The sequence below is a fragment of the Schistocerca gregaria genome, chromosome X (assembly GCF_023897955.1).
Source record: "Schistocerca gregaria isolate iqSchGreg1 chromosome X, iqSchGreg1.2, whole genome shotgun sequence".
Classification (NCBI taxonomy): domain Eukaryota; kingdom Metazoa; phylum Arthropoda; class Insecta; order Orthoptera; family Acrididae; genus Schistocerca; species Schistocerca gregaria.
The window spans coordinates 550,592,281-550,664,369 of NC_064931.1; positions in this window are offsets into that span (position 1 = coordinate 550,592,281).

Genomic DNA, 72,089 nt, shown 5'->3' on the forward strand with positions numbered 1-72,089 from the left:
CAGCGCCATGATGGTCCAGCTCGGCGCAGTTAGTACAGGCACAATTTGTTCGCAGTGGCAGGTAAATCATAGGAGGTTGGAAATGACCAAGTGACGCATTCCAGCCACTGAAAATAACTTGTAAATATATTAGATATACGAGAAACTGAATCTAATGGAACATCAAAGTATGTTGGAATATCAAACTGTATGTATTCACTTTAAGAGCTCTTTGCAGTAGTTTACAGAATGACCCCGAGCTCACAAGTAACACAGCTTTTTGTAAACTATGATTTAACATACTGTCCGCCCCTGGTAGCTGAGTGGGCAGCGCGACGGAATGTCATGCCTAACGGCCCGGGTTCGTTTCTCGGCTGGGTCAGAGATTTTCTCCGCTCAGGGACTGGGTGTTGTTTTGTCCTTATCATCATTATTTCATCCCCATCGACACGCAAATCACCGAAGTGGCACCAGGCAAATGGCCTACCCGACGGGAAGCCTTTGCCATACTGCATTTCCATTTCTATTCAACATGCTGGTACCTTTTAAACTAAACTACTGGTAAACCAGTACACCTAGAGTCTTTGTCTATATTTCAAACTGACACTTATACAAGGTGATTAAGCAGTCACAACGCCTTCAAATATCACGTGTAAGATTTTCATATGCTCTCAGTCGCTACGCGAAATGATTAGTCGTACTGAAAAAATGAACAGAACCTTTTTGCAGGTAATTTAATGTAGTTAAATCTACTACAACTAGGGTGCGTTTTCGCTAGAAGCCGTAATTTACGAAAATCCAAAAGTGAATTTCAAAGACGTTTTTCATGAATAACTACATTAAATTTCCTACAAAACTATTCTGCTCATTTTTTTCTGTAGGACTAAAAGTTTTCACATAGCGAGGAAGAGAATATGAAAATCTCTCGCATAGTTTGGGATGGCGTTGCAGGTTGCTTATAACCACTAGGTAGCTGCAGCTGAATTACCCTGTATATACTGTAAAGATATAATAACTTCGTTTCTCTGAAAGTAATAGGTACTAAAGTAATGACCCCTTGAACTAACATGATTCAATCAGTTTCTTCTCTGCCTCGTGATGAGGAATTAAAGGAATTAAAGTACCTGGTGGCTATAAGTAAAGTGTAGTGACTCACAGAGGTCAAGTGTCAGCTGTAGTTATCGTATCGCAGCGAAATTTTTTAGATATTCTAACGCGTTTATACTGAACCAGTTTGTGCTGGAAACAATATTAGTTCCAGTTTTGCCGTCAGGTGCCAATGTGGCGCTGTGAATGCAAGAAAGACTTGTAGAAATGTTTACATGTGTAGTAGGTAGGAACAAGACGTGGGCAGAAACGGTCAAGAAGTGAGAATGGCATGACGTTGATTTTATTATGAATGGGCACTTACACGATTTGTTCAGTATGGACATCGAAGACGTAAGATGGCAAGCCTTCTGGTCCTCCCAGACATGGTAGTAGATCCGTCACGTCAGTCGACCCTCCATCATTCTGTTTGATCCTGCATATGTGCAAACTGCCCTTAATATGCAATGGACATACTTCACTATGCAAATTAATGATCAGATTCTCTGTACCGTCGTGTATGGGAATCACTTTTCACGGATGACAGATATCATTTTCTTTAAATCATTTCTCCTTCCAACTTGCGACAATTGTGGACACTTCAGGTGCCAGCTTTGTGCGTGGCCGGTGAAAGACCGCCGCCCGCGGCTCGCTTTCTGATGTAAGCTATCAGCGGCTAACAGACGTTCCGGATACCGTTTTACGAGGGCGACCGCTGTTATCCAAAACGGCGTGTTTAGAGAGGGAGAGAGAGAGATGACGGAGGACAGCCCCTGCATCCTACGGCATTGTCTGCTGGGGCTTCGCGAAAGCGAGCATCCGTCGCTAGCGGGTTTGCGTCACTCTGGCGCCTCACAGAGGCCTGTAATTAGCACAGTCCATTGATGTCCCACGCCCAAGAGTTTGCCGTACAGACACCTCACAGAGACTGTGATTGGAGGGTTGGCTCTTACTTCACATCGTGATTAAGGTCGCCGTAGAGGTTGGCGGGAAAAGCTCTCATTGGCGGTTACGGTGACGTAATTTTGTAGTGGGAGATTTGACATTTTTGGTTAACAGCTACGGTTGACGGAAATACTGTTGTTGGGGGCCCGAGTGGCAGATCACTAGTGTAACGGAGCAGGAACTCTGGTGGACCTGTGGAGAAGGAAATACAAGAGAGCAGTCCTGACAGTGGCAGCAGTCGGTCGTTACTTACTCTTCTGGACTTCGTTGGAGAATACTTTGCTAGAGTCACCCGAATAAACAGAGTTTCGTGGTCGAGTTTGAAGCTCCCTAACTCGGTTACCGTCAGCCACACCGCATGTAACGCCAGAAATGCATATCCTCTTATTTCCATCTAATGCACTATAAATGTTTTTCCTTATTTTATTGCCTGAAGATATAACATTTCTGTGTCTTTATATAATGTAATTGTTTTACACAAAATATATATATATATATATATATATATATATATATATATATATATATATATATATATAATTGTTTTACACTATATATATATATATATATATATATATATATATATATATATATATTCCTGGAAATGGAAAAAAGAACACATTGACAACGGTGTGTCAGACCCACCATACTTGCTCCGGACACTGCGAGAGGGCTGTACAAGCAATGATCACACGCACGGCACAGCGGACACACCAGGAACCGCGCTGTTGGCCGTCGAATGGCGCTAGCTGCGCAGCATTTGTGCACCGCCGCCGTCAGTGTCAGCCAGTTTGCCGTGGCATACGGAGCTCCATCGCAGTCCTTAACACTGGTAGCATGCCGCGACAGCGTGGACGTGAACCGTATGCGCATTTGACGGACTTTGAGCGAGGGCGTATAGTGGGCATGCGGGAGGGCAGGTGGACGTACCGCCGAATTGCTCAACACGTGGGGCGTGAGGTCTCCACAGTACATCGATGTTCTCGCCAATGGTCGGCGGAAGGTGCACGTGCCCGTCGACCTGGGACCGGACCGCAGCGACGCACGGATGCACGCCAAGACCGTGGGTTCCTACGCAGTGCCGTAGGGGACCGCACCGCCACTGCCCAGCAAATTAGGGACACTGTTGCTCCTGGGGTATCGGCGAGGACCATTCGCAACCGTCTCCATGAAGCTGGGCTACGGTCCCGCACACCGTTAGGCCGTCTTCCGCTCACGCCCCGACATCGTGCAGCCCGCCTCCAGTGGTGTCGCGACAGGCGTGAATGGAGGGACGAATGGAGACGTGTCGTCTTCAGCGATGAGAGTCGCTTCTGCCTTGGTGCCAATGATGGTCGTTTGCGTGTTTGGCGCCGTGCAGGTGAGCGCCACAATTAGGACTGCATACGACCGAGGCACACAGGGCCAACACCCGGCATCATGGTTTGGGGAGCAATCTCCTACACTGGCCGTACACCTCTAGTGATCGTCGAGGGGACACTGAATAGTGCACGGTACATCCAAACCGTCATCGAACCCATCGTTCTACCATTCCTAGACCGGCAAGGGAACTTGCTGTTCCAACAGGACAATGCACGTCCGCATGTATCCCGTGCCACCCAACGTGCTCTAGAAGGTGTAAGTCTACTACCCTGGCCAGCAAGATCTCCGGATCTGTCCCCCATTGAGCATGTTTGGGACTGGATGAAGCGCCATCTCACGCGGTGTGCACGTCCAGCACGAACGCTGGTCCAACTGAGGCGCCAGGTGGTAATGGCATGGCAAGCCGTTCCACAGGACTACATCCAGCATCTCTACGATCGTCTCCATGGGAGAATAGCAGCCTGCATTGCTGCGAAATGTGGATATACCCTGTACTAGTGCCGACATTGTGCATGCTCTGTTTCCTGTGTCTGTGTGCCTGTGGTTCTGTCAGTGTGATCATGTGATGTATATGTGTGTGTGTGTGTGTGTGTGTGTGTGTGTCGATGTATAATTGGTTTGTTTTGTAAATATTATTTGTATTTTTACGCTGGGTCTTGCCTAGGGAAAACTATGCTATCGAACGATTACATCGATAGGTCGTGTGGAGAACCGAAGAGTTTAGGATCTTTGGTAGTGTTAACCCTGCCGCGTGGAGCGCGGGCAGAGCAGAGTCTGGCTGGAGTAGGGCGGTAGAGCAGGTGTGTTGAGTGACGCTCCCGCGAGTTGCCACGCTTCCGGGGTTTGGCAGAATGTATTTGCGCTCGACTTGCTATGATCGTTTCTGGCACGGTGTCGCGGATAGGGAAACATTAGCTGCCACACATCAAGAGGCCGTGTCGAGAAGAAGGCGCGCCAACATCCAGCTTCTGCATCAGCTATGGCCGACAATAAGTAATTGTCGCCACCTCCTCGATCGAAGACTTCAAACCTTCAGTCAACCAACAAGGAAGACTGAAAGCACGTAAAGTCTTAGAACTGTATGGCAGACCTCAGCTTTTCAAACTATCCCATTAGCATCATAAAATACAGCAACTTATCATGAACCTATGTTGCTCATTGTCCCAATTGCATTACCAAGCAGGGTACCTTCCTTTCCCGAAATGAACTCGAGTGTCGCTGAAATTCAAACGCCAGCATTAAAGTAATATCATCAGATTTCATTGCTTTAATTTCAAAGTTCAGTTAAGGTATTCATAGCTGGCTACAATATTTAGATTACACAACCACAAATTAAGAGTGCGAGTTTTGTTACCATATTTTAGCTTACGTGTGACTGCAGTTCAGCTTGGTACGTACTAAATTTTACTATTGTTAATTGTTCAGAATCATTTAATTCAGGTTCAAAGTTAAATCTCTTATTTCTAAATTGCATAGATTCAAGTAGCTTTTGAAATGAATGTTGATGTAGCCCAAGACTAACCTTATTTTATTGAATTTCGTAGTGCTTTAGAAACAAAGTTCACTATTCATTTTAGTCACTAAATTAACTTTCAATTTTCCGGTTTTATTAATTCTTTTGCTAAATTAAGTCAGAGTGTAGCGAAATTTATTACTTCTGACAAACAGTCAGCTTTTACACAACACGTGTCAACCTTCAGTTGGCATGCTTTTAGTGCTAATTATATGTGCAATAACCTTTCTTTTTCAGTTGTTATAGTAGTTGTACATAGGACTGGCGACAGTAATTTTCCCCAAATCTCAAATATCTAATTAACACCCGTTAATTGTTAACGTAACGACAGCACATTTACTTTCTTTATTAACTTTACCCCTTTCCAAAATTAATTTTCACAAGTTTCATTTGCATTTTTCCTTTCATATAGATGTAACCCTTTCCTCCCTATTTACCGACAGATTATTAACTTCGGTGACGATTGCTTTTTCCAAAATTCCATTAGGTACACGCAGTTTAATTTTTACTGTCATTTAGGTCGATAAGTGAGCGGGAGGTTACAGCAATGCACGCGTCCACGAATCGCACCCGTCGTCTGCAAGCCGAAATTTGCTGTTTGTGGTAATACACGTCACATATAGGAGCCTCTCATCTATTTGTTCAGATAGGTTCTCTACTGGATTTTGATAGTGCCTCTATCTATTTTTCCAGTAACTTGTTCCATAATTTTTCATACTCTTGTATGCCTGTGTCAATACATCTCATTGTAATACTCTAGGCCAGAGATTCTCTGCTGAACTACACAAATCCCCTGCATTCTTTCCCATCATTATTTTGAAGGGGAAATAATAATCATGGTCTTATTTAAATGTATGTGAAGTTTAGCCGGCTCAAGACTGGTTGCATTGGTTCCAAATTAATTTAGCGTTTTTCCTTGCGTATATTTTATGTGCACCCTCAAGAGTTGTGGTATGCATAAGAGCTTCAGTCTGCTCCGAATTTTCATGTCAGTTAGGGCCACCTACACGCAACAACATTTAAACTTCCAACGTCAAAGAGGTGCTGGATCCGTAAACGTAGTGATCAACAATTTCTTGGAGCAGTTCCGGTGGAATTTGAGCAAATGCTCCAGTATAGTGTCCTTCAGATCAGCTAGAGACCGAAAGTGACCTTGGTAACAGCGTTCTTTTAAATATCTCCGCAGCCGACAGTCACTTGGATTCGGATCAGATGATCAGGCACGCCATGCAACTGGAAAACCTCCGGAGATAACACTTTCTTGGAAGGGTACAATAAGAAGACCTTTAACTGCCAGAGCGACGTGAGGTGTTTCCCCGTCTTGCGTAAAAACAGTGGTTTCCACACAGTTGCGCTCTTCAAGAGCAGGAACAAATGCTGTACAAGGGGTCTCGACAATGAGTATACGTCACAGTACACGTGACAGGCCCTCTGGATGTATTGTCTTCAAAGAAACACAGACCGAGGATAAAGGTGCTTGTGACTCCACAACGTGCAATCACATATGGAGAGTGGAATGGCTTTTTGTGCACAACATGCGGTTTAAAAATACCCCAAATTCGGCGGTTCTGTGTATCCAGTGAACCATGTAGTGTAAAATGTGCCTCGTCACTCCACAGAATATTGTCCTGCCACAGGTCATCGATTTCGATTCGTGCCAGAAACATTAGAGAAAACTCAGAACGTTGCTGCTGATCATGATGTTTCAGTTGTTGTATCTTCTGTATCTAGTGCGGGTACCAGTGCAAAATAGACTGCAAAACTGTCCATGCTGACCATAGGATGTAAATTTTTCGTGACCCTGCACGAGCGCTAACACTACCCGGAGCACGTGCTGAATGGTCAGCTACAAATGGTTCAAATGGGTCTGAGCACTATGGGACTTAACATCTTAGGTCATCAGTCCTCTAGAACTGAGAACTACTTAAACCTAAGTAACCTAAGGACATCACACACATCCATGCCCGAGGCAGGATTTGAACCTGCGACCGTATTGCAGCGCAGAGAACCGCACGGCCACCGCGGCCGGCCATGGTCAGCTACAGCAACAGCAATCTCGGGACTAACTCCCACCGGGGTATGACGCCTTAGCCGGCCGGAGTGGCCGAGCGTTTCTAGGCGCTACAGTCTGGAACCACGCGATCGCTACGGTCGCAGTTTCGAATCCTACCTCGGGCATGGATGTGTGTGATGTCCTTGGGTTAGTTAGGTTTAAGTAGGTCTAGTTATAGGGGACTGATGACCTCAGAAGTCCCATAGTGCTCAGAGCCATTTGAACCATTTGATAGGACGTCTTCCTCATCCAGATGACACACCAAGCTCACACGTGTTTTTTAATTTCCTTATCATCTTCTTTGAGCCATCTATTGACATCGGGTCTCTCTGCAGTTCTTTCATTCGGCAAAACTCTCTCAATCCAGCATTGGAATCGCTGCCGCTCGTATAAACCGGTATTACTCACAGCTCATAATCTATCTTGTTTTCCAGTGTAAATAGTTCTGCATTAACGCTTTAGCATATCTACAAAGTTTCTCTGTCATAGGATAATTACAGCCCACACAGGACCTCCGTAGGTAGCTGCACTTTAATTACAACCATCCAATATTAAACATTAACTCTTAGTAAGACATCACGACGTGTTCGCTTATAGCCTTAACTTTTATCTAAATATGTTTAGTCTTAGTTATAAACTACATTTATGTGACAAATGATGCATTATGTTCGTAGATTGTAATATATCGTTATGGAAATCCTCCATAATTGAAATCTGGTGAGGGCCCTATGAACTGAGTCCATTACAAGGAAAAGCTGTCATTTACATGCATATATTTCTGTATGGTTTGCTTATTTGAAATTAGTGCATGATGGCATCACTCAGTAATTTATTGATAACCGGTAGAATGTTCATGTTACAATGATTCGAAGGTGGAAGCATAAAAATAGCGCCTAGGTCTCTCTCCCTGGTGAGCAAAAATGGTTCAAATGGCTCTGAGCACTATGGGACTTAACATCTGAGGTCATCTTTCCCCTAGAACTTAGCACTACCTAAATCTAACTAACCTAAGGACATCACACACATCCCTGCCCGAGGCAGTATTCGAACCTGCGACCGTAGCGGTCGTGCGGTTCCAGACTGAAGCGCCTAGAACCGCTTGGCCACAACGGCCGGCTCCTGGTCAGCAGTCGGTGGAGAAAGGTAGCGTTAGTTAGCGTTTGGTCAGGAGATGGAGTTTGTTTTCTGAGCACCAGTAAAAACGCGCCGTTTCTATGCTTATAGCATTTACGGGTGACAGAATCTCAGCAGCTACGTGGAGTTATTCGTCTCTTCATTGCTTTCGAATGTTTTATTTTTTTCCACCGAAGAACATTAGCTTGGTACGAGTGATATGATACTTGGTGACGAACTTTTACTAACAATAACAGAGCATAAATGAGAAACTTTCACTTCGACAATTGGACTTCGATATTCCTATTGGTTTAGCTGAATTTACTATGGAGTCTGCCAAATAATTCACTGTTTTACAAAAACTTAACTGCACTCAGTACAATTTTGGTTATTTAATTTGAGTCTGAACACACGCGTTTTAATAACGTTTTACAAGGCCATCGTTTTGTTGGAGTGAGTTTTACTAACAGCGCAGTATTCAATTTTAAATTAACTTCTTCACTGCGTTGACAACCTTACTCAACTATCTCTTTCATTTATTTCCTTAATTTTATTTACATTGGCTCGACAACTATTTATTTATTTACACTGTTGCCTGAATTCATTTATGTGTTATCGATGCTTGTCTGTTAAAATCTTTCGCTTAAACAGATGGTGCTGTTACTACGGTAAAAGCAAAGTGGTGTTCGACCCACCACTCAGCCCGATCCAAACTGTCTACTTGGTTGATCATGTATCCGAAACGCTGCAATTATTTTTCTTCAATAGAGAGTAAATGGAAGCTCTGAATAGGACACCACTCTTCTGGCGAGTTCTTAAATTGTTTCTACTGGGTTTTCCTGCACCAACGACTTCATGTAACTCCATAAAAAATCCTATTTGAGCAGGACGTCGTCTATCCCGTCTACCTCCCTAACGATCGCGGAATCTGTTGTTCAGGTACTCACAGATATTAATACTGATGTGGGACGAGGCTCTCTCGTGCTCAGACACCATCTTGCGGACAACGTGAGGCACACTCTCTTACAAATGTGGCAGCACATCTTGATTGAAATTTATACAGTTCTAAGCATTTTGATAGAAACTCGTTAACTTTGATGTAAGACGAACGTGCCGTAAAGATTTTCGTTATTGTAGACAAGTCTACTGCGGTAGGTGAAAACACGATCACGGCTGGAGGATGCCTCATCCGCGAACAATACGAAGTGCAGGGAACCACCACTGTAGTACTGTACTGAATAATCGATTGACAAAAGTGAATTCTCTGTCATTTCGTTGCTTCTATTCTACACGACGTTTGGTAATTATTAACACACTAGTACAAGATATTCTGAAACTTCCTGGCAGATTAAAACTGTGTGCCCGACCGAGACTCGAACTCGGGACCTTTTCCTTTCGCGGGCAAGTGCTCTACCAACTGAGCTACCGAAGCACGATTCACGCCCGGTACTCACAGCTTTACTTCTGCCAGTACCTCGTCTCCTACCTTCCAAACTTTGCAGAAGCTCTCCTGCGAAACTTACAGAACTAGCACTCCTGAAAGAAAGGATATTGTGGAGACATGGCTTAGCCACAGCCTGGGGGATGTTTCCAGAATGAGATTTTCACTCTGCAGCGGAGTGTGCGCTGATATGAAACTTCCTGGCAGATTAAAACTGTGTGCCCGACCGAGACTCGAACTCGGGACCTTTGCCTTTCGCGGGCAAGTGCTCTACCAACTTTTTTTTTTTTTTTTTTTTTTTCGCGGGCAAGTGCTCTACCAACTTTTTTTTTCCATAGTACAAAATTTATTTTTTAATACAAATGAGATTCAATTACAAAATAGTACACAAGAAAACAACTTATTGGGAAAAGTCTTACAAAGCTTCACCTTTGTGGTGCAGAACATAACAATTAAGCTCAAATTTTACACTTCAAATGGAAAATGAAAATATTACAAAAAAAGAAAAGAAAAAATCTGTCTGTGCATAAAATAACCTCCCATCTTTTTGTTTACTTTCATGGAAATGCGATGACAAAGCCACAAAACTGAAGTTGTACTAAGGCACTTATGCAAATAACATGTACAGAAATATGTCAATGAATACTTAAAGAAAATGGTGTTTCTACACACACTAATTATTAAGCTCAACAAAAATATAATCACAGCCTACAATGCTTATTTCACAAACTACTAACTACATTTTTTTTTGAGAATGCATTAAAAAAAAAAAACAAGGCAGCCATGCGCAAAAAGTTGCCAATAAAGTGAACTAAAAAGGGCCATCTTGCTCGCCGCGGTCACATTGCTAGGCGGGCGGCCAGGAACGGGCGGTCGTCATTGCATTGGACATCACCAGCCACCAATCGGTGGAGCGCCCGGGGCCGCTGCACACAGTCAGAGACTGTTACCATAGGGGAATCGTGGGAAGATCACATCTACAAGTTAATGTCTTCTCACACCCGGCACACCCCAGCTGGGTGGTGGGTCCATGAATGACGAACCCAAATAGTTTGCAAAAAGGTTCCGGTAATCCTGTCTGTTCGTTAAGACCAGAAACTCGTCGATCATATAGTACCATAAATCGAGGACGTCTTTGTCTCCATCGCGGTATATGTAGTGTATCGCCATTCCTCGTACCCAATTAACCGCATTCATCCGGGTCATAGGGAAATAGACAGCGTCGGGATGAAAGAGTTCTTGGGGTAAAATCGAAACGTAGGGGCGGCGGAGCAGGAAAGCCAGGATCTGGCGGATCAGTTTCCAGCACTCACGCGCGGGGCCACAGTTCAGTCTATGTTCGTCCGTGTCTAACGTCGTGCAACGGGGGCACACAGGGTCGTCAATTAGGTGAATGGCATGCAGCCGTTGTCGGGTTGGAAGTTTCTCGTTAACGACCACATACCACGTCGACCGCACGAAAGTAGACAGGAACGGCGCGTGGATGGCTCGCCATACTCGTGGCCAGTCGACCGTAGGGTGGCGCCGTACAATGTCGTTATCCGGAGTCCAGTGCTGGAGAGCACTATAATAAGTCTTCGCTGTCGGATTCCGTGTCTCCGATATAACCCGCAACACATAGCTATGCTCTCCGAAAAACGTTCTAATGTGTGACAGCGAGGGCGATAAATGTCCAACTGGTACCGGTGGGTACAGCGTACGTGGGGCCACTTCTTCAATCAGTAGGCCTGGGAGACTGGCTGCTGGTGAAAGCCAGAGTCGCCTCATGGAACGGAGATACAGTGCCAGCGCTCTGTGCTTGACGTGAGTGAGTCCAACACCGCCTTTGTCGAAGGGTAAAGTAAGCGTAACAAGACGGATCTTGAAAACAGCACCATCGTTCACCACGTGTCCAAACACTGCCTGTATCCTGGAAGCCATCGTGTCCGTTATCGGCAGTACATGGGCGTAATGGTTAAGGTGAGAAACCATGTACACATTAACGTATTGGGCGCGTTGCAAAATGTTCAATGATCTGAATTTATTGAGACGAGCCTCTAAACGGAGTCGTCATAAGACCATACGATACGTAAAGGCCGCCGTGCGTTGTATTTGCTGATGGAGTGATATCCCTAAACACTTGAGCATCGGTACCTTTGTCAGAGGCACGGCCAGACCTGCAGGCATTCCTCGTCCTACCTCCATGTAGCGTGATTTCCGAAGGTTGAGCACACTGCCTGCCACCGCCCCATACTGGTGGAGCCAGGAAAACGCCGTGTGTATTTCGTCACCAGACCGTGCTAAGAACATCACATCGTCGGCGTATGCACCACATCGAAAGGTTACGGAACGGAGGGTAAGTCCTTCTAAGCGTCGCCGTAGTCCGTGAAGAGCTGGTTCGAGGGCAACGGCGAAGAGCATGGCAGAAAGAGGACAACCCTGCCGGACGGACCTGTTGACACGGACGGGGGCGGACCGACAGCCGTTGATCATAATCCTCGTGACAGCCCCATGGATCAATCGAAGCACAACAGACGTCGTCAGACGCGGGACACCGATGTGTTCCATAACAGCACGCAGGAAACCATGGTTAACGCGGTCGAAAGCATGGTCGAAGTCCAGCGCAACAAGAGCGCCTTGGAGGCGGCAAGTTTGCATGAGCGCCGCCACGTCTCTATAGGTGCTTAAAGTCGTAAACACATTAGTGTCGCCCCCGGGGCAGGTTTGATCAGTGTGAATGGCCGCCATTACCGTAGGTTTGAGCCTCTCACGGAGCATGCGTGTCAACAGCTTATAGTCAGTGTTTAGCATTGTCAACGGGCGAAAATCAAGAGGGCGACGGCCTCCGCCGGGTTTGGGCACAGGGATCAAGAGACCCTCAGTAAAGTCAGATGGTACCTGAAAATCGGCGTCCAGGAGTTCACTGTACATCCTGACCCACATTGGGCCCATGAGATCAAAGAACCGCTTGTAAAATTCAAGAGGGAGGCCGTCAGGGCCAGGCGTTTTGTTGGGAGAGCCACGCAACAGAGCCTCTCGCAGTTCTTCCAAAGTCACCGCCGACAAGAGCGTAGCATCATCTTGTAGGTTCCGAGAGACTGGTAGGTCAGATAGGACTTCCCTGACCCCTACATTCATGTGGGACTCCCTCTCGTAAAGAAGTTTATATGACTGTGTGAACGCTCGGACGATATCCATTTGTGCGTCAACGCGTCGCCCGTCCTCCGTCTCAACCTCGGTAATGAGCTGCCTCTTGCGTCTTCGGCGTTCTTGAATGATATGGTGGAGGGAAGGTCGTTCACCACGAACATCATCAGTCGTCCTCGCTCGCACCCGCACACCCGCAAGACGTACGGCGTTGATACGAAGCAATTGTGCCTTGACGCGTTGTACTGCTGATTGTCGCTCTGGCGACGGCGGTTGTACAGCCAGTTCGCGGAGCGCAGTATAGTAAAAATCAGTAGTCGCAGTATACCAGCGCGCTCGGTCGCGTCCATAGCTGACTAATGTTCGGCACAGTGCGGGTTTTGCACACCGTAACCACCATTGAAGTACAGAACGGTAGGCGGGTAAACGCCGGTGGCAATTGCTCCATGTGGACTCGACTGCGCGTCTGCAATTTATCTCATCAAGAAGGGCCACATTGAGGCGCCACGGACCCCTACTTCGGCGGACGCGCTGGCGGGGAAGGGTGAGAGTACACACATATGCGAGGTGATCTGTGAACGCTGCCGGCCACATCTCAGCGTCGACAACGGCCGATCGTAGGCCGCGGGTGACGTAGACTCGATCCAAACGGCTCGCGGAGTGACTAGTAAAGTAGGTGTGTGCTCGACGGTCGCCGTGTTGGATAATCCAGGTGTCCAACAAGGCCAAGTCCTGTACAAGTGCCTGGAGTGCCGGGCAGGTGGTATAGTGTGGCTCCTGATCGGATGGGCGGAGCACACAATTAAAATCGCCGCCTACTACCAAGTGGTCGGTATTGCCCTGGAAGAGCGGGGCTATATCTTCGGCAAAAAAGGTGCGCCGTTCTCTCCTTTTGCCGGTGCCTGAAGGAGCATATAAGTTCACCAGACGTACTGTACCAATCGTGAGTGCGACCCCCCGGGCCGACGGTAAATAGGAGACATCAGTGGCCATTATCCCTTCCCGCAGTAGAATCGCCGTACCTCCGCCGCCCACATCTGCAGGCATAGTGTAGGCGTCATATCCGTAGGCATCGAGACAGAGTCCTGATCGGACTTCTTGAAGGAAAACAACGTCCAGATCCGCAGCGCGTAACGTATCCTTCAGCATACGGGTCTTGACATCAGATGTAATGCCATTGACGTTGATCGTGGCGAGGCGGTATGCCTGGTCCATCAAGTCTCGGGAGGTGACCATGGTATGACAGGAGGGCAGTAGTCGTGACTTGGAGCGCCGGTCTTGCGAAGTGCTAGGCAGCGACGAGAGGTGCTCATGCCGTCCTAGGCGTCTGTCGCCGGCCGCATAGACGCTGCCATCGGCATCGGTGCATCGTCTTGGTTCTGAAACGCATCCTGCAACTCCATTTCCAGCGCCCAGTCGCCCAGGGACGTTGACACCACTGGATCTCGAGAGGCAGACGGAGGCAAGGGTGCATCCCCGGTGTCGGACCTGCGGTGATCTCCCGCATCCCCATGTGGTCCAGACCCAGCGGTAGTGGGAGAAGACGTCGAACCGTGTGAGACGGTAGGGTCGCCTGTGTCGGCGGGGTGGAGCGGTTGAGGCACCTCGTCATCCAGCGGTGTCGCCTCGGGCTGTTCTACATCGTCGGTTGTCTTGCGCCGCTTCTTATGACGCTTGGGTGATTTCTGCTTACGCTGCCGCGCCTCTGTTTCCGACGTAGGGCAAGGGGAGGACGCTGCATCCTGTGCTTCAACTTCCATCGCACCGTCGGCGAGCCGTTGTGACGGTGCGCCGGGGTCCGACGAAAGGACATCAGTAGCATCAGCACTGAAAGACGCTTGGGGCTCCGTGGAAGCTACTGCAGGGTCCTCCAAAGCTCGCACCAATACAGTGGGGTCGTCATATACAGCTGGCGTCTCCCGTCTCGCCGCCGCAACATACGTAATCGGCAGAGAGGTCGGTGTCGACGGACGAATCTGGTCGGTCGAGGGTGTCTGCGCGAGACGGCGTTGCAGGCATTCGGTACGCATGTGTCCCGTCTGGCCACAACCGGAGCAGGTTCTCGGCTGACCGTCGTAAATAATTATTGCCCTGCAACCAGCGATCGTGAGATACGAAGGAATATGGCGATGCAGGTCAATACGGACTTGTCGCACCCCGTTAAGGACAGGGTAGGTGTCGAAGGTCTTCCATTTTTCGGCCGTGTGGCCGAGAACTGTTCCATAGGGTCGAAGAGCAAGGGTGACCAAATCCGCTGGAACTTCAAAAGGGAGCTCAAACACGCGCACATTTTGGATTCCCAATCCAGCACGTTCAAGCGTCACCACACCCACGTTTCCGTCTGAGTGGCAGAACCGATAACCTGCCGTCGAGCGTCTGAGAAGTTTGTCACATGCTTCGTCGTCAGTGAACTTAAGATATACGACGCTGGAGACAATAGATAAGTGTATACCGATCAGCTCGTTAGGATCAACATGTACCACATCGCGTAAAAAACGCTCTACTTCGTGGGCCTTGGGTCTAGAGTACGTAGTGTCGAACTGCAGCTTGATCGTGGCTTTCCGATACGAAAGAGCCATCGTGTGTCAGGAACGTGACGGCAATACGTAACACTAGCGCGCCGGCGCGGTAAACAACAACACACCCGGAAACGCGACACGGAGCGGCCGGGACGTACCGCACCGCTCCACAGCCAAAGGCCGACTGTTAAAATTCTGGAGGCGCTGGGTATCGATCCCAGTACCTCTCGCACGCCAACCGAGCGCTCTACCATCTGAGCTACGCCCACCCCCCCTACTACGTGGAGTTATTCGTCTCTTCATTGCTTTCGAATGTTTTATTTTTTTCCACCGAAGAACATTAGCTTGGTACGAGTGATATGATACTTGGTGACGAACTTTTACTAACAATAACAGAGCATAAATGAGAAACTTTCACTTCGACAATTGGACTTCGATATTCCTATTGGTTTAGCTGAATTTACTATGGAGTCTGCCAAATAATTCACTGTTTTACAAAAACTTAACTGCACTCAGTACAATTTTGGTTATTTAATTTGAGTCTGAACACACGCGTTTTAATAACGTTTTACAAGGCCATCGTTTTGTTGGAGTGAGTTTTACTAACAGCGCAGTATTCAATTTTAAATTAACTTCTTCACTGCGTTGACAACCTTACTCAACTATCTCTTTCATTTATTTCCTTAATTTTATTTACATTGGCTCGACAACTATTTATTTATTTACACTGTTGCCTGAATTCATTTATGTGTTATCGATGCTTGTCTGTTAAAATCTTTCGCTTAAACAGATGGTGCTGTTACTACGGTAAAAGCAAAGTGGTGTTCGACCCACCACTCAGCCCGATCCAAACTGTCTACTTGGTTGATCATGTATCCGAAACGCTGCAATTATTTTTCTTCAATAGAGAGTAAATGGAAGCTCTGAATAGGACACCACTCTTCTGGCGAGTTCTTAAATTGTTTCTACTGGGTTTTCCTGCACCAACGACTTCATGTAACTCCATAAAAAATCCTATTTGAGCAGGACGTCGTCTATCCCGTCTACCTCCCTAACGATCGCGGAATCTGTTGTTCAGGTACTCACAGATATTAATACTGATGTGGGACGAGGCTCTCTCGTGCTCAGACACCATCTTGCGGACAACGTGAGGCACACTCTCTTACAAATGTGGCAGCACATCTTGATTGAAATTTATACAGTTCTAAGCATTTTGATAGAAACTCGTTAACTTTGATGTAAGACGAACGTGCCGTAAAGATTTTCGTTATTGTAGACAAGTCTACTGCGGTAGGTGAAAACACGATCACGGCTGGAGGATGCCTCATCCGCGAACAATACGAAGTGCAGGGAACCACCACTGTAGTACTGTACTGAATAATCGATTGACAAAAGTGAATTCTCTGTCATTTCGTTGCTTCTATTCTACACGACGTTTGGTAATTATTAACACACTAGTACAAGATATTCTGAAACTTCCTGGCAGATTAAAACTGTGTGCCCGACCGAGACTCGAACTCGGGACCTTTTCCTTTCGCGGGCAAGTGCTCTACCAACTGAGCTACCGAAGCACGATTCACGCCCGGTACTCACAGCTTTACTTCTGCCAGTACCTCGTCTCCTACCTTCCAAACTTTGCAGAAGCTCTCCTGCGAAACTTACAGAACTAGCACTCCTGAAAGAAAGGATATTGTGGAGACATGGCTTAGCCACAGCCTGGGGGATGTTTCCAGAATGAGATTTTCACTCTGCAGCGGAGTGTGCGCTGATATGAAACTTTCTGGCAGATTAAAACTGTGTGCCCGACCGAGACTCGAACTCGGGACCTTTGCCTTTCGCGGGCAAGTGCTCTACCAACTGAGCTACCGAAGCACGACTCGCGCCCGGTACTCACGCCCGGGCATACAGTTTTCAGTCGTGTTCCGGCACTCGGCCAGTGCACATCGCGCGGTGACAGGCGGTAGCGCGGGCCAGTGTTTACGTCGCGAGCAGTGCTGAGGTGGAGGGCTGAGCAGCGTGTGCGAGCGCTGTTAACGTTTGTTTCTGTATAACTGTTGTAAGTAAGATGTCGACAATTAACAGAGCGAACAGCGTTCAGTGTGTTTTCGATCGCGCTGCCTTGCGACCGACGGCGTTTGAAATTCATGAGTGGATCTTTGAGGATTTGAAATTGCCTGAAGATATAGTCGACACATTCCAGTTGGACTTCGTGCAGTACTCGTTATTTATCAAATTTATTTCGAGTGACACTTACGAGAAATTCGCTGATGAGCATGTTGGTGTGAGACCATTCCGTCATAATGATGGCAGTATTAGTAATGTCCAAATGGTGCCTTCGGGATACGGAGTAAGAACCGTCAGGGTATTTAATGTGCCACCTGAGTGCCCTAATGATCTGATTGCACGTTCTCTGTCAATGTACGGCGCTGTTTTGTCAGTTACAAATGAAAAATGGTCGAGTGCCTATCGCTACCAAGTTAACAGCGGGGTGCGCAGTGTACGTGTAGATTTGAAAAAGCATATGCCTTCGTATGTCGCCATTGGCGGCTGTCGTGCACAGGTAACTTACATTGGTCAACCCCCTACCTGTTCGATCTGCCATTCGACTGAACATCTGCGGATGAACTGTACACGTAGACGTCCATTTCAACTTCCACGGGAACGTCCTGCAGACGGTAGTGAAAAGCTAGTACCACTATTGAGTGAGGTGGTCGCGGGGACTGTACCACCACCCCGGCAGCCGGAACATGTCAGCGAGGCGGAGGTGCCAGTTCAGGTGGAATGCAGTGCCAAAGACATTCGCGGTAGGACGGACGTCGATTCGGCACCGTCATCCTCACCGGGGCAGTTACCGCTGGATACCAACGATGCGCCAGCCACCTCTGAAACTAAGCCGTGTGAGATACAGGAGCGGGTGAAGATCAGTTTGCCTGAACCACCCCTATCGGTAGAGACTGTAGCAGACACGAAGAAAGGCCGCCGAAGGAGAAGCAAAGGGAATAGTAGCAAAGAGGAAAAGTCGAATGATTTAGGACCCGTACACATGTCAGAAAGTGGCAGCGAGACTGAACCTCAATCTTCTTGCTCCGTGCGCTGCGAGGACACCGCGAGGCAAGAACGCATTCGTGAACAAACCAAACACCTGAAGGCACTACTGAGCGCTGAAAGGGATCAGAGCACCGTAACGGCCAAGAGGAAGAGCGAGCAGAGCAGCGAGCAGCTGCAGCAGCGATCTCGCAGGAACTCGCTGACGTCAGTCGCAGCCCCGCGTGGTGGCCAGTCGGATGCGACCACGCTGACAGACTCAACCGGCGGTGGCAGGCAGGGCGGCGCGCGCACCGCGCAGCACCCCGACAGCAATGAGCCGTGGTGGCAGCAGAACGAGGAGATGCAGCAGTAGCTGCTCTCGCGCATGGCCATCGCGCTGCGACCTTCCCCTCCCTGGCCCGTTATTGGTTTTGACATTTCGTTTCGTACTCCAAACGTTACCAACGTGTTTGGTTCAAAGCCGGAGAGAAGGACGATGCGAAACTCACAGCTCATTATCCTCTGAACCATCATGGGTGACAGCCAAACCTACAACATTACCACACTTAACGTCAATAGAATTCAAAGTGCGGTGAAACTCCGTTCGCTAAATGATTTCTTGTATGGTACCAGCGTTGACATTGCCCTCCTACAGGAGGTAGTCACAGCCTTAGAAGTGCCCGGTTACGTTCTTATTGATAACATCAATCTTCAGGATGCTGTAGGCACTGCCATCCTTCTGCGCGACGGTATACCCTTTACGGATGTGCAGCGGCTGCCCAGTGGTCGTGGCATTTCTCTTCGAGTGAATGGTGTGCAGATTGTTAACGTGTACGCCCCCTCAGGTAGCACTCATAAGAGAGATCGTTCAAAATTTTATAAAACCGAGGTTCCCATTCTTCTTAGCGGTTATCGTGAATATCTCATCCTTGGTGGTGACTTCAATTGTGTGCTCAACGACAGAGACCAAACTCCTAACACGAACAGATGTATCGAACTTGAACATTTAATTCATGGCATGCGTCTTCACGATACATGGGAACAACTGCACGGTGAACTGGTAGCGTACACCTTCGTAACCAGTCATTCTGCCAGTCGGCTGGATAGGATCTATGTATCCGATGCCCTCCAGCGACACACTGTGAACTGTGACATAGCTCCTGTCAATATCTCCGACCATTGTGCATATCAGTGTTACCTCAACCTACACCGCCATCAAATTTACCGCGGGAAGGGCTACTGGAAATTGAATGTCAGCCTTCTGCAGGATGCCCAACTTGAAGAGGAGGTGAACTTAACGTGGCAACAGCTCCAGCGGCACCGACGTCGTTACGCTAGCGTTCTACAGTGGTGGATTCAGTGTGCTAAGCCTAAATTACGCCTGACCGTTATGAGCTACGCCCGACAAAAAAGCTTTTGGCAGAAACAGACTATTGAATTTTATTATCGCTGTTTGAGAGAACTGTACAGTCGCACTAACAATCCTTCTCGAGACATCGACGTAAAGATCAAACGATATAAAGCGAAAATCACGGCGATACAACGCCAACGAATGCATGGCATCATCGTGCGAGCCCACCCTAAGGACGTTGCCGCCGAAGAACGGGCCTCTCTGTATCACATCCTGAGAACGACGAAACGGTGTAAAGCCATTTTGATTGAAGCCGTCGTTGATCACGCTGAGAATGCCATCACGAAGCAACGTGACATCATCTCGCACGTCTACGACTATTATAGTCAACTTTACAAGAAGCAACTCGTTGATGAACACTCGTGCGAGGATTTTCTTAGGACCTTGAGCTGTCGCTTGTCACAACAGGATAATGAAAAGTTGGAATCTCTCTTCACACAGGACGAAATCCGACTGGCGGTTCACAGTGCAAAGAAAGGGAAATCACCAGGACCTGATGGTCTCAGCGCTGAGTTTTACCAGCGATACTGGAACGTCCTCGGTCCGACACTCCTCGAGATAGCGAATGAACTCTGGCACCTGGAAGTCATACCCAAGGCATTTACGGAAGGTATCATCCTGCCCTTACCGAAAAAAGGGAACAGCAGGAAGGTCGAAAACATGCGACCCATCACACTCCTGAATGCCGACTTCAAAATCATCACCAGATCGATTAAGCAAAGGATGCAAATCGTTATGTACAAGGTTTTAGGTAGTTACTAGTACAGTGCAGTGCAAGGTCGAAGTGCAATCTCAGCTGCCTGCGATTTGAGGGACATCATCTGTTAATATGCTGAAACTAAAGGACAGGGCGCTCTGATCTTTCTAGATTTTGAGAAGGCTTATGACCGTGTACGTCATGATTTCCTCTTTCAAAGCATGAAGAAACTAGGATTTGGACCTCATCTCATAGAATTAATTCGCAAACTTACTACAAACGGCTCTTCACGGATTCTCATTAATGGCCATTTTACAAAAGAAGTTTCCATCGAGCAGTCCATCCGCCAAGGATGTCCTCTCTCAATGATTTTGTACGCCATTGCAGTAGAGCCGCTCCTGAACAACTTAGTGCATAGCGGGATCGGGCTCAGCGTCGAGTCTGTCACTATCCCATGCATTGCGTATGCTGACGATATATGCGTAACTGTGTCATCATCGCAACAACTTCTGTCAGCAGCAACTCTTCTACAAACATTCACGTTTCTTTCAGGAACAATACTCAATAGAACTAAAACCACAGTTTTGCAAATCGGTGGCGGTATCGGAGACATATCCCATGTTAACTGGTGCAAGGTAAAGGATTCTCACACAACCCTCGGTGTTACTTTTGAAGCCAAACCAGACAAATTCTTGACGAGGAACTGGTCACACATGCTTCATAAATTACGTGCTGCTTTGATGCTTCACTCCGACCGTGACTTGAACATACTACAGAAAGTTAAGACCATCGAGATTGCCATTACGAGCAAGATGAATTATTTGGCGCAAATTCTTCCAATCTCCGACCACCTAGCCAAGAGTATACAACAAGCGTTATGTTGGTTTATTTTTAGGGGGCATATTTTCAAAGTTCAGTTCGATACCTTAACCTTATCTTCGTCCAAAGGTGCTCCTAAATCGCATCAGGAAGGAGTTTCGTAACCGGAGGACCAGTCTCATCAGAAACCTCATTCAGCGGTGGAAACCTCATAGCTTGGACCCACCCGTTAATATCGCCGGCATTCCACTTTCTTACCGACATGTGCGACTATACAACATGGAAATGAGCTACATTCGATACAACATCGTCGATACCGGTAGCCTGACGAACAGGAAGCTTTATGACCTTCTCATGACAACAAACCACAGGAATCGTCTCGAAGAAAAATATCCACATACACATTGGAGTATACTATGGCAGAATGTGCACAACGACATGTTACCATCACGCGTCATAGCAGACTGGTATCTCACAGTCAACGATAAAGTAGCAACGAATGAAAAGCTACATAAAATAGGCCTTCAACCAACGCCCAACTGTGACGCATGCGGAAGAGTCGATACGCTCCTTCATAGGTTCACTTGCGGACATGCAGAAGAAATTTCATCATTTCTTCGTCAACGATTGTCAGTGATAGACCGTACGACGCCCAGTGGTGTAGAACTTTTAGAGATCACTCAGCCACAAAAACTGAGGTATCCACGAGTAAAAAACAACGCTACAACGTGGATCATGGGCCACACAGCATCGTTTATTATGCAGAATAGGCATGCTACTTTTCTAGACTATTATTCTTACATAGAAATTGAACACTTTAAAATAAGCCAACATTGTGACTACAGGAGGATATTTGGAAATATGCTGAAAATCATAATTAACGGTTAAATGCTTTAAATACGATATTTGGATAGTAGAGGTTGCCAGTTGCCTGTATGTATGAATCCTATTTGCTTCCTGGGACTTTATTTCGTGCCTGAATTTTAAGATACTATTCAGATGCTTAACAATGCAGAAGGCATTTTTTTTTCCTTCCCATTTTCCTCTCAACATTTTCCTTCTCTCGCAGAGCAGCGGAGCAACTTTCCTTTCGACATTGATGTGATAGTCTTTTGTGCACCTCAAGAAGACATTTCCTTTCTTTTCTTCTATTGCGCTACGGCAGCCTAGAACTCATAAATACTATGTTCACTCTATTTTCATTACAAATCAGAGCACATGTTTATTTTTCCCTTCCTTATTAAAAAAAAAGAAAAAAAAAAGATGCATAGAGCGTCTGCCAAGTATGCAGCAGATCCCGGGCTCGAGTCCATTGAAATCAAATAAAAAAAAAAGTAAAAAAAAAATTGGTAGAGCACTTGCCCGCGAAAGGCAAAGGTCCCGAGTTCGAGTCTCGGTCGGGCACACAGTTTTAATCTGCCAGGAAGTTTCATATCAGCGCACACTCCGCTGCAGAGTGAAAATCTCATTCTGGAAACATCCCCCAGGCTGTGGCTAAGCCATGTCTCCACAATATCCTTTCTTTCAGGAGTGCTAGTTCTGCAAGTTTCGCAGGAGAGCTTCTGCAAAGTTTGGAAGGTAGGAGACGAGGTACTGGCAGAAGTAAAGCTGTGAGTACCGGGCGTTAGTCGTGCTTCGGTAGCTCAGTTGGTAGAGCACTTGTCCGCGAAAGGCAAAGGTCCCCAGTTCGAGTCTCGGTCGGGCACACAGTTTTAATCTGCCAGGAAGTTTCATATCAGCGCACACTCCGCTGCAGAGTGAAAATCTCATTCTGGAAACAAGATATTCTACCGTCTAAGTGTACGTTTCCGGGAATGATATGTCTCTCAGACGAAGTTTTACTGTATCATCAATTCGTTGTAGAGAATCTGGACCATCTAATGGTGATATGAACGAGTTAGTTCCTGGCAATTTCCTATCCTTGGCAATACATATTTCAAGAAACTTGTTGCAAAGTATTTTTCTGTCTTCGTGTTTGGCTGAGCAGACATTACTTCCTTCTGTATCATAATTTATACCCATATGTGCTAGTCTGTGTAAAGAATAATTCTTTATGTTCAGGAGGTAGTCATAATGTGTTAACAGTGGCATCCCAACACTGAATGATCACAAACGACAATTTATTGATTTTCAAGGTAGAGCCACTGACATTGATGCGAGGACAGTTGTTTGTTATGAAATATGAGCACTGAGCAATTGTCTTCATGCCAGGAGTGAAAGGTGTGATAAGCAATAGGTAAAAATACTACAGGGTGTCTCACCAGACACCTTTACGGAGAGGAGGAGGAGGAGATTAGTGTTTGACGTCCCGTCGACAACGAGGTCATTAGACACGGAGCGCAAGCTCGGGTGATTGAAGGATGAGGAAGGAAATCGGCCGTGCCCTTTCAAAGGAACCATCCCGGCTTTTGCCTGAAGCGATTTAGGGAAATCACGGAAAACGTAAATCAGGATGGCCGGAGACGGGATTGAACCGTCGTCCTCCCGAATGCGAGTCCAGTGTGCTAACCACTGCGCCACATCGCTTTTTTTTTTTTTTACCCTGAACTGTCGACAGGCGTTGATATTCATCAACGGGGACAGTTAAAAATGTGTGCCCCGACCGAGGCTCGAACCCGGGATCTCCTGCTTACAGGGCAGACGCTCTATCCAACTTTTTTTTGTATGGCAGACACTCTATCCACCTTTTTTGTGCAATAACAAACATAAACTGCTTCTAGCATTTTTTTGAAAATATAAGACGTTGACTTCATAAAATAAAATTTTCTGGGAAACGTAAATAAGTGGACTTTCCACCTTTTTTTTACATAAGAGTGAAAAAAAAATCCTGCTTCTGTCAGGACAAAACAACAACGGTCTACGTTCCTCTTTCAGGCGCGTACCTCGCTAATGCCGTCATACCTAGCGTTGGTGTCGTGTACGTCTTCACGTGTGTTTGTGGATCCTCTCCATTGTCCTGGTCCTTTCTTGTTCTAATACTTATAGACAATAATTACATTCTCCTACCCGGGACACCCCAACTGGGTGGGGGATCAAGCAAGGCACTCCCTAAAAAATTTGCGTAATATGTTCGATATCTCGGATGTCTCATAAGCTGTGAGTGATGTTCCTGTAATAAGGCCCAGAAGTCAAGCACATTCTTACTGCCGTCTCGGAAAAGATAACGCACAGTTAAACCTCGAATCCAAGTCACTGCCTTTGTCTTTGTTCGGGGATAATATGTCCTATCTGGGAGAAGTAATGTGCGTGGTTCTACTGTTTGCGGCCCAACCCGAAGGAGGAAGGCGATCATTTTTTTGACCAAACACCATACGTCCGCCGAAGGACCGCATATCAGGCGATGCTCCTCTGTGTCTATAACATTACACTGCGGACACAGTGGCTCGTCCGCCATATGAATTGTATGCAACCTGGAACGAGTCACGTATTTCCCATTTACCACCTGATATCACAGTGCGCGCGTTCCCGTATCAACGTGTGGATGGTGTACTGTACGCCATACCACTGACCACGTAACTATTGGTTGGCGGCGCTCTACGGCATTGTTCGGCCGTCGTCGAGTCAAGGTGTGATATATATCACGTGCCGTTGCCGTCCTGGTAGTCGGTAGTTCCATATGTACATAACTGTGTTCCACAAAAAAGGTTCGCATATGGGTAAGCGATGGTGAGATGTGAGCCACCGCTACCGGAGCCGAACGAGAAGGTGGAGCGAGTTCGTCTATCAAGGTGCCCGTCAGACATGTTTGGTGTCGTGTCCACATCTTTATCATTGTGGTTACATAAATAGCCACTGCTCGGTCGCGTACGTGGACTAGTCCAAGACCTCCACGACTACGAGGAAGGGTGAGGGTTTCGTATCCTACCTTAAAAAGCAGACCCGTGCTCACAAAATATCCTAGTGCCGCCAGGATTCGGCGGGCCAGCACCACCGGTATAGGAAGAACTTGTGCCAGGTGGGGGATGCGAGAGGCTAGATAAGTGTTGGCAAAGGTGACCCGTTGTATCATATCCAGTGCCCTTAACCTGTGACTTCGGACACTCGCACGAATTGTTTGCAGAAGATGTCTGTAACTCAGTGCCGCCGTGCGTCGAACGTCTGTAGTGAAGATAATTCCTAGGCATTTCATCTTGTTGATCGGCTGTAATGGTGCTACACTTCCTGTCGGGAGTCCTCTCCCGATGTTCATCACTCGCGACTTTGCCATGTTCAGGCGACTTCCCGTAGCCATACAATACAAATTAATCCAATGCAAGGAGGCTCTTGCCTCGTCGCCTGACCGTGCTAAAAACACTAGGTCATCTGCGTATGTTCGGCATATAAACTTGTTGTGCCTTATCGTCATTCCTTGGAGTCGATTCCGGGGCCCGCAGAGCAGCGGCTCGACAGCGATGGCATACAATATCGTTGACAGCGGGCACCCTTGTCTGACCGATCGTGAGATGGTGATGGGCCCCACCAAACGTCCATTGATGAGCACTTTGGATGCGGCTCCGTGGAGTAGTCTCATAACGACGGTGACAAAACTTTCCGGAAACTTCATTTTTGTCATCACGTCCACGAGATAAGCATGACTCAGCCTGTCAAATGCGCGATCGAAGTCTATCGATACCAATACACCCCGGAGACGACATATTGATGCCAGTGCGATAACATCGCGGTAGTCACTGTGTGCCGTTTGTATATTGCTGTCTCCTCCTAGCTGGGTTTGGTCTAGTGAAATCACTTGGCGTATTACGCGTTTAAAGCGTGCTGCAAGTATCCTGGCGTAGATCTTGTTGTCGCAATTAAGAAGGGTCAGTGGCCGGTAGGCCTGTATTCCTGTGCCGCCAGATGGTTTGTGGATAGGGATGATCATTCCTTCCACGAAGGCGGGCGGAAGAGGCACGTTGGGAGACATCAGTTCGCAGTACATGTCAGTCCATCGTGGAATCATGAGATCTTTAAATGTACGATAGAACTCTAACGGAAACCCGTCGGGACCCGGCTATTTGTGCGACGCTCCCCTATCAATCGCTTCCATTACGTCGTCAACTGTGATTTCACCTGTTAACTCCAGGTTGGCCGACTCGTCGAGACACGCGGAGAGCGTTCGTCGGACCTCATGAAAGGCTGGCTGATCGTGTTCCGCTTCTTCATAGAGATGACCGTAGTGTTCCACGAAAGCGTTGGCAATACCTGTTTGCGTTGTCATGCGGCGACCATCTGGCAGTACGACCGTCTGTATTAAGGTTCTGCGGCTACATTGTTTTTCTCTGATAACGTGATACATTGACGGTGATTCTCCACGGACTCGTTCCAAGGCCCTTGCACGGATTGCGACTCCCTCCAGACGGCGGAGCGTTATGGAAATTATTTGGGCCTGTGCTCGTTTTATACCGGCTCGACGCTCCTGTGAAGGTGCTTCTACAGAAAATTCGCGGAGCATCGTGAAATAAAAGTCCGTCGTGTGCCGCCTCCACATCATCTGCTCTCTTCCGTATGCAATTAACGCTTTGCGCAATGCAGGCTTAACGCATTCCAGCCACCACTGCAACGTCGTCGGATATGTCGGGAGGCGTCGTTCACACACGTGCCAAGCGTCTTCGACTATGCGTCTGCATTCAGGTTCCCTGAGGTGTGCTATATTCAGTTTCCAAACACTGTGACTCCTCCAAACTTGTTGAAGACTCAGGGAGACCGTGCAAATATATGCTATGTGATCTGAAAAGGCGACAGGCCACAATTCCGCATCGAGGATCGCAGCTTCGAGACCACGTGTTACGTAAATGCGATCGAGACGACTTGCAGAGTGACTCGTGACGTAGGTGTACCCACGTCTGTCGCCATGTATCTTCTCCCATGTATCAATGAGATTCATGTCCTGTATGAGTTGTCGCAGCTCCGGGCATGAAGTATAACGTGGGTGTTGATCTTTTGGTGCGAGCACGCAGTTGAAGTCGCCTCATAATAAGACATGTTCATACCGACCTAAGAATAGTGTTGCAATCTCCTCTGCGTAAAATCGGCATCGGTCGCGCCGTCTGTCGGACCCCGACGGTGCGTAAATGTTAACGACCCGTACTCCCAGCACTGTGAGAGCCAGTCCTCGCGCTGACGGCAGGTACCACACGTCCTCGGCTACTATGCCGCTACGTAGAAGTATCGCTGTTCCGCTGCCGCCGTTGGTAGTAGGTGTAATGTACGTATCGTACTCATAGAGGTCGGGGAAGCTCTCAACACATACTTCCTGCAGCAGAACGATGTCGACGTCTGACGCATGCAACATGTCTCGTAATAGCTGCAATTTTACAGGGGCTCTGATCGTATTAATATTAATAGAGGCTGTTCGATATGCCTGCCGCTGTTCCTCAGTGCTTAAAGCGCACATGAACGCTTATGTTAATTTGTGTGCTGCTGCCCGGTGACCTGCTGTCTGTGCGTCAATCTGCATCTTCTGAGCGGTTAACATCCGGTGGACGCAGCACTCGCCATTGCGGGTGCGTCGTCAGTGTGTGGGTCAGCATCGGATTCGTCGGCCCAGTTACAGTGCTGGAGGTCCAGCTCCCGTCGCGTCTCTCCGGCCGGGCTGACCGAAGGCGGTGGCGTTGCTGCGGTGGGTGGAGGGTCTCCTTCCGTCGGCTTTCCGTCCGGTGTGTCTGTATTCAACACCTGTCTAGCGTGATTCGGGTCGTACTGCTGTGTGGGGGGTAGAACGTCCCGTTGCGTATCCGGATGCACTGTATCGACGTTACACCCAAGTTCGTCTGACATGGACTGCAGTAAGCAGGTATCCGATGGCGCTAGCCGTCGTTTCTTGTGGCGCTTCGGCGAACGTTGTTTGCGCGTGTGCGCCTCCGTATCCGAGTGCGGAAGTGACTCCCGCTGCTCAGGGACGAAAGCAGCTGTCGGCACAACCGCAGGATCAATTTCCATATCTCCTACTAATCCTTTCCGCTCCGTTAAGGGCGTCGTCGGCGCCGGAGCGGCAGAAGTGTGCGTCGGTCCGTCACTGGAGGCGGTCTCTGCTGCAGTCGGTTGCCGTAAACTGTCAGGATTCTGTACCTGGTCATTCTTCGGGATGGGATCTGTTCGGAATGCGTCCGCATACGTTAGTGGCAGCGGCGTCAACGTGGACGTAGGTACGGGTTCGCCATTTGGAACTTGCACTATCCTCCGCTGGATATATTCGGAACGCACGTGGCCCTCTTTCCCGCATCCTGAGCATGTTTTGGGTTGTCCGTCGTAGATCTACATCTACATGACTACTCTGCAATTCACATTTAAGTGCTTGGCAGAGGGTTCATCGAACCACAATCATACTATCTCTCTACTATTCCACTCCCGAACAGCGAGCGGGAAAAACGAACACCTAAACCTTTCTGTTCAAGCTCTGATTTCTCTTATTTTATTTTGATGATCATTCCTACCTATGTAGGTTGGGCCCAACAAAATCTTTTCGCATTCGGAAGAGAAAGTTGGTGACTGAAATTTCGTAAAAAGGTCTCGCCGCGACGAAAACCGTCTATGCTGTAATGACTTCCATCCCAACTCGTGTATCATATCTGCCACACTCTCTCCCCTATAACGTGATAATACAAAACGAGCTGCCCTTTTTTGCACCCTTTCGATGTCCTCCGTCAATCCCACCTGGTAAGGATCCCACACCGCGCAGCAATATTCTAACAGAGGACGAACGAGTGTAGTGTAAGCTGTCTCTTTAGTGGACTTGTTGCATCTTCTAAGTGTCCTGCCAATGAAACGGAACCTTTGGCTCGCCTTCCCTATAGCTCTGCATCCGCCGATGAAAAAGTACGAGGGTACATGTTGTGTCAGTTCTATTCTGATTTTACGTACCCCATTGAGAACGGGGTAAGTCGTGAAGTTGAACCATTTTTCCTGAACGTGGCTGAGCACTCTTCCATACGGGCGTAAGGCGTCAATGAACAAGTTAGACGGAACCTCGAAGGGAAGTTCGAAAGTGCGTATGTTTCGTAAGCCCAGTCCTGCATGATCAATAGTTACTTCTCCAACATGTCCATTAGAGTGACGAAATTTGAGTCCATGTTTAGTATCTCGGATGATTCTGTCACATACTGCATCGTTAATCAGCTTGACGTAAACGACACTGCTCACTATGGAGAGGTGGATTCCATTAGGTTAGTTGTATTTAAGTTTAACTTCGTCTCGTAGGAACCTTTCTAGTTCGTAGGCTTTCGGTCTCGCATATACATTCGAAAAACTAATCTTGAGAGTCGACTTTCGGTATGCATGTGCCATTCTATATCGAGTCGTCTAAACGCGCGAGTACGCCGAAGAGGTAAACAACTGCGAGAGCGCGAACTTCTCCGGCAGGGACGTAAACAGACGTCCGTGCCGTAGCACGTCGGTGACACCTTTACGTCGGTAATGTGGCACATTACGTCCAAGTCACTTCTGCGTGCGTGTGTGTGTGTGTGTGTGTGTGTGTGTGTGTAGTGGAAGAAGGTCTCCATTTCACCTACAAACCCCAGCCATCTCTCGCCAACATCACTTACTTCAGCATCGGCCTCTTCAACCATAAGAAATATCTCTCTCATTTTTAACCATCGAATCGCACCTATTTTGATCCTGAAGGCGCTGTTCATACGCGAGAAATACGTGCTGTCCTTTCTCTGGCGAACTTAAACTCCCAAGGGGACCGTGGCAATAGAATGTGAAGTTGAGAACTTAAATATGAACGACACAAAGCAAATCGTTGCAGCTCTCGAGAGTCAGAAAAAGATGACTTTGAAGTTTTAACGAGCATCTATAATACCTTAAGGTATGACAGATTTTCCGACAGGTAGCATGACGCTGAGATAAATTATTTGCAGCCACGTGGGCGGCCCGGGTTCGAGTTCTGGCCATGGTAAATTTAAAAAAAAATATGGAAAAGCTGCATGTTCTACGGACATTTCTGTGCAGAGTGACATACATGAAGTTGAAAGGAATTAATTTGTAACCTTTTCCTTACCTGAAGCAAAAAACCTTTATTAACAAACTTTTATGGAACATCATTCACTACAAAATTTACGCTGATCAGCCATAACTTTATGACCACCTATCTAATCGTAGGTCCACCTTTCGCAAGGATAACAGTGGCGACTCTCGTGGCATGGAAGCAATGCGGCCTTGGCAGGTCGCTGGAGGGAATAGGCACCACATCTGTATCACAAGTCACCTAAATCTCGTGAATTCCGAGGAGGTGGGCAATGAACGCTGGCGCCACACCCACTGATTTCCCACATGTGTTCAATCGGCTTCACATCTGGCTTGTTGGGAGCACCACATTTATTAGAGCTCGCCACTTCCATCACATTCCTTACCTTGTGACATGGTGTATAATCTAGTTGAAGAATGCCATTGCCGTCGGGAAACATGATCGTCAAGATGGGATGTACGTGGTCTGCAACCAGTGTACGCTACTCTTTGGCAGTCATAGTGCCTTGCATGGCCTCTACTGGATCCATGGATTCCCACGTGAGTGTTCCCCAGAGGATAATGGAGTTCCCGCCAACTTGTCTACGTCTCGTAGTACAGGTGTCAAGGAACTGTTCCCCTAAAAGACAACGGATTCGTGCCCTCCCATTGGCATGATGAAGAAGCTATCGGGCTTCATTAGACCATGCAACGGTCTGCCCCTGTACTAACGTCTACTGCCAATTTCAGTCGTAGTTGCCGATGTCGTAGTGCTAACATTGCCACATGCATGGGTCGTCAGCTGCGAAGGCCCATCGTTACTAGTATTGGGTGCACTGTGTGTTCCGACACACTTGTACTCCACCCAGAATTAAAGTCTAATATTAGTTCCACCACAGTCCTGCTCTATCAGCCTACGACGTCCGACGTCTGTAATGTGGGTTGGCCGACAAACCTCATGATGTCTCGACGTAGCTGGCCGGAGTGGCCGAGCGGTTGTAGGCCCTACAGTCTGGAACCGCGCGACCGCCGCGGTCGCAGGTTCGAATCCTGCCTCGGGCATGGATGTGTGTGATGTCCTTAGGTTAGTTAGGTTTAATTAGTTCTACGTTCTAGGGGACTGATGACCTCAGAAGTAAGTCCCATAGTGCTCAGAGCCATTTGAACCATTTCAAACCATGTCTCGACGTGGTTTCACCTTGGTTTCGCCACGTGTTGAAGACGCTCACCGCAGCACTACTTGAAAACACCCGACACGTCGTGCAGCTTCCGAAATGCTCGTGCCGAGGCACCTGGCCATCACAATCTGCCCTCGGTCAAACTCAGATAGATTGCACGCCTTCCCCATTGTACACACAGACAGCGCGGTCATTGATACTACGTACACCATGAGTGTGTCTGACTAGCAGTCATTCCTTGCTAGGTGGCGCTGCTATCGCTCGGACAGGTTTATATGGATAGTAGGTGGTGGTAATAATGTTTTGGCTGATCAGTGTACATTCTAATATCATGAGAATCTCTGTAGCGTAGTGGCAGATTTTGTAAATAATAATAATAGAATGGGATAGTTGTGTATCGTTACGCTTTCAAAACGAACCTCTCCTTCTCCTCATTCCCGCCCTGCTCCTGATCGCCAATTTCATAATAATTAATGAAGAAGGCATAGGAGAGAGCTCTGCTCTGGCGCGTGTTGTCACGACACACATCGCGCTTTAGCACTTCAGCAACATTGTAGTTTGTTCCTGAGTAAGCTAATTCATTATCACCATCTTTGTACGTAAATCATAATGGTTTTCGCTTCAAGAAGTTGGCCATTGAGTTTGTGCGTAGTTGCCAAGTACACAAGTAGAAATCCCTTACACCGCTTCACAGCCAGTCCACTCAGTCGCATCGGAAGCAAGGATATCACTGCAGCGTTGTGGAGACCATATCCGGCATGGTTACATTCAAACACAACGGTCACTTTTCTCGAGACACACACCCAGTTGTGTTCTGTGAGCCCTGCTACCCTCAAACAAATTACCCCATCGAAAATGCTGCAACACTTCCACACCGTTTTCTCCTTCTAGTTAAAGTTCAGGTTCTTCCGCTGGGAAACTGCTTGACGGCACACTTCAGTGGTAATCTTTTCTCTCTGACATATCGACAATTCATGATTTTTCTAAAATGTACCTCGTATCCTGTCGAATTTTAACTTTTACTTACAACGTGAACGTTACATATTAAAAATATATATAAATTTATGTTAGGGAACTAATGGTACCATCTTCTTCGTGACAAGTGGTTAGTTTTCAGTGATGTCATACACGAGATTCAGTTAATAGCACCTCCGAACCTTAAGTATGAATTCAAATTTTCTACTGAGTATGCGTTCAAATGGCTCTGAGCACTATGAGACTTAACTTCTGAGGTCATCTGCCCCATACAACTTAGAACTACTTAAACCTAACTAAGCTAAGGACATCACACACATCCACGCCCGAGGCACGATTCGAACCTACGACCGTAGCGGTCGTGCGGTTCCAGACTGTAGCGCCTAGGACCGCTCGGCCACCCTGGCCGGCTGAATTCATGTAGATCACATATGTGACAAGATGGAGTGGAGAATTTTACGATGTCGATTCCGCTAAAATGGGCAGCTTGTAACCTTGGTATTAAGTTGGGAGTTCTCCGTTTAAACCAAATTCCATCGGTTGACAGAGCTAAGTTGCATGTTTTGAGCCACAGCGGGGCTCAAAATTTTACGTAGTAGCGTGATGCAGATGTATTAGATTGCAGAAATTCGTAATACACACTCATATACGCAACTTCGACCACGTATTTCCGTTGAGTCGAACAACAAACTCTTTCGCATCATGCCTGTGTTCTACTTATTCTTTCTCCTACACTGCTACATCCTGATACATTAAAATGTTGAGCTATAATCAGTTCATATATCACTCTCTTCCACAAAAAATTTACAGCGCTTTAAGTATGGCAGTATCTGATGATTCTTGATAATTATATAGTTTCTAATTGTTCGAAATCCACAAAAGATCACGACAACCTCTCTCCCTGTGTGATGGAATAATGTCTTTCAAGGACAATTATTGAACACCTGGCTAATGTGCTGGTCCTACGCCCTTTTTATTATCTCATACCGCGCCACAGATATGGATTTACTCTTTTTACATCTGAGAATCTGTAGAATATAAATGTAATATGAATACATACAGCCCCTCGAATCTTGCTAGGTGTCATCTTTCGGCAGAAAATTTCTTGTGTACTGAAGGCTGTCATCTGCTACCCGTTAACTCTGTTATATTAGACAACTTCACGTAAGAAACCGATGATGTATTTCACTGTATGGTCACCCGTCACTTCTACACCACGACATATACATTGGACGTCATGTTACATATGCTGGAAGAGACAACAATTACACTCTTGGACCACTGTGAAAACAAGCTGTAAGCTCCCCACTATATGTTTCTGTATGAAATTTAGCTCAGCTTTACCTCCTACTCTACAAAAAGTCTACATCTTTGAAGAGAAACTAATTTGATGTAAACTGTAACTGGTCTGAATACAACTTCTCTTTATATTAAATACGCAACAGAAGTAAGACAATTACCTGGCCCTAATAAAAATTTTTATTTATCTCGCGTCTTGAAAACATTGTTGCAGATTTCTCGAAAGCACAACACCAAACAGGAATCACGCAGCAGCTAAGCTAGATTTCTATTTTAAAATAAAATTTCCAAACAATATTCAAACTGTTGATTACCTTAAGGTGCTACGTGGTAATGCGTAATGATAAACCTTCTTTAAACAGTGGGATGGGGAGAGTATCTATCCCTCTGAAATGATATTCCAAGACAATGACTTTAGAATGAAGTATGTATTCGCTAAGGCAGAATAAAATTTCGAGTGATCTGCATACATAACATTTGTCCGAACAACTCTATGCTTAACAAAGTGAATAATGATTTGAAAAGGGTAAAGTGTTAACAGAGAATTTCTATGAAAACCAAACAGCTTAATAAGTTGACATCTTAATTCATGATTCGAGGAAGTGGGGTGGTCTGTTTCTCAGCTCTGAGCAAGTTATCTTCCTGACAATAATTATTCTGATAAAGTGGCTGCACAGTCCTGCAGTCTTATCTGAAACTTCTTCTCTTCAAAAATAACATTGCTGTCCTGTACAATAAATCTTTCTTTATCTAACAGATACAGTCACAAATCAACACAGCACCACTAAAAACGTTCATCACCTACCACATTTCAAATAAGAGAGTATAAGGGAGTATCAGACTGCGCACAGGCAAAGACTGTGGCACAAGAAGATTACATCTAACGTGCACATCTATAACTTACAAAAATCAAAATGACTTGTCCACCTTACAGATTCTATAAGAAGGACACGATCCTTTTTAGCAGGGATGAGGGTGAAGGGTGAGAGGTGTACATTGGTGAGGAGGGGCGTGTAATTGTACGCAATCTTCCAACGTTTCGCTAAAGAACCCGAAATACACTACAAAATAAATAATACTAGTTGAATGTAACTGAAATACATCTACATTCATCATCAGGAGCTACACTCTCTTACTGTCTGTCAATGACTGGCTGTTAGAGGCCTCTTGCCATGCGTACAAAACGGTCCAAATTAGAGCTGTATTTTGTATGAACCCGGACTATATAATAGTCTTCCCACTCTAGCAGAATGACTAGCCACATCAGCCAATTAGAGTTCTCAAAATAGTCCCAATGTGTCAGGAGAAACGCTTCATGGTTTCCGAGCAGTCAATCATGGCTTTTGGAAGAAATATGGTTCAAATGGCTCTGAGCACTATGGGACTTAACTTCTGAGGTCATCAGTCCCCTAGAACTTAGAAATACTTAAACCTAACTAACCTAAGGACATCACACACATCCATGCCCGAGGCAGGATTCGAACCTGCGACCGTAGCGGTCGCGCGGTTCCGGACTGTAGCTCCTAGAACCGCTCGGCCACCCTGGCCGGCTTTTGGAAGAAAAGATTAGTGCTGTTATTTTAACCTTGCTGTCTTCTGGAAGATTGGAAACATAATTTGCTTACTTCATTTTTGTCGAAGATTATGAAATGAAAAGGTGATTTTACTGCCTGAAAAACATGATTTCGAGGTACACACTAAAAAGAAAAAGAAAAGAAAAGAAAAGAAAACGACGCAACACGAACGAATTATACTAATGGGACGGAAATTGATAGATGTGATTTACACGTACAGACAAACAAATAATTACAATTTCAGAAAAACTGGATGATTTAATCAAGAGAAAAGCTTCACGAATTCAGCCAGTCAGTAACGCTTTGGACCATCTCTGGCCCTTATGCAAGTAGTTATTCGGCTTGTCATTGATTGACAGTGTTCTTGGATGTCCACCTGAGGGATATCGTACCAAAGTCTGTCAATTGACACGTTAGATCGTCGAAATACAGAACTGGTTGGAGACGCTTGTCCATAGTGCCCCTAACGTTCTCAAGTGGGGAGAGATCCGGTGACCTTGCGGGCCAAGACAGGGTTTTACAAACACGAATATCAGCACCGGTGACCTTGCGGGCCAAGACAGGGTTTTACAAACACGAATATCAGCAGTAGAAACTCTTGCCGTGTGTGGACGTGCATTATCTTGCTGAAATGAAACCCCAGGATGGCTTGCCACGAAGGGCAAGAAAGTGGATCGTACAATATTGTCGACGTACCGCTGTCCTGTAAGGGTACCGCGGATGACAACCAAAGGGGCGCTGCTACGAAATTAAACGGTACCGCAGACCATCACTCCTCGTCCTCGGGCAGTGTGGCAGACGACTGTCAGGCTGATTTTCCACCAGAGTCCGGGGCATCTCTAGACACGACTTCGCTGGTCACTGGAGCTCATTTCGAAGCTGGAATTATCACTGAAAGCAGTTCTATTTCAGTCAATGAGATTCCAGGCGGTAACCGTATCTGCAGACGTCCCAGACAGTGGGCATAAGGGCAGATCACATCTCTTTCACCCCACCCATCAAAAATGGTTCAAATGGCTCGGAGCACTATGGGACTCAACTGCTGTGGTCATTAGTCCCCTGGAACTTAGAACTACTTAAAGCTAACTAACCTAAGGACATCACACACATCCATGCCCGAGGCAGGATTCGAACCTGCGACCGTAGCAGTCGCACGGTTCCGGACCACTCACCCCACCCATCCTCCACATTAAGGTTGTTAGTTACCATATGATTCAACAGATTGTGTTAATCAGTGGAAAGACTCGTTCTTAAATTAGTACATTCAAAGCGAACTCTACCAATTGTAACATTGCCCTGTCAAATATTACAGAGTACCTTCACAGTCGAATATGTAGTTTTTATTGTTGTTTACATGCATTTACATTCGTTCACTCATTTTGTAATCCCTATATTTCTAATTAATTATTCTAACATTCTTCTTCTTTTCATCTCTTCCTCATACTTTGCTAAAACTTTATCTATTAATGATCAACTAACAAATTATCAGTGGAAAATATTGATATGGCTATTACGTTTCTGTTGAATGCTACATGTTCTTCAGTTATTTCTTCATATTTCCTTACAACGTTTTCATCTGTTATGTACTTTTGTCTCTCTGTTTTTTATTTATAACGATACCAGGCTGCACTTACCTTTGGAACACTTCATATTCAGTTCTTGGATGATTCTCCTGTAGTTTTAAATTTTTCCTCGTGTACTTCCCTTTCCTTTATACTATTGTTTGCCTTTCTAAAAGCCTTTGAATGCACACTGTAAACAGTTACTCAAGAAAAATTATGATTACAATGAGTATATAACGTCTAGAACTAATGTATAACATCTACAATTAAAGTTTAATGTCTACAAATATCTTTCCACTCATTTGAGTTGTTACATAACTCATAACTTCATTCTAAGAATTACTATCTATCAAATTTGAACTAAAGATGTACGATAACAGAGCTATGAATTCTTATCATTTCTAAACAACTTTAGGAAATTACGTTATCTCTTGTGGTTTATTAGGACTTTTTGAATAAGTTTGTAAAGTACAAAGAAGTCAATTCAGTTGTGTCATCTTGTAAAATATTCTCTAACAACATCGTAATGTGACTGTTGAATTTTCTTTGGGAGGGTGCAAGTTCAGGCCCCAAATTCAGAACAGTCTCCCTGAGCCCCAGACAAGAATTTAATCTTGACCTGTTCCAACTTCTAAGTTACAGTTTCCACTTCTCGTACTGGTGTATTGCCCGTTCAGTTTCTTCCATCGGTTCCAACCATGATGCGTTGGTGTTTTAGGTCTCATTGAGTCAGTTTATTTATGTTTGTGTTTCTCTTCTCCATTGACTTCGCATGAGAATGGGTTTCTATGAGTGCAAACACAAGTGGTGCAAGGCTAATTACTCAGGGAGGTCGCTCGGTATCCCTGACGTTCAGTTAATGATACATATTTCTATGTGCCACGTATTCCTCGACATGGATCCCATTACAACTTGCGTTGATTATCTGGGGAATTGGGAATGAAATGGGAGTAGATAATGGAGAGATGGGGCATTGTAGGTTACTCTTCGTCTGGTTCATCCGCTGACGCCAGTCCTGCATGGGAGACTTCGCCAGCTGCTGCGCTACAGCTGGCATAGCCGACAGCTCCAGGTGAACAGACAAGCACTGTAAAAATTTCAACATGGTTGTGTCCCACAGAGAGTAAATAGCTTGCTTGCTCAATACTGGATATTTGTAGTGAAAATATTAGTCTTCAGGTTCGTGCCATCACCAAGACTAATAAAATGCAGTAACTGCAACAATTATTAAGACCAATATCTCTGAAGTTTATCTATGAATAGGCTACAGTAAATAGGCTACCATTTAAATACACTGGTGTCCAGAATTAAAGCAACAAACTGCTATTTCCCCGTCCTGTGTCTAATTCACGATAAAATCATACAAACTGTCAACAGATGTCGTTACGATCGTGTTCTGCACTGGAGATGGCATTCCGATCAACGGACAATCACGCCAGCAATGACGTCAGGGTACCTATCAAGCGGGGTAATGATTGACCAGTAGTACCACATCCACAATCGCTGTGTACACAGTCACAGATTGTGCCGTATGGCACAGTGGTGGGAGGGGGGGGGGCGGGTTGTTTAGCGGAAGAGACCAAATAGCGAGATCATCGGTCTCATCGGATATTAGGGAAGGATGGGGAAGGAAGTCGGCCGTGCCCTTTCAAAGGACCCATCCCAGCAGTTGCCTGGAACGATTTAGGGAAATCACAGAGAACCTAAATCAGGATGACCGGTCGCGGGGTTGAACCATCGTCCTCCCGAATGCGATTCCAGTGTGCTACCACTGCGCCACCTCCCTCGGTAGTATGGCACAGAGAAGACGCCTACAGTCTCTCTGCTGTGGAGCGCGAGAGAAAGAATGGAAGCAGGAGAGCGGCAAACTGATGCGACCCGATGGCTTAATGTGAATCGTTTTGTTGTTTCTCTGATGAGGCGACAGTTTATAGAGACTGAAACTGTATACCGGACACCAGCACAGGGCTGGCCACGTGTGACGTCAGAAAGAGTGGACCGTTATTTGGCTGTGAGGGCACGACAGTACTGTCTTAGTGCTGCACGGCAACTGGCATCTGTCATCGCAGCATCCCCTGGATGTCTTGTATCGGAACAAGTGGTGTACAGAAGACGTCAGCAGTGTTGCCTTTATTGTTGGAGACCTGCTGTCTACTTACCTCTGACATGTCTTCACAGAAGGGAACGTCTAGAGTGGAGTCGTCAACATGCCACCTGTACAGTCGAATCGTGGGCCAGTGTTCTTTTCGCAGATGAGTCCCAATTTGGTCACGAGAGTGATTCTCGACGAATTCACATCTGGAGGGCACGTGGAACACGGTTTCGGGAACCAGACATTGTGGATATAGACCGATATCGAGGAGGATCCATAACGGTGTGGGCAGGGATTATGTTGACCACTCGAACACCTCTTCATGAAACTGTATGGGCGAATCAGGAATATTTAACTGATGTCAGTTACTTTGAGGAGATATTGGGATCTCATGCGCGGTTGCAGCGAGGTGCTGCCGGCCCAGAATTCGTACTGATGGACGATAATGCTCGACCTCATAGAGCATGGGAGGATGATGTCTTTTTGGAAACGGAAGATATTGCACGCATGACGTGGCCTGCTTGCTCTCCCAGTTTGAATCCCATAGAGCATGTGTGGAATGCACTAGGGAGATGAGTTCACACGTCAGCATCCACTAATCATTCTCCAAGACTTGTAAGCAGCTCTCTAGTAAAAATGGGCGTTATTGCCTCAACATAAAATTGATGACATTGTTCGCAGCATTTCCCTTCGTTGCCAGGCTTGTAAAGTTGCCAGAGCTGGTCACACCACATACTGATCACATTAACCAGTTGTCAGAATGTGTGTGCAAATCTGGTAAGTTGGAAGTAAACGAAGAACTTTTTTGGCTATCGTTATGCATGCTGCAGATGATTACGTTCTTCTACTACGCTGCTTCTACTTTACTAACACCTGTTTATACTGTTTTGTGACAAAATATACGCAACCTTGCAAAATTTCTATTTGTTGGTTTAATTTTGGACACCATTATAATTTATTTATTCTTTTATAAATAATGCTTTGATAAATATCACTTATGGCACCGTTTCTGTACAGATGACGATTAACAATTTTTCTTCATGTGGTAAGTGTGTATACTCCCCAGCCACAACTTCATGACCACCAACTTAATAGCCAGTATGTACTCCTTTGGCACGGATAACAATGGCGACGTGTCGTGGTACGGAAGCTATGTGGCTTTCGAAGGTCGCTGGAGGGAGTTGGCACCACATGTGCACATACAAGTCATCTATTTCCCGTAAAATCCGAGGAGGTGGGCAATGAGCTATGACGCCACCACGTTCAATCATCTCCCAGATGTATTCGAACGGGTTCAGATCTGGCGAGTTGGGCAGGGGGAGGGGGGGGGGGGGGGGGGCAGCACATCAACTGAAACTCGTCACTGTGTCCCTCGAACCACTTCACACTCCTGGTCTTGTGACATGGCACATTATCTCGTTGAAGAATGCCATTGCCGTCGGGAAACATGATCGTCAAGAAGGGGTGTAAGTGGTCTTCAGTCACACTACGGTAATTCTTGGCCGTCATAATGCCTTGCATGACTTCCGCTGGATCCGTGGATGCCCACGTGAATGTTTCCCAGAGTATAATGGAGCCGCCGCCAAATTGTCTCCGTCCCGCAGTACATGTGTCAAGGAACTGTTCCCCTAAAAGACAACGGATTGGCACCCTACCATCGGCATGATGAAGAAGGTATCGGAATTCATCAGACCACGCAACGGTCTGCCATCGCACGAATGTCCAGTGATATTTTCAGTCGTACTTGCCATTGCCGTCGGGAAACATGATCGTCAAGAAGGGGTGTAAGTGGTCTTCAGTCACACTACGATAATTCTTGGCCGTCATAATGCCTTGCATGACTTCCGCTGGATCCGTGGATGCCCACGTGAATGTTTCCCAGAGTATAATGGAGCCGCCGCCAAATTGTCTCCGTCCCGCAGTACATGTGTCAAGGAACTGTTCCCCTAAAAGACAACGGATTGGCACCCTACCATCGGCATGATGAAGAAGGTATCGGAATTCATCAGACCACGCAACGGTCTGCCATCGCACGAATGTCCAGTGATATTTTCAGTCGTACTTGCCGATGTCGTAGTGTTAACATTGGCACAGGCATTGGTCGTTGGTTGCGGAGAGCCATCGTTATCTGTGTTCGGTGCACTATGTGATCCGACACACTTGTATTCTACCAAGGATTAATGTCTGATGTTAGTTCCGCCGTAGTTCACCGCCTGTCCTGTTCTACCAGACTTCGCAGCCTACGATGTCCGACATCTGTAATGAGGGGTCGCAGCCAAACCCTGTGTTGTTTGTACATGGTTTCCCCTTTGTTTCTCCACGTGTTGAAGCCTTATTCACTATACACACTTGGCAGCACGGGCAGTGATACAACATGCACCGTGCGGGTGTCTGACTAACAGTCATTCGTCACCAGGTGACACTACTATCGCCTGGAAGAGTTTATACCGACAATAGGCCGGGTGTCATAAAATTCTGGCTGGTCAGTGTATAGCAAGGTAAGCATCTTCGTGGCTGGCTGCATTTTTTGCATTCGAATTCTGTTCTTTCAGACTCTGTTTTGGACAAATTATGCACTTACACATGTATGCACTTTTCTTGCACTTGTTCTTTCTAAAAAGTATGAAAAATGCATCTTAGTAAATAGTTGAGGTCTCTCGTCAGAAGCGCATCTTTTTCCGACATTGTTTCTGTGTTCTGTTGCGTAAGTTCCAACAAGTTTTCGTACTAGAGGTAACTGAAGATCTACCATTTCGCACAGTTATTACATCCTGGAGAGTATGAGAAACTAACAGAATTAGGTTAAGAGAGTGAAAAATGAATTTTTTTCTTGCCATTTGACACTCGTAGACTCTGATTCAATCAATTTTAGTAGCATTTCATGATGGTAAACTCCAATATACTAGAGTTATAACCACGAAATTGCAGTTTGTTTATTCTTGTACATCCACCTTTCTGTTAATCTTTTGCACCTCAAGCGTGTCTATACTGCTGCGAACGATCAATACTCGCACTTTTGTTAGCGGAAAAAGCTTTGAATGACATCAGTATCAGTTGACATAAACTGGATTTTTACTTGAGTCATCTTTTTCCTATAATTTTGAAATAGTTCATCCGTGTAAATATTACTAAACGTGGTGGTTTTGCGGTTCTGAAGCCAGAGAAAGATCTCCAGTAACATTTATCTCATTTGACAGAACTGAGTAACGTCATTGAAACTGTCATATAATTTCACCAGAGGAAAGATTTTAATGGAAATAAAGTTCAGTGTAGGACACCTTACGAACTATACCGCAGTTACCCCAGTTTAGAAAATTGGAAATTTGTGGTAAGATCTTATGGGACCAAACTCAAACTGCTGAGGTCATCGGTCTCTAAGCTTACACACTACGTAATCTAACTTAAACTAACTTAGACTATGGACAACATACACACCCATGACCAAGATGGACTCGAACCGCCGACGGAGGGAGCCGCGCAAACCGTGGCAAGGCGCTTCAGGTCGCACGGCTACCCTGTGCGACCCCCAATTGAGAATCATCTTCGTACTCCGATAGTGGCAGAGCTTCCACTGAACGAAAGCACTTTCAACGTGGCACAAACGTAGTCAGATCACCGTTTTACAGACAATTGGAGAACTCTAAAATATATCTCGGGACCAATGATCGCTGAATTTTCGGCTGAGTTTTCAGAAGACAAATGACAAGGAAATAAGAATTTTTCAACGCATATTGGCACCTGAGAATTTATTGATACTTGCGTATTAACCATAGTGTATGAATAAGATGTATTGGTTTCATTTACTAAAGTAGCTTCTGGTCTTGTACTAAGAATATCATCAGTGATGATTTTCCTCTCAGTAGCACTTGCCGCTAAAATATGTTTCATTCCCCAGAATTTAACCATCTCCTTCGGATTACGCGAAATCTGAAGAAGTTTGATTGTCGCCTGTTATAGAGCGAAGAAAAAATGGCTCTGAGCACTATGGGACTCAACTGCTGTGGTCATTAGTCCCCTAGAACTTAGAACTACTTAAACCTAACTAACCTAAGGACATCACACACATCCATGCCCGAGGCAGGATTCGAACCTGCGATCGTAGCAGTCGCACTATAGAGCGAAGAGAATGATGGGTTATACATGGTGACATCTATGATTCATTAACGTTATTTTGGGATCCAGTGGAATATTCATAACGATTTTCGATACTGAAAGAGCAATACCATTGTCAGTCCTAGTTTCTACATGATTTTTTCCCTGTAACAATACATTACTATTGCATTTTCAAAGTACCTCTTTAAAGCTGAACAGAACGTTAATATGGCCCTGCATGTTAAGACAAGCACAGCGCACACAAACTTCAGCGGTACTGCGTCTATATGCATACCGGTGGCGCTAGTATACACATCGACACCGCTGTGGAAACATAACAACCTGGTATGTGTTAACAAATCTAAAGCACCGTGCTAAAGGTATGACGCTGCATGCTAACGCCTCCACAGGCATAAAATAGTTAATTGATTTTTATTTCCCAGTCAAAGCTCTCCATTTATTTACTAAATAAATGGGATGCTCATTTCAGTTAAACAGTTAAAATAAAATAACACGATGAAGTTTAAATAAAAAGCACTGTGCACGTTTTCGTTCAACATTTCTTAAGTCAAATGTTACCAAGTATAGTAAGCATTGTGGGGCCATATGATTATTACAGCTGTTGGTCAGTATCTTTTAACGAGTCGGAGCAAGTTAATGCAGATAGTAATTTCACAGATTAATTTCAGTGAATATCAAGTTTTATATAGAGTTTTTGTTGAAAGTAATATAAAATTTATTCGAGAATAACTAAGGGAAGCAGTGGTTGGGAAGGGAGTGAGACAGGGTTGTAGCCTATCCGCGGCGTTATTCAATCTGTATATTGAGCAAGCAGTGAAGGAAACAAAAGAAAATTTCGGAGTAGGTACTAAAATCCATGGAGAAGAAATAAAAACTTGGAGGTTTGCCGATGACATTGTAATTCTGTCAGAGACAGTAAAGGACTTGGAAGAGCAGTTGAACGGAATGGACAGTGTCATGATGGAGAGTATAAGATGAACATCAACAAAAGTAAAACGAGGATAATGAAATGTAGTCTAATTAAGTCGGGTGATGCTGAGGGAATTAGATTAGGAAATGAGACACTTAAAGTAGTAAAGGAGTTTTGCTATCTGGGGAGCAAAATAACTGATGATGGTCGAAGTAGAGAGGATATAAAATGTAGACTGACAATGGCAAGGAAAGCGTTCCTGAAGAAGAGAAATTTGTTAACATCGAGTATAGATTTAAGTGTCAGGAAGTCGTTTCTGAAGGTATTTTATGGAGTGTAGCCATGTATGGAAGTGAAACATGGACGATAACTAGTTTGGACAAGAAGAGAATAGAAACTTTTGAAATGTGGTGCTACAGAACAATGCTGAAGATTAGATGGGTAGGTCATATAACTAATGAGGGGGTATTGAATAGTATAGGGGAGAAGAGAAGTTTGTGGCACAACTTGACTAGATGAAGGGATCGGTTGGTAGGACATGTTCTGAGGCATCAAGGGATCACCAATTTAGTATTGGAGGGCAGCGTGGAGGGTAAAAGTGGTAGAGGGAGACCAATAGATGAATACACTAAACAGATTCAGAAGGATGTAGGTTGCAGTGGGTACTGGGAGATGAAGAAGCTTGCACAGGATACAGTAGCATGGAGAGCTGCATCAAACAAGTCTCAGGACTGAAGACCACAACAACAACAACAACGAAAAGAGTAGAAAATTCATTAGGATACAGTCGGGTTACACAGTCAAGTATTCCACCTGATTCTCAGGGCATTTCAAGAATTATTTCCTTTAAAACCGTATATTCAATAAAATAATATTGAGTAAAATAAATAAATAATGACAGGAGAAAAAAGGATTTTTGCGACATAAATGTAAGTTGATAGGCGTGTTCCTACATCAGAAAGATGATATCTATTGGCATCAGTCGCACAAAAGTGGCACTAGTAATGACACTACGAGGATACAAACCAGGTTTGCTATAAATAAACATTGAAGCGGTCGTGAGCGGTAATTACCTTTCATATTGGACGTGGGGAGTTGATGTTTGTTAAAAAAAATTTGAAGGCGGCAAACACGCCATTATCAACACCTCACTGAGCTTACAAGAGGTCCTGTCGTAAGGCTACGAGAAGTTGGATGTTCCTTCTGCCATACTGCTGAAAAACTTGGCAGGAATGTAGCTACTGTACATGATTGCCTGCAGTGGTGATCACGAGAGTGTACGATCACAAGAAGGCCGGGCACCGGACCGCCACTTGGCATTACCGACAGGGAAGACCATCGTGTTCAGCGTATGACTCTGGTGGATGGTACCGCATCTTCAGCAGCAATCTGAGAAGCTGTTGACACCACAGTGATACTACGAACTGTTACAGATCGGTGGCTTCAAGGACAGCTCAGAGTGAGTCGCGCTGCATCGAGCATTCCACTGACCTCAAACCACCATCTTTTGCGATTTCAATGGTGTCGAGCGAGAGCTCATTGAAGGACAGGGTGGAGGTCTGTTTCGTTTTCTAATGAAAGCTCGTTCTGCCTCGTTGCCATTCACTGCCATGTGTTGGTTAGGAGGAGGCCTGCAACCAACCTGTCAGCGTGCTCGATGCACCAGACGTACACCTGAAGTCATTGTTGGGGAGCGATTTCTCATGACAGCAGGAGCACTCTTGTCAGTATCCCATGCACTCTAACTGCAAATGTCTATGACAGTATGGTTCTTTCCAGCAAGATAATGCTCGTCCACATATCCCTGCACGATCTCCCAGATCTGTCTCCAACCGAGCGCATGTGGGACATAATCGGAAGACAGCTCAAGCGTAGTCCACAAATAGCATTAACCGTCCCTGTATTGACCGACCAAGTGCAAAGGTATGGAACTCCATCCCAGAAACTGACATCCAGCACCTGTACAACACAACGCATCCTCGTTTGCATGCTTGCATTCAGCATTCTGGCTGCTATACCTGTTATTAATATACTAGCATTTCACGTTTGAAGTGTCTCATCTTGCAACGTTAGTAAAAAATGGTTCAAATGGCTCTGAGCACTATGGGACTTAACATCTATGTTCATCAGTCCCCTAGAACTTAGAACTACTTAAACCTAACTAACCTAAGGACATCACACAACACCAAGCCATCACGAGGCAGAGAAAATCCCTGACCCCGCCGGGAATCGAACGCGGGAACCCGGGCGTGGGAAGCGAGAACGACCACGAGATGCGGGCGCAACGTTAGTCACTTAAATATTTAACCTAGACTAAGGTATTCCAGAAATTTTATTACTGTACATTAATTATCCATGGTGTGCGATTTTTTGCCGTCAGTGTATTTTACGTACTGTTACAGATTGTAATTTATAAATGCTTTCTCCCTCGGCAAAATGGCTGTACAAAATCTTTTTGTGCTTACTGTGGTTATACATCCACGAGCTTTCGACCGAGTACTTATCTGCCATTTTTAAGTGGTAAGTAGCTATCCTGGGGTTGCTGCTCTCGTTCTGGACTGAACATCGGTGATATCACAGGCATTTCGACGGCTGTATAAAGACGAGGGCACCAACATTCCGGCACCAACGGCCTCGTGTCGCTTGCAGTCCAGATAACAGGCATCTTATCCCCATGGCTGTAACGGATCGAGCAGCCACGTCTCGATCCCTGAGTCAACAGATGGGAACGTTTGCAAGACAACAACCATCTGCACGAACAGTTCTACAACGTTTGCAGCAGCATGGACTATCAGCTCAGAGACGCTAGTCACTACTCTTGATGAATTGTGGTATCATGTTGAACCTGCATGAGCAGCTGTACCTGTACACGCCATTCAAGCTCTGTTTGACTCAATGCCCAGGCGCATCAAGGCCGTTATTACGGGCAGAGGTGGTTGTTTGGGTACTGATTTCTCTGGATCTATGCACCCAAATTGCGTGAAAATGTAATTACATGTCAGTTCTAGTATAATATATTTGTCGAATGAATACCCGTTTATCATCTGCATTTCTTCTTGGTGTAGCAATTTTAATGGCCAGTAGTGTATATTAACGAAAACCAATGTGTGTGTGTGTGTGCGTGTGTGTGTATGTGTGTGTGTGTGTGTGCGTGTGTGTGTGTGTGTAAAATTACGAACAATATCAAGAATGTGATTCATTGGAGGAGACCTGCAGAACCAAATATCCTAGGTGGAGATGTCACTTCATCAGTAAGCACGAGTATCATGCGTTTTCAAGAAAATATCCAAGTCTTCTGACGATGGGTATCATTTCGAAACCGGCGACGGTGCTCTGTCAACAAAGTAAACAAAACAAATTTGTGGCTGGTTTCTGCTACGCACTGGCAATAGTGTATATCACTTGACAGCAACGGTCTCCAAAAATGGTTCAAATGATTCTGAGCACTATGGGGCTTAACATCTTAGGTCATCAGTCCTCTAGAACTTAGAACTAATTAAACCTTACTAAGCTCAGGACATCACACACATCCATGCCCGAGGCAGGATTTGAACCTGCGACCATAGCGGTCGCGCGGTTCCAAACTGCAGCGCCTAGAACCGCATGGCCACTCCGGCCGGCGCCACGGTCTCCAATCATGTCTGTATTTAACAAAACTGAAATATTTAGAATTTCAAACGAAATAATGTTTGGCATTCTGCCACTATGCGGCAGTCCACAAAATGATTAAAAAGAAGTTAAACTTGGATTTATAAGAGAACGTGCTAAGGGACTGCTGACATTCAGGATTAAACAGTTTTAATAGGATTGAATTAATTGTAGCATGTCGCTTTAAATGCGTAATTATAGGAACGTTAATAAGAGTGTTCTTAGATACACTCAATGCCAAAGCGAAAATTATGGGTATATGTGGTTTATGACTGTTTATAATTGTATGATCATACAGTTTAGGATTTAGGATGTATACTCGAAGCAAAATTAAATTGAATTTGTCTGATTTATGACGCGAAATAGAGTTGATCTCGCTTCATTAATACGCTCAGAAAGAGAGCCAAGCATGGCGGTATGTGAAACGGAATACATCAAGATATGAGTTGTAATATCGAATATTTCAAAGAAAATAAACGGATAGTGGACAGTAATTCCGACGAGCATATGCGTTAGGGCATCGAGCTGGAAAGAGAAGCCGCAGTAGCGCCCCCAATATCTTCGCCAGAACCAGGCATCGTGCAGGAATCCTATTACCGCGTCCGCAGATACTGCTTCTAACTTCCAGCAGCTGTTAATAACTGCACCTCGTCCCTTACTCTGGTTGCACACACCGTAGTTGACACATTCCAATGTTACACGTAGCACATTCTGGAAATTTTATCTTGTTATCAACGAACGATGTTTTGATGAGTTTTGATGTAATTTTCGTATTTGCCATGATTTATATGAATTAACATCTAATCTGTATCCAACACCAAGTCTTTTTATCAAAGGTTTAACATTTACAGTTTTTTAGGTGTAAAGTGGAGTTAAATGTATTTTTCGGACTGTTATGATTCTTTAGTGTACTGATAGAAACGAAAGTCACGGAGAACATGTCGACAAGTCAGGCACAGACGCCAACCATAATGCCTTCCACAATAAATGGGTTATTTAAAGTATTGGTAGCGTGCCAGAGAGATTTTGCCGGCCACAACACTTAAAACAATACCCATCATTATGCTACATTGTTGTCGTTTCAGAGCGTTATAGCAGTGAGTGATTTGGAATATTCTGCGTTAAAAGAAAAGCTATTTTAATTGTAACAAAAAATATGTATACAACAAACTACTTATTTACCGAGAAGACTAATTCATTAAAGGGGCAAAAAAATATGGTAGGAGGGTAGAAGAACAAACAATGGTTCTGTATATGGAGACATTCGAGTATATAGTGGTGGTCAGGACGTCTCGGGTGACAAGAGCTGTCGGAGCAACGGGTACAGTTCTTGACAACACAACCGAATCCCTAGTCAAAGGCGAACCGTTGTAATAAACCTAATGTTATTAAAAATGTAAAAGCTACAAATTTTCCACGAAAATTTGTAAAACAAACACCAATTCGACGTATACATACAAAAATAACAAGATGTTTATGTGGGGTATCAATAATTGTAAGAAATACAGTCATGCTTCTGCAGAGAAAAATTAAAACTCTACCACTGAATCATGTGACTGGTCGCTCATTAATGAAAAACTGCAAGCACATAGAAGCATGTATTTCGTCGGGAAAGATGTCGCAGGCATCACAGCTCGTACTTTCGGAAAAAATGCTATTAAAATCCCCCTGTTCAGCTATTCACATATAAAATTTCTGCACCGGCCGGAGTGGCCGTGCGGTTCTAGGTACCACAGTCTGGAACCGAGCGACTGCTACGGTCGCAGGTTCGAATCCTGTCTCGGGCATGGATGTGTGTGACGTCCTTAGATTAGTTCGGTTTAATTAGTTCTAAGTTATAGGGGACTGATGACCACAGATGTTAAGTCGCATAGTGCTCAGAGCCATTTAGGTATTCTGACAGGACAAGGACTGCGAAGAAAATTGTCACAAGAAACATTCTGGCGTATCTTAATCGATGAATGACTCTACAGCAATTACAGTGTGTGATTAGGCTGTTTAGGTTTTTATGTTGGTAACGCCACATAGTGCTCTGTGTGAAAATCACTGACTGTGCTGTGTGCAGTCTGTGGGTGGTTGGCATTGTTTGAATATTCGCTAGTGTAGTGTTGGGCAGTTGGATCCGAACAGAGCGTAGCGTTGTGCAGTTGGAGGTGAGCCGCCAGCACTGGTAGACGTGGGGAGAGAGATGACAAGAGTTTTGAGAGCGGACAGTCTAGACGGGTGTCCGTCAGAAAAAGGAAATTTGTAAGATGGATATCATGAATATATGATGACTTTTGAACATTATTAAGGTAAATATATTGTTTGTTCTCTATCAAAATCTTTCATTTTCTAACTATGCCTATCAGTATTTAGTGCCTTCCGTAATTAGAATCTTTTATTTAGCTGGCAGTATTGGCGCTCGCTGTATTGCGGTACCTCGAGTAACAAAGATTTTTGTCAGGTGAGTGATTCATGAAAGGTACAGGTTATTGTTATTCAAGGACATTCTTTTGTAGAGATAACTGAAAGTCAGACTGCGTTGCGCTAAAAATATTGTGTGTTAGGTTATTGATGATAAGAATAAGTAAAGAGAGAAATGTCTGAGTACGTTCAGTTTTACTCAGCTGTCTCTCCATCAAATAACGTAGAAGTTAACCAGCACAGTAATTTATAACTTTTCTAAGAGGACGTTTCAAGTGGAGTCGGGTGGTTGGTAAAAATACAACAGTTAACTTTGTTTCACTTTGACCTGTTATACGCGACCAGATGACTTCACTATCACACTCAGTTTCAACCTCAGTAGAGACAATATTTCTGTCGACTGCAATGAACACTCCTCCTATAGCCTTTAATCTGCCTTTCCGATATTCATTCCAAGACCCGATAAATATCTGAGAGATTCTTACTTCTAATTTTAGCCAGTTATCAGGCCCCACAATAAGAACTTTCCTGGAGGACATTAAATTGGGGAACTTTGTTGCGAATACTTCGAAAGGTGACTGATAAACTTTTTACAGTCGAACTTTCTTTACTCTGAACGCCGTCTGATTTCCCTATACATGTATCGACTGGCGAGTGTTCGTAATAATACCTCAAATTACCACCTAACCTAAAAATCCCCCAGGTGCACTCCACAAATAATCTGCTACCCAAATAGCTGCTTTCTTTTTGTTGTGCACCCCTGACCTATCAAGAGGAGTCCTACAAATCCCCATCCTGTAACGCATGTCCATAAATATGCAACAAAGCCATGACAGACACGACTAAGCCTTTGCTTGAGACCCTCCACTTGGCTCCAAATCAAAGGACCCCGACGAACTCTGGGAACGATGCTGCAAATTGCGAGCTCTGCTTGCATCCTCGTGCGAGGTCAACAGTTCCATCTCCTTCACCAGCCGCATATAAGAACTGAGGATGGCTTAGAACCTATTCGACAGGCGTCGTCGGTGCTGACGTGTTACCCTCCTGATGTATAATCAAGGGATGTTGGTATCTCAGTGAACTATGTAGTTGACTGTTCAGAAGAAATGACAACTGAGATACAGTCTGCCTGAATTTACATTTACAGCTAACTAGAAAGCAAGACTAAACTTCTTAAGTACCAAAACACACAAGCAATTAAACAAATATATGCCATTAAGAGAACGCCGGAAAAGTTAAATACGTAACTTGATGCCCAGGAGATGTGTCACAGGCGGCAGCTGCCACCGAACTGAATGGCTAACTACTCAGAATTCAAAGGACACTTGTCTGAAAACAAACAGCTGAGTAACTATTGCCCTGCTGAATAAGTGAATATACACTTACAAAACGAGAGATTAAACTCTGAGAAACTGAGGCTGGAGGTCTACTGAATATTTACTATTTAAAAAGGACGTGGAATCGAGTAAATAAAGCGATACTAGCTACTTATGCTGTGGAAAATTACACTCATTCAGGACAAAAGATCAAAGTACCCAAATTCTTGCGATAAATACAGAAAGCACTACTAAAAAGAGCTAAATAATCAGCAACTATATCCTTCTGCTCAGAAGTAAGTTACAAAAGCACAAAAATAAACGATGTAAACAAACTGTGTGCAACCGATAAGCTTTTGTTTCTGGTGCTTGTGCAGCTGCTGTTGGTCTCAGCTCTGCTCTAAGGCTGGAGGTCTACTCTCTCGCTACCCTCCTTCTGCCTCTTCCAACCCCACTCCCATCCACATATGCCTGCCGATTTGGTTATACAATGCCTTTCCCCAAGATGGTCATTAACATTTGTTTTATCTTCATATAATTCTGTTTGGTTTGTTATGGTAAAGTTTTTTTGCTTATAAATCGTTGGAAATCATGACGATTTTTTAATGTCCTATTATCTGTTTCCTTTAATAACAATGTAAAGAAAAAAGATACTTCCTATATCCTCATAGGGCGTCCCCTTCCCTAGATTTCCTTGCGACAGTGAGACGACTAAACGGCCAGTTGTCTGTATGATCAATAGCTGTTCATTTGCACTTTGTTATATGTATATCTTTGTTATCTTGACATGCTTGTTATATTGTGAGAAATAACGTTTTGACTATCTCGTACATACATCTTTGAACGATACGTTCTACACTACTGGCCATTAACATTGTTACACGACGAAGATGACGTGCTACAGACGCGAAATTTAACCGGCAGGAAAAAGATGCTGATTAGCTTTTCAGAGCATTCACACAAGGTTGGCGCCGCTGGCGACACCTACAACGTGCTGACATGAAGAAAGTTTCCAACCGATTTCTCATACACAAACAGCAGTTGACCGACGTTGCCAGGTGAAACGTTGTTGCCATGCCTCGTTTTAGGAGGAGAAATTCGTACCATCAGGTATCGATCCCTGAGTCAACAGATGGGGATGTTTGCAAGACAACACTCATCTGCACGAACAATTCGACGACGACTGCAACAGCATGGACTATCAGCTCGGAGACCATGGTTGCGGTTACCATTGACGCTGCATCACAGACAGGAGCGCCCTTGATGGTGTACTCTACGACGAACCTAGGTCCACGAATGGCAAAACGTCTTTTTTTCGGATGAATCCAAGTTCTGTTTACAGCATCATGATGGTCGCATCCGTGTTTGGCGACATCTCGGTGAGCGCACGTTGGAAGCGTGTATTCGTCATCGCCACACGGGCGTATCACCCGGTGTGATGGTATGGGGTGCCATTGGTTACACGTCTCGGTCACCTCTTGTTCGCATTGACGGCACTTTGAACAGTGGACGTTACATTTCAGACGTATTACGAACCGTGGCTCTACCCTTCATCCGGTCCCTGCGAAACCCTTCATTTCAGCAGGATAATGCACGACCGCATGTTGTAGGTCCTGTACGAGCCTCTCTGGATACAGAAAATGTTCGACTGCTGCCCTGACCAGCACATTGTCCAGATCTCTCACCAACTGAAAATGTCTGGTCAATGGTGGCCGAGCAACTGGCTCGTCACAATACGCCAATCACTACTCTTGATGAACTGTGGTATCGTATTGAAGCTGCATGGGCAGCTGTACCTGTACACGCCATCCGAGCTCTATTTGACTCAATGCCCAGGCGTATCATGGCCGTTATCAACGACAGAGGTAGGTGTTCTGGGTACTGATTTCACAGGATCTATGCACCCAAACTGCGTGAAAATGTAATCACATGTCAGTTCTAGTATAATATATTTGTCCAATGTATACCCGTTTATCATCTGCATTTCTTCTTGGTATAGTAATTTTAAAGGCCAATAGTGTATATTTTCGACGTGTGCTTAGTAATTTGGTAACAGCTATATTGTACTTTATTGTAATTTACGTGTTCTGTACTGTAGGACGAATCGAAAATGGGTACCTACTAGGAAAATTTGAAAATTTCGCTGTTTTTGCATTGTTTTGACTGCTTTGTATTTATGCTGCATACTAAATTGAGAAAATTGTTTTCTTTTATTTCAAAGTTCACACGCTGAAAGTAATTAAGCTCAGTTAATGGTAATGTACGTGAGCTAAATTACTGAGCCGTTTACGAGATATATGAGAATACGTCAGCTGTTTAGGGGGTTAGTATTGACAGAAGTCTTCTCAGACAACTACAAGGAGCGGTTAATAAGTAACGCAACACAATTGCATCCTTCATTGAACCAAACAGATGGGACGTGGAAGGTCCATGATCCGGGATGAAGAGTGGATGAGACACTAAAGTTTTGTGAGCACCTCACGGATGTCCAGACCTGTGTCATGCATGGCTTTGTCATGGAGAGGGAAAAGTACGTTTACATTTTTGTGGCAACGTATGCGTTGAAGTCGTTTCTCCAATTCTCCGTTGATGGTACAGTAAGCTTGAGAGTTGGTCTTTGCGCCGTGATGAAGGATATGAAACAGATCAACCCAGTCAGAGTCCCAGAACACCGTCGCCAAGACTTTATCAACTCAGGGTGCTGCTTTGGACTTTTTCTTCGGAGTAGAGACGTTGCGGCGCCATTTCATTGAATGCCGTTTTGTTTCCGGTTCGAAGGGTTGATCCCATTTTTCATCGCCTGTGACGATGTTCGACAAAAATTGTCAGGATCAGCCACGTAACGCGCAAGCAATTTAGTGCAGATGGTCCTTCGTTGTTCTTTACGATCTTTTGTTAGGCAGCGAGGAACTCCGCGGGCACACAGCCTTGAGTACAGCAACTGATGGAAAAATATCTGAGGATTACCAACAGAGACGTTTAGTTGGCAGCGAGATGTTTGATTGTGATCTGTCAATTAACTTGGATGAGAGTGTCAGCGCGTTCCATAATTGCAGGAGTCATAGTTTTGTGCGGCCAGCCGACCTTGCAAATCGAACAGGTTTGCGCGACCTCGTTGCGACAGCAGTCTGCTTGGAATGCTCCTCCGTTACAGACACCATTTTGAAGTCTACGTGCAACGTCACCATCTATCGGAGCTTCATCAAGCTAAAGGGGCTGAAACTGGAATATTCCATAATGTCCCACAACGTATTCCGCAGTTTATCAACCGAAATCGTCCTAGAAAGTAAATGTGCTGCATAACTTATTGAACGCTCCATATACACTATGTAAGCAAAAGTGTTCGGACACACCGAAAAACATACGTTTTTCATATTAGATGCATTGTGCTGCCACCTATTGCTGGAAACTCTGTATCAGCGAACTCAGTAGTCATTAGACATCGTGGCGTCCTCCGCGGAACTCACGGACTTCGAATGTGGTCAGGTGATTGGGTGTCACTTGTCTCATACGTCTGTACGCGAGATTTCCACACTCCTAAAAATCCCTAGGGCCACTGTTTCCAATGTGGTAGTGAAGTGGAAACATGAAGGGACACGTACATCACAAAAGCGTACAGGCCAACCTCGTCTGTTGACTGACAGAGATCGCCGACAGTTGAAGAGGGTTGTAATGGGTAATAGGCAGACATCTATCCAGACCAGGATCCACTGCAATTACTATGAAAGTTAGATGGGAGGTGAGAAAAGTTGGATATCATGGTGGAGCGGCTGCTCATAAGCCACACATGACGCCGGAAAATCCAAATGACACCTCGTTTGGTTTAAGGAGAGTCAACATTGGATGACTGAACAGTGGAAAAACCTTTTGTGTTGTGTCGAATCACGGTAGGCAGTGTGGCGATATGTTGGCAGAGTGTGGGTACAGCGAATGACCGGTGAACGTCATTTGTCAACATGTGTAGTGCCAACAGTAAAATTCGGAGGCGGTGGTGTTATGGTGTGGTCGTGTTTTTCATGGAGGGGGCTTGCACTCCTTGTTGTTTTGCGTGGCACTGTCGCAACACAGTCCTATATTGATGTTTTAACCACCTTCTTGCTTTCCACTGTTAAAGAGCAATTCGGGGATGGCAATTGCATCTTTCAACATGATCGAGCACCTGTTCATAATGCACGGCCTGTGGCGGAGTGGTTACACGACAATAACATCCCTTTAATGGACTGCCCTGCACAGAGTTCTGACCTGAATCCTATAGAATACCTTATGGATGTTTTGGAACGCCGATGTCTTGCCAGGCCTCACCGAACGACATCGATACCCCTCCTGAGTGCAGCACTCCGTGAAGAATGGGCTGCCATTTCTCAAGAAACCTTCCAGCACCTGATTGAACGTATGCGTGCAAGAGTGGAAGCTTTCATCAAGGCTAAGGGTGGGCCAACACCATTCTGAATTCCAACATTACCGATGGAGGGCGCCATGAACTTGTAAGTCATTTTCAGCCACGTGTCCGTGTATTTTTAATCACATAGTGTAGCTACAAATCTACAGTACTATTTTACGAAAGTAAAAAGTAAATGAAGCTTATGCAGTTTACAGTCAGGGAAAATGCAGTGTTCAATTCATATCATTATCACTGAATCTGCAGTAGTGTCACAGTTATTGTACGAGTCGGTCTGTTTCTTAAGTTCAGTTAGTATTACACCCTGTAAGTTAAGGCATAGCCATAAAACCTTTAAAGTTTAAACAATTGTATTTGTTTATCAGTAAATGTAATCCTACTGCCATCCTTAAAGAAAAGTTATGAAAGTAAATACAACCTCCTTGATTTAGTACACTGTTAAAGATCAGTTAAAACACTGTTACAAAAGGTTTCTATACCTTAATTCACCATAATATTTGGATAAAATGCACAGCTTTCGAAGCCATTGTCGAAAGTAAATTTATCGTCCTCGAACATATTCCGATTCAGGTAGAGTTAACAATTCAAAGGCAGCACGTAGATTTCTTAGCTTTACTGAAGTTTAGGTGGATCATTTAATGGAAAGTAACATCTTTTATTTCTGCTGGACGTACATGAACTGCACTGTCGCTAGTCCGGAATTTGGAAAAAAAGACTCAGGCAGGAACTGAAGTGTTAAGCGACAGCCAGTTTACCGTGTGTGGGGTCTTTGTATTCAAACTGCGTAGATTATGGCTATGTCACGGTACAGGCACACTATCAATTACACTAAAGAGTCAAAGAAACTGGTACACCTGCCTAATATCATGTAGGGTCCCCGCGAGCACGCAGAAGCGCCGCAAAACGACGTGGAATGGACTCGACTAATGTCTGAAGTAGTGCTGGAGGGAACTCACACCATCAATCCTGCAGGGCTGTCAATAAATCCGTAAGAGTCCGAGGGGCTGGAGATCTCTTTTGAACAGCACGCTGCAAGGCATCCCACATATGCTCAATAATGTTCATGTCTGGGCAGTTTAAACTCAGAAGAGTGTACCTGGAGCCATTATGTACAAATTCTGGACATGACGGGTGTCGCATTGTTCCGCTGGAATTCCCCAAGTTCGTCGGAATGCACAATGGACATGAATGGATACAGGTGATCAGACAGGATGTTTACGTACGTGTCACCTGTTAGAGTCGCATCTAGACTATCAGTGGTCCCATATCACTCCAAATGCACACGCCCCACACCATTACAGAGCCTCCACCAGCTTGAAAAGTCCCCTGCTCACAGGCAGGGCTCATGGATTTACTAGGTTCTCTCCATACCTGTACACGTCCATCCGCTCGATACAATTTGAAAGGAGACTCGTTCGACAAGGCAACACGTTTTCAGTCATCAACAGTCCAATGTCGGTGTTGACGGGCCCAGGCGAGGCGTAAAGCTTTGTGTTGTGGAGTCAGCAAGGGTACACTAGTGAGCCTTCGGCTCTAAAAGCTCATATCTATGATGTTTCGTTGAATGACTAGCACTTGTTGATGGTCCAGCATTGAAATCTGCAGCAATTTGCGCAAGAGTTGCACTTGTGTCACGTTGAACGATTCTCTTCAGTCGCCGTTAACCCGTTCTTGCAGGGTCTTTTTCCAGTCGCAACGATATCGGAGACTTTATGTTTTACCGGATTCCTGATATTCACGGTACTCTCCTGAAATGGTCGTACGGCAAAATCTCCTTTTCGTCGCTACCTCGGAGATACTGCGTCCCAACGCTCGTACGCCAACTATAAAACCACGTTCAAACTAACTTAAATCTTGATAACCTGTCATTGTAACAACAGTAACCGATCTAAAAACTGCGCCAGACATTTGTCGTCTTATACAGGCGTTGCCGACCGCAGCGCCGTATTCTGCCTGTTTACATATCTCTGTATTTGAATACGCATTCCTATACCAGTTTCTTTGGCGCTTCAGTGTATTTCCATGGTTAGATAGTTAGTTATTGTATGGAAAGATGAGTTAAAATAGCTGTCAAGTGTTTCATTATCTCAAAACTAATGACAGATCACTCCGTAAAAATTATTTTCTTTTCAAATAAATTATTTAGAATCCTTTTATTAATAAAAATGAACCTTTATCCTAAAATTGCCGAGAGTTAATATTTACAAGGAAAAGCGCATTACTTTAATTAGTTACGTTAGTTGGTTGGTTGATATGGGGAAGGGGACCAGTCAGTGAGGTCATCAGTCCCATAGGATGAGGGAAAGATGGGGAAGGAGATCGGCTGTGCCCTTTCAAAGGAATCATCCAGGCATTTGCCTGTAGCGATTTAGGGAAATCACGGAAACCTAAATCAGGATGTCAGGATGCATGGACACGGGTTTAAACCGTCGTCCTACCGAATATGACTCCAGTGTGCTAACCACTGCACCACTTTCCTCAGATTGATAACTTAATTACTAACAATCGAAAAGCAAAGCTCATTTGATTAATCATCAAGCGAGGTACTGAGAACGATTATAGACAGTGTCGATAATAGAGTGAATTATAGCTGACAATGACGAAGCTTTTAGTATCAAAGCGAAAGACAGAGAGTATTAAGTCATCACATATGGCACTACATTTTATGTATTATGTTACAGTAGCTAATATATATGAAAACAGCCATTGGGCCTTTACAGATATCTTAAGAACGCTCAGGAAAAACATAGGAAATTGAATAGGCGCCGATACAACCAGTCGATCCATTCACTCATATCAAGACAAACGGACCTCCTAAAATATCGATACCTAGACTTAATTAAATATAGCAACTTGAAAGAAGTGTTTCTTATTAATGTAGAGATTATTAAGAAATAATTTTTCGAAATTCTGCTCCTGAGGCGGTACTTGAGTACTCAGCTGCTGTTTGGGACACTGACGTGGAGCACCGAGTTCTTGCAAGACGAGTGCGCTACACACGTGGCCCCAGCGCCCCTTTTGAAGTCCACAATACCTTCAGGTGCCACTATGAGTAACAAATGAATGCTATACTCCGCGTCACGTCGGAAGGCGCCGCAGTTTTCAGCCGACAGCCAATAAGAGTTATTCTCTTTCCTAGCACCAGACAACGAGTTACACCTAGATGATGAGACTGCACTCCTACAGACTCGATTGTTGCTTTAGTTCCCAACAGTACAACTTTATTCAGGAAGTCGTCTAATTGTTCAATTCATCTGAACTGACGGTGACATTTTTTGGTATCAGTTTAGATGTTAATGGGTGTGTGAATATGACAGTGTGATCTGTAAATTGAAATGCCAGATGACGAAAACAGCCGATGAGGATTATTTTCCGTGTTGACAAATTTTTTAAACTTGATTCGGAAAGTGGGATTTTTATTGTTGACATTCTGAAGAGACAAGAAAGTAAAACAGAAGGCTGTGGTATCATTAAGAAAGGTGTAGAAGTTTACTTTTTTCTGGAGCTGCATCCTGATTTATGTCTTCTAATGACACTTTTCCTGTCTGCCCCTTCAATTGAATATCTTTATGGCAATAACAATAGAATCGCTGATATCTGGTCATACCTATACCAGCGACTGGGTCCCTTATGACCCAGGTTTCTATCCCATTTATTATCCTCTACCATTGGGTTACTGTGGCTCTAATGAGACAAATCATTGAACTGATGAATATTTTATTATAAAACCAAGAAAAATAAAGCAGCTCTTCTCAAATTATCAATTGCTATTAAGAAAAATTACGCATATTTGCTGAGTGCCATTGATGGCTAGGATCACACAGTGAACACAAAGAATATTGTTTTGATGCGTATTTATAGCTGACGATTTTCTTACATGTCTAACACTTTGCAGATTATTTGTTTTCAGTAAGTCAGGCTTTATATGGCAATGTGTTGTCTTTTCTTGTCCATCAGGGATACCTTCGGGAGTGACACAGGTACTAGTCTTCCTGATTGCTGCGTACTTCTTAGCAAGATTCTTTTCCAGCTACAGAATTTCCTCCATGCTTTTCAACTGTTTCTCGTCTAGAGTATTTTTTGTATAGTACCCAGGCATTCACAGCAGAAAAATTCAGTAAGAAGTAAAATGTGTGAGCAGGCCAACGTCTGCATGGTGTTTTGACTGACTATTTGCGAGCCATTTGGTCAAGCACATCCAGCGTTAGAGAAGCTATAAAGCGTAAGTCTATCTGGCTTCTGATTCAAGCCAGCCTCAATTTTAATATTTGCTTCTCTTTCATTGATAAACAGTCAATGTCGTACCATTCTTTTTCAACAACACTGTGCTATATGACTGGTACTCCCCTGTGAGATCGATTTACGTGACCATCTTACTTACAGCATATGCTTTCAGGATTTCAGATACAGCCAATGTGGTGAAAAAACTGTCACATGTGACATTTCTTCCCTTAAAGTTGCACCAACGTATAAACATAGTTGTTGCAGTTCAAAAGTGTGTCTATTCAACTAATAGATAAACAGTTATAAAATAAACATATTAACATGCATATATTCATCATCATCTGGTGTAACGTCATCTCATGAAGATTCTGAAACAACAGGTTGCGGCAATTCTCACTCAGGTGAAAACGCTAGTGGATCAACCTCAGATTCATCAGCCAAAATCTCAGTTACGGTATTTACAGTGCCCTCTTCAATTCTTAGACTGATTGGCGTCTCCATGGAGTGTTCTGTGCACCACGACCAGATAATGGATATACTTGAAAGGAGAGACAGCATTGGCCGTATTTTTTTGTTTTATTAAAAGCAAAATCGATTTTCGGTCACTTAGTGACCATCCTCAATGCTGTAATAAACATAAACTGTTTATGTGATCGCTCTAAGCTTGTTGACACCAGTGCCTACCAATTTAAATTGTATATTACAGCACTGAGTATGGTCACTAAGTGACCGAAAATAGTTTTTGCTGTTAATAAAACAAAAAAATACGACCAATGCTGTCTCCCCTTCCAAGTATATCAATTCTTAGACTTTTCGTCGTAATAAATGTGTGTGTGTTGCGAGCATTATTTATATATACACTGATGTGCAGAAACTTTATGACAGCTTACTTAATAGCTTCTTTGTCTATCTTTGGAACGAAATACATCACTGGCTCAGTGCGTCACGGAACCGACAATTTGTTGATAGGTTTGTGGAAGTATGTGGCTTTAGAAGTCCTCACACAGGTCATGTCATTGGCGTATGCAGGGGGTAATTTTTAAGTTGACAAACCAGAATAACTCGATAAATAAGCTTTACACGAAAAAAAATGTAGAATCCAAAGTTGTTATTTTCGAGGGGGACATCTGTTGGTGCTAAAATTAGCCCGTCACCTCAGCCTCCTGGGGGTGGGACGGGAGGCAACTTTAAAATTTCAAATGGAAACCCCCATTTCTTATTGCAGAATCAGATTCTACTTAAAAAGAACTACGTACATTTTGTATTAAACATTTGTGTTTATTCTTGGTAGCTGGCGCTGTAATTCAAGAAAATACATTTTCTCATTTTTGCGTGGAAAATGGTTACGGTTTGAGAGAGAGAAGTTAGAGTTTTACAAATGTTGATCCACATATTAATATTTTTTGGGACCAACATCTGCAAAACTCTAATTCCTGTCTCTCTCAAACCCCACCCTATGGGGAGAGAGGGATAGTTTTAGTTTTATCGAATCAAAATTTACAAAGTAAATAAGTATTTTTTATTTATCCGTAACCATTTTCCACGTAAAAATTAGAACATGGATTTTATTTAATTACAGCGCCAACTACGACGAATCAAAACAAATCTTTAAGACGAAATGTACGTAGTTTTCTATGTAGAACCTGATTCTGCAATGAGAAATGGGGGTTCTCATTTACAATTTTAAAGTTGCCTTCCAGCCAACCCCCTAGGGGGCTGGGGTGGCGGGCTAATTTTAGCACCAGTAGATATCAACCTTGAAGATAATCAATTTGGATCCTTCACATTTTTTCGTGTGAAGCTTATTTTTCGAGTTATTCTGGTTTGTCAACTTAAAATTTACACCTTGTATAACGGGTCGCTGATTTGCGTAGGCGGTGATGACGCCCGATACCAATCAAAATGGGTGCCTTAGGATTTATATCAAGCGAATTTAGTCGCTGATATATCCACGTGAGTTCACTATAATGCTCGTTAAACCACTGTGGCACAGTTGTTGCTCCGAGACAGTGACATTTATAGTGCTGAAAGATGACATCAAGCATGAAGGGATGCAGGTGGTTCACAGCTACCAGAGTGTCTTCAATTACTACCACAGGTCCCATGCAAGCGCAGGATAATGTCTCACATAGCATAATACTGCTCTCATCAGCTTGCGTCCTTGGCGTCCTGCACGTTTCGAGTCGCCGTTCAACACGATGACGGCGTTTATGGACACGATCATCGACCTACTATAGAAAAAATGTGATTCACTGGAAAAGTCGACACGTTTATCAACGTCGCACCAATATTCAGGAAAGGCAATTGGAGTAATCCACTAAATTACAGGCCAATATCATTAATGTCGATTTGCAGCAGGATGTTGGAACATATAATGTGTTCGAGCACTCAAGATTTCTAATTATAAAATATTTTATGTGAAGGTGTAACTTATAATTAAGAGGAGGTGGATTACAATAGATATTTGTTTATAACGAATTTGATGGAGAAATGCTATTTATGAAAATGGATTTGATAGTAATTTAATTCTAAACTACAGGCCATTTCATTAACGTGGATGTGCATCAGGATTTTGGATCATATATTGTCTTCGAACAATTACCTCGAAGAGAACGGTCAGTTGACACAAAATCAAAACTGATTTAGAAAACATTATTCTTGTGAAACACTGCTGAGTGCTATCGACAAAAGATTTCAAACTGATTCCTTCTTTTTAGATTTCCAGAAGGCTTTTGACACAGTGCCTCAAAAGCGGCTTCTAATGAAACTGCGTGCTTATGGAATACCATCTCAGATATGCCACTGGAATTGTGATTTACTATCAGAGAAGTGACAGTTTGCAGTAACTCAAGGAAAGTCATCGAGTAAAATAGGAGTGATTTCTGGCGTTCCACGATGTAGTGTTATGGGTACTTTGTTGTTCCTTATCTATTTAAGGGATTTAGGAGATAATCTGAGGAGTCGTCATATATTGTTTTTGCAGATTATGCTGTTGTTTATCATCTAGTAGTCATCAGAAGATCAAAACCACTTGCAAAACGATTTAGATAAGATACATGTATGGTGTGAAAATTGATTGTTGATCCTAAATAATGAAAACTGTGAGGCTATTCACATGAATGCTAAAACGATTCCGTTAAACCTCGTTTACACGATAAATTAATCAAATCTAGAGACCGTAAATTCAACTACATTCCTAGGAATTACAGTTATGAAAACTTACATTTGAAAAAACATACAAAAAAAGATTGGGGTGGGGGCGGGAGGGGTGGAAGGCGAACTGTAGACTACATTTTGTTGGCACAACACTTAGAAGATGCAACAGATGTGCTAAACAGGCTACTCACACTACGCTCTTTAGGAGTACTGCTGCGTAGTGTTGGATCCTTACCAGATGGGATTATCAGAGAACATCGAGGAAGTTCAAAGAAGGGCAGCTTGTTTTGTACTTTCGAGAAATAGAGTATAGAGTGTCAAGGACTTCATAGAGGCTTTGGGGTTGGCATTAATAAAACAAAGGCGTTGTTCGTTGCAGCGGGATATTCTCACGAAATTTCAGTCACCAACTTTCTCCTCCGAATGCTAAAATATTTTTTTGACGCCGGCCTACATACGGAGAAACGATCATCATAACAAAAATAGGGAAATCAGAGCTCGTACGGAAAGATTTAAGTGTTTGTTTTTGCCGTGCGCTGTTCGAGAGTGGAATAACAGAGAATTATTGTGAAGGTGGTTCGATAAACCCTATGCCAGGCACTTAAGTGTTATTTGTAGGGTGGCCATGTAGATGTAGATGCAGATATTTATATGTTAATGAGTTTCTGACTGTATATTTGACAGTTCAACCAGAGATGATATCTGGTTAAAAAGTTACTTTATACAGTCTTTGAAGTTTGATGATTAATAGTTAAGCTCTGCTGGTAATTTTATCTTTGGCTATGAAATGTTTTCGTCATGGGTACGTTTATCCATTACCGTAATTTAAGATTTCAATGAAATTTGCTCTATACCTCTTATGTATAAAGACTAAATTCAATAACAATTGAACCCAACCAGTTACAGAGAAGATAATAACATGGTTATAAAGACAAAATTAAGACGAGTGATTAGGTTATGACGCGCCCTTGATCGAGGAAGTACTTCTGCTGTTGTTTAATGTTAAAATTTTGTGCATAAAATTAATTTTGAAAACTCCTTAAACCATTTTTACAAACGAAGTGCCTATGGATAGGTCTCATTGAGCACTGTCAAGAGATTATAATACATATTTTGTAACCAATACATACTTTAAACTGCAGGTCTAAAGGTGCATTCTGTGCCTAGAAACATAAGTTGTTACCCAAGCAAGAAATAAAACATTAAAAGGAGTGGCAGCATTACTAGGCAGACAAAGATAAGGATGTATAACGTACTTAGTTTGAATTTTTCACATTTATCTGTAACGAAAGAATGTAAAGTAGTGTTTACCTTGCCAAAATCGCTATTTATAAAGAAACTATCTATCTTAGAAAAAATCCAAGAACAGCAATAGAATGGGGAGGAAATTTACATACAAAATTACCTTTGGTACGTGTGTACCACACTGAATTTATAGTTTAAGTATGATGCCCTATGCAGCAATCGTCTTGTGTTTGATACTTTCTTCGGGTTCGTGAGCAGTCGCCTAGGAGAGGCACCACATACGAGCAGCAGAAGGTCGTGTCTGGAGTGTGTCGAAATTTTTCATGTGTGCTGCTGGTGAATATTCTGAAATATTTTCAACTTGCGAAATTTGAATATTTTTTATGAGGCGAACTAGTCAGAACTCAAAAACTTTACCACAGTTATCTGTGAGCCGTCTGCACTCATAGCTTAGTACTTCACAATCTCGGAACTTTGAACGAACTTTGATTTATGTTCCAAGAAATTTTTCGGACGTTTATGCAATACATAATGTGAGATACTACTCTGTTTTGGCTTAAGCTGGCGCCCAGAAACTCATTAATTCTGCGTTACGTGATTATTAACCTGTGGTAAGTATTGTAGTGAATTCAATAAACACAGTTTTGTTAATTCATGAAAAACATGTGAGCAGTGAACATTATTTTTCACCGCAAATTACTGCCTGCATTTATGTGAACTTTGTGGCGACATGTCAGCGTTAATGCCACAAGAGTTTTCGTTGGCCACTAGAGTTCATTGTGGCCGACTCTTAGATATACAACCACGCAGTTGGAGACCCTTTGCACGGCGAATTTTTAATTATTAATTGACAATTCGTGCAGGTGCACATGTGGGTTCATGAGCTAAAAGATTACAGAAGAATTTCTTGTATTATCAACTGGTTAGGATACAGGTTTTGCTACAGAAACATTTTTCCATACAGACACATATGTGGGCTTTCGGCCAGGATAGTTCACAATGAGGTGACTTGGTAGGCAGAGCAGAACTGCATGTGAAATTAATTCAGCGACCTGTGAAAACGTGTCAGAGCAGCCAGCAGCGATCGCCGAGCGCCAAACAATCAGCCAGCAGCAGGGAGATGCGGCACGGGGGCAGCCGGGCGTTGCAGTCATTATCGCCGCCATGCTGAAGCTCTCTGCAGCGCACAACTTCATCACCGGCACCTGACGAGCAGCTGACGGTAGCAGTTTGCAGCCGTGCCACACGCACGACAGCACATCGCACCACATCAGGGCAGCCTACTACACAGGACTAGCAGCGGCAAAGTCGCAGTCACAAGAACTAAAGTTAAGTTTGAAGCAGGAACGTTAAGTTTTTTTTTTAATCCAGTTTTTTTATTAGCCACAATGATGGTGCCCGATATTAAGAAGTCACCTAGTAATTGGGAGATCATGGCAAGTGGGAGTGAGCCAGAAAGGGCACACAGGCACGTAGTAAAAACAGATATATAATAAGGATCAGTACTTAGTTCAATTTTGATCCAAATGAAAAATTTAGATGATTCTATGGGGAATCTGAGATTTGAAATGGGTGGCTTAAAGGATAATCTACGTGGTAAAATTGGGGATTTGGGCAATAAATTAGAGGATTTTACAGTGATGTATACAGGTGCAGAAAATAATTTACCTACCAGCAGTAATACAGTTGAGGCTGATTTAAGGTGTGAAATTGCAAACAGCTGTGCAGTTCAGTGGGTACTGAGGTGTGGTAGGCTCTGACTGAAGTGGATATAGAAATTGCTGCTGGTGATGAGGAATTAAAAAATTTATTAATGGCGAACTGGTAGCCAATCTATGAAAATAGGTGGAAAATTTGGTTACTGTGAATAATAGTGAAAATAGCAAAGTGAACAACACAACAAGTAATCTAGAACTAATCAGCGCTTCTGGAAATGTGGGTTGGCCTATGGTGGAGCCACTGAATGGCAAAATTTTTTCAGAATAAAGCAAATACCATGCGTGGATTTTCTTGCAGCATGCAAAGACTGTTTTATATATTGGACGAGCGATGAATGTGAAATTAAGTTAAAAGATAATTAGAAATTCTGCTCAGACATGGACAAATCAATGTGTTGACCATTTCATATGCTTTATTTGAACATTTGTTTTTAAATAGATACTGGATCCACCTGAAGAAATGTAAATTGCAGAATGAGTTTCTTAATGGACCAGTGTACAAAGGAGGCAGAGATACTATGAAAGAGTTCAGTCAGGAAGAGTAAAGAAAATTGGTACATTTAGATAGACCATTAAGGATACTCACTGAAACTTCCACATTAACAACGCTATCCCAAAATTGGCAGTGGGAGTTAATAGATTGCCTTACTGATTTTATTGAAAGTTTCGCAGATTTCGTAGACAGCATCGACCAGGAAAGGTCCCATATACCAAACATTGTGGGTAATATTCAGCGAAGCGGTTAGAGGGATTACCAAGGTAACAGGAATGACAGAAATAAAGGGAACATCAAACATGAACAGAACAGAAATAGAGATTATTATGAGAACTAAAGACGGAACATTATAAGATTCAATGATGAGAATTGATATCACAAGGTTCCATAAGAGAATAAGTACGGGAATGAACCAAGGCCAGTGAAAGAAATACAGCGAACTAAGACCAGAGCAAGAAGAGCTAGGATAGTGTGTGAGGGCACAGATATTGATCCAGTAGTTGACCGACCAAATTACCCTCACGCTTTTTTGATGCAGCACAGTGGCATCGCTGAAGGGGACACCCCTTAGTTCTACACAACTGGCCATTGAAATTGCTACACCACGAAGGTGACGTGCTACAGACGCGAAATTTAACCGACAGGAAGAAGATCCTGTGATATGGAAATGATTGGCTTTTCAGAGCATTCATAGAACATGCTGACATGAGAAAGTTTATAACCGATTTCTTCTACACAAACAACAGTTGACCGGCGTTGCCTGGTGAAACGTTGTTGTGATGCCTCGTGTAAGGAGGAGAAATGCGTACTATCACGTTTCCGACTTTGATAAAGGTCGGATTGTAGCTTATCGCGATAGCGGTTTATCGTATCGCGACATTGCTGCTCGCGTTGGTCGAGATCCAATGACTGTTAGCACAATATGGAATCGGTGGGTTCAGGAGAGTAATACAGATCGCCGTGTTGGATCTCAACGGCCTCGTATCACTAGCAGTCGAGATGACAGGCATCTTATCCGTATGGCTGTAACGGATCGTGCAGCCACGTCTCGATCCCTGAGTCAACAGATGGGGACGTTTGCAAGACAACAACCATCTGCACGAACAGTTCAACGACGTTTGCAGCAGCATGGACTATCAGCTTGGAGACCACAGCTGCGGTTACCCGTCACGCTGCATCATGGTGCACTCAAAGACGAACCTGGGTACACGAATGGCAAAACGTCGTTTTTTCGGATGAATCCAGGTTCTGTTTGCAGCATGATGATGGTCACATCCGTGTTTGGTGACATCGCGGTGAACGCACATTGGAAGAATGTATTCGTCATCGCCACACTGGCGTATCACCCGGTGTGATGGTATGGGGTGCCATTGGTTACACGTCTCGGTCACCTCCTGTTCGCATTGACAGCACTTTGAACAGTGGACGTTACATTTGAGATGTGTTCGACCCGTGGCTCTAGCCCTCATTCGAACCCTGCGAAACCCTACATTTCAGCAGGATAATGCACGACCGCATGTTGCAGGTCCTGTACGGGCCTTTCTGGATACAGAAAAAATCTTGGAGTGCTGCCCTGCCCAGCACATTCCCCAGATCTCTCACCAATTGAAAACGTCTGGGAAATGGTGGTCGAGCAACTGGCTCGTCACAATACGCCAGTCACTACTCTTGATGAACTGTGGTATAGTGTTGAAGCTGCATGGGCAGCTGTACCTGTACACTCCATCCAAACTGTGTTTTACTCAATGCCCAGGCGAATCAATTCCGTTATTACGGCGAGAGGTGGTTGTTCTGGGTACTGACTTGTCAGGATCTATGCACCCAAATTGCGTGAAAATGTAATTAGATGTCAGTTCTAGTATAATATATTTGTCCAATGAATACCCGTTTATCATCTGCATTTCTTCTTGGTGTAGCAATTTTAATGGACAGTAGTGTGAAGGGAGAGACTGGCGCCGGAAGATCGTTGACTTCAAGTACTGAGTGAGTCGAACAGGAACATGCCTGCAAGGCAGATGCTGAATGCTTGCTCTTTCCGTGATTGCGCGTAAAAGTAAGGTATTTTGTAGAAAGATTGTAGAATGTCGAGCTTATGCCATCATGCGAGTGGGACTCATGTGTGTGCGGAAAGTGTTAATTCTGAAGCTCAGGATTAATTCCGTATCGGGAACTTGTTATATAATGAAATGGCGTTCGTACAGTAGGGAATCGTCAATGATACACTTATATAAGCTCGTGTTACCAGAGACACTGCAATTGTAGTAGTAGTGCGATCAGAACAAGCAGGGACGTGATATTTGAATTTAAAGTGGGGTAAATTAATTATGTTGTACGGAAGTGTTCAAACATTATAGCCTGTTCATTATTATAAGAATGTTTTGGAACTGAATTAATTGTGAACAGTGTGGGAGAATAGTCAGGGCAATAGATGTAGGCTTATAGTCATAACTTTAGTTATCGGTGCAAGTACCATAGGAATAAGCTCCAAAAATTGCTACTTACGACTACCCGATGCCTAATTTTCCAACCAGACAAACAGCTTCAAAAAATAATCAACTATAAATTCTTAAATAGTATGGGGGTGTTTCTCAAGGGGAAGTGGATAATAGAGGGCAATGGAACAGAATTTGCGAAACTCAGTTCTGTTACAACTGGGGTCTGCTTTGTAACAAGAAATAATAGGGCCAGGAGGAGGGAAAATATAATAGGCCAAATGCCATAAATCATTAAAGTAAAGAAGAAAAGGAAGAAACGACATGTCGAATGGTGGAAGTTATATGTAGTCTGGTTTAAGCAGCAGAATAGGAGGAACACTAATACGAAAAAAAAAATGGAAGAAAACTGGGAATCGAGGGGGACAAACCAATATTGCCGGTTTATTTAATGAAAATGATAGCCATAGTATGAATTCTGAAGAAAACATTGTTGGTGTTGCATCTATATTACATAGCGGATAAAAAGCAACTTTGGAGAATGAGGAAGTAAATGTGTGCTACAGTGTTGAAAATGAGATTGTGAATTCCAATAATAATAATATTGAATTATGTCAAATGGAATCCATTTCAGTGGAAGTCTTGGACAGTTGTGAGCAGGTAGTAGTTCCTGTAACAGATGTTTTGTTGATTGTCCTTGTTGTAACGCCACACATATGGAGGCGAGCGATTAAGCCGCCCAGATCTAGTACGAGGAGAGTGATTTTGTTTGTACAGCTTTACTCTAGCCGGGATAGTTCGGCGGATGGTCCAGCAGAAGAGACCGGTAAACCACAGCCCCAGGTGCAGAGGTGAAGGAAGTGAAAGGAAGCGAGTAAAACCCGGTGTGGTGAATTCGGAAGGTGGCCGGACACTTAAGAGGACCGGCATTGCAACAGCATTGGTAATGTGTCAGCCAAGCTGAAAGAAGGCTTGTTACAGCTCTTGCAAATTCGACGATAAATCCCAGTTACATATAAAAGAAAATCGGGATACATCTGCTATCTCAGAAAAACGAGGAACATCTAATGACACAACAATATTTTCAACACCCTTAACACGTCAGAAGTTAATACACTGGTGTCCAAAATTAAAGCAACAACCTCTAATTGCCCATCCTGTGTCTAATTCACGATATAATCATACAAACTGTCAACAGATATTCGTATGATCGTGTTCTGCATGGAAGATGACATTCGGTCAACGGACAACCACGCCAGTGATGACGTCAGGGCACCCGTCAAACTGGACAGTGTTTACTGGATAGTCCCACGTCCGAAACCGCTGTATATACAATCACTCTGAGGTGGAGAGCCGTAAGAAGAATGTGAGCGGGACAGTCGCTAGTTGACGTGGCCTGTTGTTTCTCAGATGTGGCGACAGTTTATACAGACCGAAACTGCATCCCGAAGTACTGGTCAGGGCCGACCATGTGTGACATCAGAGAGAGAGAGGGTCTTTATTTGGCTGTAAGGGCACGACAGTACCGCCTTAGCACTGCATGACAATTGACATCTGACCTCGCGGCATCCACTGGACGTGTTGTATCGAGGCAAACGATGTACAGAAAGCTTCAGAGGACTGGCCTCGATTGTTGGAGACCTGTGTATGTGTACCTCTGAGGCGTCTTCACAGAAGGGATGTCCAGAGTCGAGACGTTAACGTGCCACTTGGACGGTCGAACAGTGGGCCAATGCCCTTTCCAAAGATGAGCCCCGATTCGATCTACAGAGTGATTCTCGACGGATTCGCATCTGGAGAGAACGTGGAACACGATTTCGGGACCCAAGAACTGTGGAAAAGACCGATATCTAGGAGGAACCCTAATGGCGTCGACAAGAATTAGGTTGGGCACTCGAACAGCTCTTTGTGAAATTGTACGGGTGAATTGGCAAGGATTACTGGTGTCAGGTATCGTGACAAGATATTGACACCTCACGTGTGTTTGTTGCGAGACGCTGTGGGGGCGGACTTCGTTTTGATGGACGATAATGCTCGACCTCATAGAGTACAGGTTTTCGATGTTTTCTTGGAAACGGATGATATTGCACGCACGCCTATCCTGCTCTTTTTCCGATTTGAACCCCATAGAGCATGTGTGGTACGCACTAGTAAGACGGGTTGCATCACATCAACATCCACCAACCACTCTCCAAGACTTGTGAGCAGGTCTGCAGGAGGAATGCGCATTATTGCCTCAACGTGAGACTGACGACACCATTCACAGCATGCCCCGATGTTGCCAGGCCTGTATTGCAGCCAGAGGTGATCACACTCCATACTGATCACATTAACTAATTGTGGGAATGTGTGCGCAAATCCGTTAAGTTGGAAAAAAACTAAGAATATTTTTGTCTACCATAATGCATGTTGCAGTTGCATCTACTATACTATACGTTGCATCTACTATACTATAACTTGTTTGTGATTTTTTGTGACATAATAGACTCAACCTTGCAAAATTTCCGTTTGTTCCTTTAATTTTTGATACCAGTGTATTTCACAGCGACTAAACCTTTTCACAACGAACCTCTGAATTAACAACTGTTAAATGCTTCATACAATTGCTACAAAAAATATCTCAGATAATAGCATTATACTATAGCTATCATCCCTTAACGCTACGTCTCTGTATCAATTTTACTTCTTGATTTATTATATTTTTAATGTCTTTTCATTATGGAAATATTTATCAGATAATTGTATACTCCACAATATCACAGTAACTGAATGCAGCGTGAATATCTCATATCCTTCCATACGTGGATAGCTTTTTAAGGAATATTTTCGTTACTTTATTTAAATGTTGATTACAATTGATGTTGAAAACAGTAACAGATTAAAAGTGGTCAATCACAATTTTTAGCTTACACCACCATTGGAACCGGGACCAAAAGAGGCTCTTGTCAAGCAGGACTAAATAACTGTTCAAACAATATTTAACGACAACCTACAGTCATTTAACGTGAGTGCACTTGTGCGAGAGTGCTGGCTCATTTGTTGATAAAAAATTCTTATTTACTCTTATTGTTAAATGATCTGACTGTGACCGAATGTTTATAACATTCCTTTATTTAAATATTGTCATACTATATTAGTCTAGTGTGGTAAGTGGTCAAGTTAAGTAAAATAGTGTACGCAGAACTTAAGAATGATGCATTTTGGTGTGGACGGCCTTCATTCAATGGAGAAGCAGATCGTGGTGCAACACTGCTGAAGTCAAGTGTAGCGATTCGGAGCACACCTATGTTAGGTCTCGAAAGAGGATACTCTCACGTTTCTTGCACAAGAAGGCAG